The sequence below is a fragment of the Pelodiscus sinensis genome, chromosome 7 (assembly GCF_052426305.1).
Source record: "Pelodiscus sinensis isolate ZL-2025 chromosome 7, ASM5242630v1, whole genome shotgun sequence".
Classification (NCBI taxonomy): Eukaryota; Metazoa; Chordata; order Testudines; family Trionychidae; genus Pelodiscus; species Pelodiscus sinensis.
This window is the reverse complement of record NC_143058.1, coordinates 68,646,959-68,719,047: the sequence shown is the minus strand read 5'-3', so window position 1 is coordinate 68,719,047 and position 72,089 is coordinate 68,646,959. Positions and strand designations below refer to the sequence as shown.

Sequence of the window (72,089 nt, the reverse complement as noted above, 5' to 3'; positions counted from 1 at the left end):
CCTATGTTCTGGATGTTACTTAAATTCAAAAATTCCCCATAGATCCAGTTTTGCCAGCTTGAAGCAGTCAAAGGTCAACATCATAACATAAATAAGTAAATAGAAACTCTGTATTCTATGATAGGGCATGGAAATTCCTGAACAATCAGTAATAAATTTTTCCATCATGCATATTAAGCTGGAAAGCCTCCAGAGAAATCTTATGTCCTCCTCAGATAGTACTGATAGCTCTCTAACTATAGTCCTCTTGTACATGGAGTGAGTTAATTTGCTATTCAAAGGAATATTAGCTTCATTAAGGTTATCAGACTGTGCGATACCACAATCAGTAATCAATCAATAAACTAGGGAAATACAACCTAGATGGGGCTACTATAAGGTAGGTGTATAACTACCTGGATAATCGTTTTCAGAGAGTAGTAATTAAGGGTTCACAATCCTGCTGGAAGGGCATAACAAGTGGGGTTCCACAGGGGTCTGTTTTGGGACCGGTTCTGTTCAATATTTTCATCAAGGATTTAGCTGATGGCATAGAGAGTACACTTGTTAAGTTTGCAGATGATACCAAGCTGGGAAGGGTTGCAAGTGCTTTGGAGGACAGGGTCATAATTCAAAATTATGGTGCTTGGCCCTGCCATGAGGGCAGGGGACTGGACTCAATGACCTTGCGAGGTCCCTTCAAATTCTAGGATTCTATACAGTCTTATGATCAACACTGGACTAAGTCCAGCTCTTTCTGTAAGAAGCCTGGTGCACTTCTGGATGGTGGTGATCACCACTATGTTCAACTGGTATCTAATAGGCTCTGACATGGTTCTTCATGGTATACTACACATGTCTAGTTAAAAAAAATATCTTGGCAGCCTAAGATGTTTTCTTCCCTCCCCTTTTCAGTACAGTAATTTAGACTTTGATCCTTCTGATGTCCTCCCTCCATGGCTAATCAGAGGTGTTAGGGTCGGGCTTTGGCAGTCTGCTAAAGAAACACCCACACTAGAAAGGGAAGTGAACAAGCAAGGGAGTCCTCCACCCACGGGAGGATTTTCTATTCAATTTGACGTTATGCCAACAACATAAGCTGTTAGATGGCTAAATGCTTTTAGAAAGATAAGGCTGCAGGGAGTCCCCTAGCAAAACTAGACCCCTTGTCCGTTTCGGTGACAGCCAGCATCTGTCATCTGGTGGTGTGCCTCCCTCGTCCCTTAATTAATCAGAGAGGACAATTCATTGTGGGTAAACGGAACATATAGAAAATGTATTTAGGGGAAGTTTACAAAAATTCAAGGGGTAACCAGAAGTAGTTCAAAAACAAAAGGACAATTTAACCTGTACAGTAGCCAGTCCCCAGAACCCACTGAACACAGGAGCCTTTGGCTGAGAATGAATGATAAGGTATGGATGACAAACAAGTTTATAGAAACCTTCTTGAAAGTTCCCAAGACAGACGCGCAGGATCTCAGATCTCATGGCTCCTGGACAGCCTTGAGAGAGGAGCACTGAAAAGAGTCCTCATAGTCTTTCCTGCTTCAGTTGGAAAGTAATTGGCAAGGTTACTGGCTATCTGGGGGTGTATGTGGAGTCATCAGTATGGCTGCGGCCGTCTGGTCTGGAGTCTAGATGACCTGAAAGGAAAACCCTCGCAATCTGCCAGTGGGATGGACAGCGCTGAGCTGTTCAGCTGCCAGCCTTTTATGCAGTCTATGGCGGGAAACCCCTGCGAGGGAGTCTGCCCCTACAGGAAAACCCCGTAAGAACTTCTGAGGTAATTCTGGTTCTAACTGGAACTTGTTTATCTCTCAGCTGTAAAAAGGCAGGAAAACCTTTGCCTGTCAGATCTAGTGTCACGGGACTGATCTTCCATTTTGTTTTTCAAAATGGATGCCCCATAATACATTTAAAACCTAGGATTTTTACCCTTAACAAAGCCCACGATAAACGTTAATAAGCAAAAAAGTTTGCATTGGCAACCTTGCACACAATGGCATAGCATGAGCTTAACAGCACCAGCTCAGAGATCTGTTGGTGCTTCTAGTAGTGTGAACCCTTATTTTCAATCATTAAAATTAATTGGGTCATAAAAATAAGATACCAAGAAATTATCTGAAGCTTCAATTTGTAGACCGGGGGAGGTACATATATATGTATACTGGGTTAATGGGGGAGATTAATTGTTTAATCTCATAATAAAGACATGGACCATGTCCATATATATTTGTACAGTGCCTGTCACAATGGGGCTGAAGCTGTAGTCATTAGCACTGCAGTAGCAAACAGGATTATTAAGTACTTATAGGGCCGTCATCACAGACTGTAGCATTAAACACTTCCCAACCATTAAAAGGAATTGTTTCCCTATGAAGTAGGGAAGGGCTGCTCCTATTTTACTAGTGGGTAATTGGGGCATAGAGTAGATTAAGTGATTTGCCCAAAGTATGACTGAGGTAGCACATGAGGCCAAGTCTCAAGTCCAGCCCAAAGTTCTGCCTCCTAGACCACCCTTTCTGTCTGCATGGAAAGTTAAAATTCAAATGTAAATTGTTCCAGTGCATGGGAGTGGCCAGTTTCAGGATTGTGGTCCAGCCCATGAGATCTGATAAGTCATGATGGGTAAATCATGATGGGAAGTAGGTGCCTGGCATCTGTTGACAGCCTTTAGGCTAAAAACTCAGGAAATAGGAGTAAACTGCACTGATCCAAACTGTGACTTTGTCAGTCTAAATCAGGAGTTTGCAGTGGAGCAGCTACACTGAGCGCTCGTCCCTGATGGTTGAAATCCACAGTTCAATTATCCCCAGTTTACAGAAGACAAACCTGGGAAACAAAGAGATGAAATGTTTTACCCAAGCAAGCCAGTAGCAAAGTCAGGATTAGAAACCAGGTTTCCCAATTTTCACTCCCTTACTCTAAGCAGCAAGCCCAACTGCACAAGCATCCCAAGGTGGAATTCGTCCCTCATGTTTTTAAATATATGAATAAAAAAGTCTGTTTGTTGAGCAGTAATGTAAATGTTTTATGTCAATGAGATCAATAGTACCCTCAACAGTGGGGCAGCACCTTCCAAAATCACAGTCTGATCATGTCACATCTGTTCATTTTTACAGTGCTTTCCCCTCTGCGTTCTTTCTTTTGAAGTGGAGAAGTTGTGATACCATTGCTCAGGTTAGATCTTAGCAAAAATGTCTAGAAAAGCATGTTGTGCTAGTTGCTACACTGGTCCTACAGTCACTTACATCATGAGTAAATGTGTACAAGTTTGGAGGATCAGACTTTTGGTTTGCACTTAATCCTAAACACTAGTGAAATATAAGGAGACTGTCAAGTCATATGTGGCTTAATATTTAAGCTTTGTAAAAAATAAAACTACAGAAATTAAGTCCAGTAGAAAAGTGGGGGAGGAGTACTGTGGTTATTGCATGTGTGTGCATTTACTGAGTGTGAGAAAAAAAAAGAAGTTAATTCCAGTACAAACAGGGTTTAAATACCCCCGAAAAAAAGACCACTCCTACCACTCTTTCATGTTTGAAATTACAATCCGTTCCTTGCAGTATTAGGTATAAGGATAGACATTGCATATTCCAATAATTAAGAGCAGCAAAATTAACTGATCTAGTTTCTTTGTACAAGCTCAGAGACTGGAAAACTGTTTAAAGAAAGAGGAAATAGAAAGTTGTAAAATGCACCCTCTCAAATGCCTGGGACAAATCTGTCTTGCTGCATTCCTGAAAGTACCCTCCCCTCAAATGAGTAGGGCTATGTGCAGGTTGTCATTTTAAAAAGAAGGGAGGGGGAGAGGAAGGCAAAGCATAGAGAACATTATATTATAATCCTGCAAAGTTAGGGGGAGAGGAAACCACGAAAAGTGGAAGAGAATATTAACCTATGAAAAGTCCAGTGGGCAAACCAAAGTTGGGGGCACTGTTCTTATTGTCCAATAGCAAATGAAGCTCCTGGCTACCTGGTTTAGGCAGGATTTGTCCCTGTGTTGAGTTATTCTTTACTTTGTCAAGTTTTTTATTTCTCGCTCTTCACTGAAGCCTTAATATTCAGGAACTATTATACACTCATTAATTCCTGCTTTGAGCAATCTGATAGATGCAGATGTGTTTAGGCTTGCAGTTCAAAGTAGTATCCAGACTAAGGAAACAAACTGATAGTGTGATCCAACTCTCAATTTTTGCACCTCTTTCGTCTCCCTCCTCTGTCCACTACTGCCCACCACCATCAGTAGCTATAAGGAGGAGGAAAGATCACTAGCTAAATATATCTGCCCACAATTTAAGCACTGACTCCAGGAAGCCCACCCTCAGTTTTTCTTAGTTTTGTCAGCTTCCTGAATCATTAGAGTCTTCCGGCTAAGTCAGAAAGGTTGTGCAAGCAAGGCAGAGCACCTCTAATCTGTGGAGATGCATATCTGTTGGCATGATCACTGTTTGAGTCATAGCCAAGGACTGCCATTACAGATTTGCCTGAATGGAGTATGAATGATCAGTTATGGGGTAAAGTTCATACACAAAGACTAATCAGCCATGAACAGAAGTAACGAGCGGGGGTTGCACGCTAGAGCTATTTATTTGCTATTTATCTCTTTGGATTTCTACAATAACAAAGGGGCACCCATCCAAAAGCTCTGGGCCCACTGCCATTATTTAAAACACATCACAGCATCAGCCAAACCCCAGGCAGTCTCACCCCCCACAGAATGCAGCTGCAATCAAATCCACAAGCAACCCAGCATCTTGGACCCTCCCTCTCAGAAGTCAGACCCTTCCTCCCTACTCAGAAAAACAGGTGGGCCTTGCAGAATGGCATAAAGGTCAACACAGCTAAGCTTTTTTGGAACAAACCAGGGCATTGAGTAGGAGTGGGGGAGGGAGGAAGAGGTAGGCAAACGAATCACATTCCAGTGTGGGAAGGAACAGCATGCCAGCAGCCCCCCCTGCAGTACATCAAGGGGACTGGTGGTTAGAGGGTCTTTGCTGATTGCAGTTGTAGGGTTATTGCATGGGACAGAATCCATCTCTACCTCTCCTCAGTCACACGGACGAATTTTTTTTAATAGGTCAAAATTCTTCCCCTTTCAACATGGGGCATTCTCAACTGGAGAGTGAACTCCTAGTGGCTGAGTGGAAGATTCAGGAGTCCTTCTATAACAGGCTAGCTCAGGGCACCAGCAAAGGTAGGATGCATTCCTCTAGCAGCACACACTTAGGGGGGAACTTTGGGCTTAGCTAACCCCTTCAGCAGAGTCAATGGACACAACAGCCAGCCCCCGCCTAATATTGAGGGAGTGCTAGTTCCATGCCGTGCCCTGCTCCTGTTTTATTGTACTAGGGGAAGAAGAGAGTTCTGCTGTCTCCTCTCTCCTGCCCCCGCCTATTTTCCCAAGACAGGCTGTAATTTTCCCTCTTAGGTAGTACTGTGGTTTGTTTCGCTGTGGACTTTAATTACCCCAGTTGTCAAGTAAAAGTCCATGGCTCTGAGGGCAGAAAAAGCATCAGTAAAAGAACATTCAGTAACCCCTGGTATTTCTTTGTTATTAAGTATCCTGTGCAACACACCAGTTAATTCTAATGCTGTAGGACTGCTCAAGCAGAGATTGAGCATACCCCAATGTCACAGTAACTAAAAAAATGAAAGATTCAGCTACTCACGTGCTAAACCGTGACTTGCTTAATCCTAATATTATAGCTGTTCCCTAAAAGCAATTAGGGAAGAAGGCTAGAGCTAGAGATGGAATAGCTGGCAGCTGAAGTACTTAGCAGCAATCTGCTGCCAAAACATTTCAGAGGTTACATGTGGGGGGGCGGGGGCCATGGGGCTCCTGCCTGTCTCCCCACACTGCTGCTTCCCCCCCATACTGCTGTCTCTGATACAGAGGGAGCAGTGGGGGCAGAGGAGGTGGCTCCAGGGGAGCCAGTACACAGGAGGAGCCGGCTTAATTCAGAATCCAGTTAATTCAGAACTGATGTTTCAAGATAGTCCTTTAGAAAGAGACTGAGAATCATGAGAGCTAAGTTCTGTTTCCAGAGCTACCAAGCATCCTATGTGGCCTTAGGCAAATTTCTTAACACTATCACTCCCTGCTTTTCTTTCCCATCTATAACATTGGAATAATATTTCTTCAGAGGTGTTTGGCTGCTTTACATAGGATTTGTGTATGGCACTTACCATCAGTAAATGATATATACATACTGAAAGCTTCACTTCTGGGCTCTGAGTTTTCCTACAGCTTGGGGATGTTTAGCTCCAACTTCTTTTCTATTAAAAAGAGAACAGGTTAGGATAGCAATGTTGTGCACAAAAGCCGATATTCATATATCTATGCTGAAGTGCTACTGGCTGGCATCAAGGCGATCTTGGATACAGATACAAAAAGTGGCCTTAAAAGTTGATGGGTGTGCCAAGCATTCCCTTTCAAGCTCAACGGAAGGAGCAATTCATTTCGTAAGAGAGCTGCAGGCAGCAGAGGCTACTGTCGAAGGCATTAATCCCTATAGTATGGCCTGAGCAGAGCTAAACCAGGTAAATTAGTATGGGTCTTCTGATTGCCCCTTTGGTCTGCAACCAATATTACAGCTTGTATATTGGAGACAGAAAGTGGAACAAACAGGGCCCTGAAAAGAAGCTAAGAGATGGAGATACTTGGAATGGCAGATTTGGGAATATCTAAGCAGGGTAAGTGCCTTCTATTTGTTTCTATTGCATCTAGGGAAATGAGATTTTGTCCTCTTTTTTTATAAATAAAAAAAATTGTACCAAAACTACACCTAATTAGTGACTCTGATCTCTCATCCAAACATAAATAGCCCTGAAAGGGTGCAAATATTGACTAACCACTCTGGCCAAAGGGGCAACAATGTATGTGTTCAGGCATTTGATCTACAATTCAAATGTGAAGATTAATGTGACTTTGGGAAATAGCGCACTTCTGAACCACCTGTCTGGATCTTCGCCTTTAGAACAGCAGCACATCTAGTTTGATTCACTACATCTGAGAAATGTTAGTTTTGGCGGATTATCTTTATTAATTGTAATAAACAGTGGTCATAGCTTCAAGGGATGCTTCTGAAATATCTGACATCAGCAAGGTTAGCCTGGACTTTTTGCCTTCATCCCATTCTAATGTGCATTCAACACCCCGTAGCACAGACACAGACAAGCCACCCCAGATAAGATTTGTAAAATTCCGTAGATGTAATTGAAATGATACCACTTAATTGACACTGAAAGCTACAGTCTAGATACAGCATGGAAAGCAAGAGGTTTACTAAGAACACTAGGGAAATGTTTGTTAGCATCAATTCACACAGATTATCTTTCAGAAGTAAAATGGCTTGTCCAAATTTTATTCATCAGGCAGGATTTTCTTCTTAACGTAGATTAAGGCAAAATAGCATAATCTTAAAACAGCAGAAAATTTAAACAAATGCCCAAGTCCCAAGACATATTTTAGAGACAGTAGAGTAACATCTGTCTCCCTTCTGCACCTTCCAGTTTGCACAGTTACAAATACGGTATAATCAACTGACAGTTACATACAATGCTGTTGCTCACCTTCCCTCCTTTCTTCCCCTCTCCCACCAAGCCTTTATAGATTCACGGCCTGCAAACTCAGCAGATCATCATGGCCAGGGAGTCAGAATGAGCTCTCCTGACATTGTTCAAGCCATCAAGGCTGTCTCTCTACATTGGCTAAATCCAGCCCAGCTCTGAGCATCCTCAACACCCTCTCACTTCTCTCTGACACTGCCCAAGATGAAGCCCTCTCAGCAATAATGTTCCATGCAGATGACCTGCTGGTCGATAAAAGGACTACTGTCGTCTCCAAAAAGCACAGCAAGGAGAATTTATTCCTCAGCTGAGCCCATGTATTATTATAGTCAAGATGCCAAGACATAATGCAGGGCAGAGATGATTAAGGAGAGATTCCTGGGGAAGCAGAGGGGGTCAGAGGCATTTCTGAGGGGAGGGGGAAATGGGCTATTAAATGAGTGATTTGCAGGAAGAAGAGATGCGTAGACAAGAAATGGAGGTCTGGCATACGTGTAAGGGATAGACCATGAAAGGCTTGGGACTGAGTGTGTGAAAAAAGATGAAAGGAGTTCAGTGAAAAGCCTGGAAATGATGGGGCATGTGAGTGAAGGAGGAAGAGATGTGGTCAGAGATGTGGTCAGAGATGTAGAGGGTACCATCTAGCAAATGTGACACAGCAGGAAAAGAATCCATAGTTCTGACTTCCAGTCTTGTGCTTCAACCAGGAAAACATCCTTTCTGTGAGCCCTTGGATCCAAACAGTACTCTTTCCCTACACAGGAATAAAACATTGTACTAAAACACCACATTCTACAGTGTTCCTATTTCAACAGCTTCATGCAAGTACAAAAAGCACAAGGAAACAGGGGCTACAGTGTGAAAAAAGAAATCTTTCATATTGGAGTAATGCTGTTAGATGCAGACCTATATCAAGTCTAGTTTTATCCAGCTCATGGGAGAGCAGAGTCTCCCCTCTGTTTCTTGGCATGCCATTTCTGCGTTACTGTTGGCAGCCTGGTAGATGCTGAGAAATCTAAAGACACTGAATATAGAAGGAGCCATAAGAGTTACAGGTGAGGTGGCCAAATAACTTCCGTTTAATCTGGGATCAAAAGATGAGGTTGAAAAAGAGAAATGTTTGGTCCCAAACTGAAAGGTTTTGCTTCATAACCAAATCCCAGAAGTCTGAAGATTTTTTTTCCAATCTCATTGAAATGTAGTTTTATTAAAATATAATTTTCCACCGGGAAAAAGAATAATTTCCTTGTCAGTTCTAGTTATAAGTGACATGCACAAGACAATTTTTCACAAATAGTGAAAACTCAAACATCTCTGGAATGAATGGTAATTATTCCACGGTAATGAAGTAGTGTGGGAAATGCCTTTAGGGCATGGTCCTACGAAACCTACCACAAAAAGCACTTACTAAAATAAGTTCTGGGAGTTCCATGCCATTATACTAGGAGACACATATATGGAAGATTAGCTACATATAGCTACATATCTACTCACGCTGTATGTGCTCCACTGACTATAATGGGGTGGGCAGAATATCAGCAAAGGAATGAATGCAGGTTTGGGCTAGGGATGTAAGCAGCTAGTTGAGTAGTCGACTACCCAATAAGCCTGGGCTTATCGGATACTCAAGTCAATATTGACTAGTTGCTTCCCCCACTGATTCCCGGCTCGCACCCGGTTCCCTGCTGAGCCTCTTCCTTTTAAATGTAGTAAGAGATGGGAGGCTTTTACTACATTTAAACTGCAGAGCCGCAGTGGGATTAGCTCTCCAGGTGGTGCAAGTGGGGACTGTTTAGTCTCAGCTTGCACCACCCCGGGGAGCTATCCCTGCTGCGGTTCTGCAGTTTAAATGTAGTAGAAGCTGGGCAGCAGCCGGGAACCGCAGAACTGCAGCGGGGGTAACAAGCGCCCCCTTATTGACTAATCGAATAGTTGATGGAAATTCCATCGACTACTCAACTAGCTGATTATCTGCATTTTAACATCCTTAGTTTGGGGACCTGCTTGTAAATCACAAACTAACAAACACCCAAATGTAAACAGTAACAGATGCACAAATGAACTTGGGGACACAGTTATTTTGAGAGAGACTAATGATTGGAATGCACAGTTACATGATTTTCCTCTTATTTTCTAATACACCTGTGACTTGCTGACATTGCACTTATTCATAGTTTGAGAGAAGCATAGATCCAGAACTAACCATTTATTTTGGATACCTTACGAGAGTTACTTGTTTGGCTCTCACTTACCTTTTACATAAAACATTGCATATTTACATTAATTCACTAGCAATAAGAAAGCTGGCTTTATTCCTTTATAGTTAGGATGATTGTAGAAACAAAATAAATTACTAAACATTGCGCTTTAACCTTACATAATGCTAGTGATGGTCTGTCACTATTTTAACAAGGGTCTATCCCCAAAGTTTTCCCTCTTGGCCTGTGAAAAGCCCTTTGTACTGGACATCCGTGTGCTCACAGACAGGAGACAAGAGGGAATGGAGGCTCTAAGTATATCTTTTTTTGTCTAAAGAAACTGCTCTCTCATAAGCACAAGGGGAGAAGCAGCACCACTTGGCAACTTAGGATCGAGTGCATGGTCTGAAAATGCTTTTTTTGTTCCTGACAAGTATTTGGGGGGTGAAATTCTGGCCCCACTCAAGTCAATTGGAATGTTGGCATTGATTTAATCCCCTGAGCATATTAGGAGTATGGCAAATGGGGTGGCTAAATGACCTGATCTTATAGGGAGAGTTTGTATATAGGCACCTATTACCCTGACTGCCATTTCAATTTTTCACAGTTTCTATCTGGTCACCCTTATAACAAAGTGCTTCAGTTGTACAATTCACAGAATAGTTGGCAAAGGGAAGTGAATATCTGTAATGTAAACTCACAGTGGTAATAGGGACCTTTCCTTTCATGGATATTAAAAAAACCCAACACACCTGCCATTTGATGCAATACAATCCAGTATAAGTGCAAAACATTTGGGGCTGAGCTGCCCAAAAGTGACGAGGGATTTGGAGTGCTTACTTGAGACACAGTAGAGGGCCTGATTTTCAGAAAGTGCTGTGCCACCAGGCTCTGAAAATGAGGCTCTTTTTGTGTGTCTCAAGTTGGGCATCCAAAAATTGAAGAACCAAAAATAGCTATCCCTTTTGAAAACTTGGGCCTCAGTCTTCAAAAGTGTCCAGAAGGGACCAGTCATTATCTCCAACAGATATGATTTAGCAGTATCCAGATGGGGGGGGGGGAGAGAAAGCTCCATCGGAGAAAGGGAAATCTCCATAGGTCTCTCTTAATTTGGTGGCAGAACCTCCCAGGAGCCTTCTCCAAATGTGGATGTGTGAGGGTTTCGAAGTACTAAAAATATTAAGCTTCCTTCGCAATACCTCTGTGAGATAAGCAATTATTTTATACTTCTTTACGAGTGATCAAACCAAGGCACAGATAAATACATGAGTAAGCCTAACATCACACAATGAAGCAACGACGGAACTGGTAAGAGAATCTGGAGACTATGACTCCCCTTTTGTACACTCTAATGTAATGGGTGCAAGAAAGTACCAAGAGATAGCCTAAATTCTGAGACTCCTCCCAAAAAATGTCTTCACTTCTTATCTAGTAAAAATCCACAATGTAGCCACATATACCTTTATTTCACATAAATACCTGCATCCAATGTTTCTATATCTGCTTTTTATCCCTTTGAAAGTGTTAAGTTGCATATGCCAATCATGACATGCTCACTAACACTTAATTTGCTACTAGAATTTTAATACCATGTATTCAGGATTCCTTGTTTGCCCTGTAAAAAGTCTCTTTTCACACATCAGAATATGAGAACAAAGCAAGTGTTACTTAGCCCTAGGATTTAACTACCTATTGTAATATTTTGTTGCTCTAATCTTGTATTTTAATTAAAAGCCTTATAGTTTGGTTAGCAGCTTTTTCTATCTGCACTTAGCACAAGCTTTGCCATCTGTTGCATAGGATTCAGCTCTGAAATAATGTAGCATATCATTCCTAATTACCCTAATTCCCAAACGTATAATTCCCTTCAAATAGTTTTGATTTCCCCCAAAATGCACATGGAAGGCTGCAGGTATGTGTGTGTGTGTGTGCCAAAACCGCCACATGGTTTAAGGAAAGCCATATGAAATACTGCCATGAAAGCCAACAAAATGGTTACAACATGATGGTACACTTCTAAGAGCCATGCAGTTAGTATAAATTTTTGTGCACTATGTTTCCAACAAATCATCTTGATCCCTTCATAGCAGTTGTGTGCATACCTAGATTCACATTCATTCCAAGGCACTTCATGGGAACAGATTATGAAAAGGATGTGGTAAATTGTCCACTCTTTCAAATTTTTGAGATTCAACAGCTTTCAGACACAAGTTGTTTGGCTCAATGCAAAAAATACTAAATTAAAGTGTATGGCCTGTCTTATGCAGGAGGTCAGAGGAGACAATCATCTATTAGTATGTGCTCTAAGCAAGACAATGCAGTTTATCCAGGGACAAATTCTGCCCACAATGTACATGGATAGAGTCCTATCTAGATAGTGAGAATCATACAGGGGCTCACCTTAGTACAGAATAAACTTCAGTTTTCTTGTACCGTCAGGCATGTATTTTCATTTCATTCAGAGAATATTTATGTAACTTGAGAGTTGCCCACTATTATTTCTGGTGTATTAAGTCTTTGTCCATGTGAGAGCTCAGGTTGTTCAGCATAGTGCAAACTGTAAAATTCCTACAGAAAGGCTTCATAAAATTCAGATAAGTACAGTATAGGTGAAACTGGCCTAAGCCATATAGGATCTGAATGACCTTACTTAGATCACATGCCACAAACCCACTGATTCCCAATTTTGATGCCCTTAGAAGATAATCAGATGAATCATTTAATGCCACTTTATTGCTCCAGTTTTCATCTCTATGTAACTGAGGATGAATTTACTTAATGTCTCCTTGTTTTCCATGGACTTTATTGAAAAGTAGGTGCACTTTCTTCAGATGTCTAAATCGCCTATTATTTGCTATCATTACTTCCAGTCCCTATTTTTAGGAATTACCACTTTCCTTAGACTTTTTCTCTGGTTAGAGGGATAAAATCAGTTGCCTCCTCATCTCTGAAACTTTCTGAATTAATTCTCATTGGTCCTACATAAATCTACAACCAGATACATCTTCTGTTGTCCAGCCTATCACATTCTTATACCATTAACTTTGACTTTTTCCCTCCCAGCTACATAAATTAGGGCCTCTTTCAGACCATGTCAATTATTCCACCCACCCTACTTTTATAGGGCAACCTGATGTGTAGCATTTTCATTCAGTATTGCACATCATTCCCATTGATATCATAATACTGAACAATACTACACATATCATATTGCATAGATGGCCATGCAAGCCAATCACAAAAACACGTGTCAAAATCATGGGATAAACATTACAAAATGTTATGAACTGACGGTATATTACACTTTAAGAGGTTGCTAAATTCCTCAAAACCAAATTTCACTATTAACTAACTTAGTAAAAGTTATATTAAGGATCTTCTGTAACTGATGCTTGTTTCAAAATAGCCACTGAACTATTTCCCAAGATTTTCACGTTCTTTTTTTCCCAATCCCTCTTTCCCCACCCCCATTTAAAAATAATATTAATAAAAAAATATTCTACCAAACAACAGAATGTTGCTCACCTGAAGAGGAGAAAAAGAAAAGACAATTATAAAAATGTGGAGAGAGAGAGAGAGAGAGAGAGTGAGGGAGAGAGAGAAACATTGCTATTCACAAGAGCATAAATAAAATGTAATGGTGTGGTATACTTTAAAGCTTTTATTGCGGGTTTTGAAAGAGTTCAATATTTTACTCAGAGCTCTATGACTCAACCATCATCCAAATTTCTTGGTAGTAAGATTTAGAGTAAATAACTCTCCCTGCATCTTTTAGCTACTATTTCTATGAAATAACAATTCATTATTTTTTAAGGAAAGAAAACATTTTAAAAGCTTTTTATAGTTTTGCACAAAGAATAGCAATAGGCAAATTCATAAAAGGGCAAACAACTTATGTAACAAAAGAATTTGCAGTTTGAAAACCTGAGAATTTGTACTATTCAAAGCATTTTCTATTATATATCTTGGTATGTACAAGGTATGTACGCATAATAAGTTTCTAGCATAGGCCACAGCTCATGTCGGTATGACACTCAGAGGTGTGGATTTTCCACTCCTGAGCGAAGCAGTTATATTGTATATACTCAATCATAATCCCATTAGTTCATAAGCTGACCCCCCCCAGTTAAAAAAAGGTACAAATGCAATAAGCCGACCCCCATTCTTTCCTGCATCATTTTAACAAAAAAAATTAAGCTTATGATCAAGTATACACGGTACTTAACTACAAGGGACAGTAAAGGGGGCAACAGGCCCAGGACCCAGCATTACAAAAAGGCCTACTGCTCCAGGCCACTGCCACCGCTACTGCAGCAGTGGCAGCAGCCAGAGACCCAAGCCCTTTAAATTACTGCTGGCGTTCTGCGTGATAAATCAGAGCATCACTGAGAGCTGCCTGGGGGAGGTCGGGCCATGGGCGGTTGGTACAGCTGAGGGAGTCAGGTTCCCAGCCCCACCTACAGCCCCGCCTCCTCTGCTGAGGCTCCACCCCCAAAGGAGAGTGGAAGAGACAGAAGGAGGAAAGCACATGCATACCCCCCAGAGTACTGGGGGAGAGAGAGGAGGGCACATGACACGTCTCCCACCTCACTGCTCCCTGGAGCACTGGAGGAGGGCATGCAACATGTCTCCCACCTCCCCCGCCCCTGGAGCACCAGGGGAGAGGGGAGGGTGCATGTCTCTAGCCTCCCCGGCCAGGAGCACTGGGAGAGCAGGTGCTGGGGGCAGCAACACTCTGCTCCCAGAATGCCTACAGCAGGCATTCTAGGGGCGGAGTCATGCCTGCCACTTTGGGAAAGCGAAGCCTTTCCCTGCCTAGGCTACCAAATGCCTATGGGTGTGGTGCTCTCCAGGCAGCTCTGAGGGTAGCCTATCCCCATCCCCACCCCAACCTCACCCCTTCTGGGCAGCAGAGTAGGGTCTCCCTGCCTTGCCCAGGGGGCCTGGCAAGGCTATCAGCCCCACTACTTAACTCCCAGTATAGATATCACTGTGTCAACAATAGGGAGGGATTCTCTTGTCGACACAGCCACAAGTTCTCAGGGAGTTGTAGTACCTACATTGATGGGAGAAGTTCTCCCATGGAACTAGGGAGGAAGAGCACAGGTTGCAAAAGGGGAGAATTTGGAGAATGTACCAGCCTTTTGTGTCTAGAGCTAAAATGGTAGCTGCACCATCTCTGTAAATATATTCTCTTAATAAAGAGCCCATTTGGCTTCAGGAACATGGAATACTTATGGTATTTCCCAGCACACGAAACACTGAGTTGCCCTTCTCTAGTTACCATAGGCTAAACTGACATTTTCCCCCCCAAAAGCCATCACTGTAGAACAGTGGCTCTCAATCTTTCAAGAGTCTGATTTGTCAGACGTACCCCAATTTTCACCTCTCTTAAAAACTACTTGCTTAGAAAATCAAACATAAAAATAGAAGTGTCTCAGCACACAATTACAAAAAAGTTACTTTCTCATTTTATGATAAAATTATAAATAAAAAAATAAATATTGTATTTACATTTCAGCATATAGTATATAGACCAATATAAACAGTCAGGCTATGGCTACACTCGCAGCGTCTTGTGCTAGTAATATGCAAATGAGGCTAAGCGTGGAATATCGCCTAGCCTCATTTGCATACCTAATGAGCCACCGTTTTTCCCAGAAGAGGCTCTTGCGCAAGAAGGAGAATCTACACTGCCCCATCTTGCGCAAGAAAAACCCTCTTGCGCAAGGCCGTTCTTCCTGAAAAGTAATAGGTGTAACAGCATTGCACAAGAGGGTTTTTCTTGCGCAAGAAGGGGCAGTGTGGACGCTCCTTCTTGCGCAAGAGCCTCTTCTGAAAAAAATGGTGGCTCATTAGGTATGTAAATGAGGCTCGGCGATATTCCACACTTAGCCTAATTTGCATATTACTCACACAAGAAGCCGCGAGTGTAGACATAGCCTCACTGTGTGAAATTTTAGTGTGTACTGACTTTGCTAGTGCTGATTATGTACCCTGTTGTAAAACGAAGTAAATAGCTAGATGAATTGATGTACCCCCTGGAAGACCTCTGTGTACCAAGGGTACACATACCCCTTGTTGAGAACCACTGCAATATGCAATAACTAGGTCAGAAGAGCCAGAAAATACTGCAGATAAAAATGCCACTAAGCAGAACGAATAGAAGAATAAGTAAGGCATGCTTTGCTTACTATCAATTATATCAAAAGTTGACAGTTAACATCATGATTCAAAGTATTTTACTATCTCCGAGAATTCAAGGATTTTCCACCTTTTAAAAAAAAGGTTGTTTTAGCCATACACAAAGATCTCCAATACATAAACATGTTACAATCACATTTAGCCACCATGGTGAGTATCTGTACTTCTGGGCCTTTGGAGGATCCTGGCTGCTCCACATGCCTCATAATGCATCCGAGGCCTGTCAGTATCTGTCACAACATGCAGCGTGTCGTGTCTCACTGCTTAATCAAGCAACAAGCAAAAATGAAAAAGATTTGGATCTAATATGTGAGTGGGCTGATGTGTGCAAAAGAAATGAATATGAAGTAAAACATGCTGGATGCTAAAGTAATAACCATATATATTTGAAAAATGACTGGAACTGATCCATGAAGGGGATATACTAAAACTGTTTCTATTAAGAAACAAAGTTTACAAGTTGTAATGAATCAATGTAAAAGTTTCTAGTATTCCAGAATTTGTAGTCTGCATGAAAAGCTGCCAGCTTCTGCTCTTAATAATATTGGTATAGGTCTAGCACAACTCCACCAAAATCAATTAAGTTAGGGTAAGTCTACACTACAGCGTTATTTCGAAATATCTAATTTCAAAATAGTTAATTCAAAATTAGATATTTCTAAATAAAACATCTATACACAAAATGCATTTTGAATAGCATTTTGCTATTTCAAAATAGCGTGTCCACTTTGAGTTGACGCTGAATCACGTTTAAGGCTGGCCGGAACCAGTTCACACAGGGCATCAGGTCAGGAGTTACTTTGTGTGGCTGCTGCCTGAGGCTATCTGAGGCCTGTACTTAAAGGGACATTCCCCTTCCTCCTCCTCTCCCCCCCCCCAGATTCTCAGGTTTCCCTGCTTGCTTGCCTACCTCGATGAGGGACAGCAAAGCATTTTTGTCTCTGTATGCTCTGGTTGCCCTCACTCGGGACACCACAGCACTCTGCAACATGGAGCCAGAGTTGCCCCTGGGCACTCTGGTGCTTTTCTTGGATGCATTGCTGCGAGCCTGGCTGCACTTTCTGCGGGCTGCCATCCGGGAGATCCATCAGGGGGCTGTCAGTATCCAGGAGGCCCTGTGGGAGAGCTTTCACCCTGAGGAGCACTAACAGTCTCCCTGGTCTGCCCCACTGGGGGCTTGTGCCTCATTCCTCCCTCACATCCTTCCACTTACCCCTCCCTAACCCCCTTCCCTGATGTCAAATAAAATACACATATATTCATGAACAAAAACTCTCTTTATTTAACAACACTGGGGAGGGGAGGAATGAAACTGGTGAGACTGGGGAAAGGAGGCGGAAGAAGGGAGGAGAGAGGGTGGGAGAGGGGAGGGGGAAACCTGGGAGGAGGGAGCTGGAAGAGGGAAGCAAGGGGAAGGGGAAGCTCAGGGCTGGGTGTCTCACTGTGCCAACTGTCTCCCAGCACCGCTGGTGTGGGGGCCTTAGCATCCCCAGGGGGATGGAGAGGGGATGGGGGGGGGAGAGAGAAGCGGGATGGGGAGAAGGAGTGGGAGGAGGAGCAGTAGCTGGAGAGGCAGCAGGCACTGGAGCGGCAGGAGGCAGCACACTCTGCACCAGGGTCTGCAGACGCTGGCAGATGGCACGGCCCTGGGCAAGCTGCTCCTGCCGAAGCTGCAGGTCTTCTTGCACCCAGTGTTGGAGGGTGCAGTGCAGGGCTCGCAGTGCCCCCAGATGCTGCTGTTGGTACCCCTCCACTGCACGAGTGGTCCTGCGGAGCCCTTGGATGCAGGATCCTGCCCCGGGTGGTGGGGTGTACCTTGCACGCACAGCTGGTGCAGCTGTGGAGAAGCACGAGACGTGGTCAGTTATCCCTAGGGACACAGTGGGTGAAGCCCAGCCCCGCTCTGCAAGGTGAGGATGACCATTCCCTGCACCATCAGAGCCAATGTGCTTGCACAGAGGCCATGTTCGGAATGTCCTGCTATCCCTGGGAATGGGAGCTGCCTCGAGACTGCACCCATGCCCCTGGGCTGTATATAGTTTGGATGGGGTGGGGGAGAGATGTCCCTGCCTCTGAGTAGAGTGGCCTTGTGAAGGGAGGGCGTCCTGCTGTGTCCCACCCCGGAGTCAGGAGAATGTCATGCCTCTTCACACACGCATGTGGCTAACAGGGTAAGGCCCCTGTGTGGCAGCCAGCTGGGGCCACATGCCCAGGGGTGGCATGGCACATGCTCACACATGCACAGGTTGCTTCGTGATCTGTGGACAACAAGGCCCACGTGCGCAGTCCCTGGTTTCCGTCCCTTCCTCTCCTCCCCCCACATAAGGGGACAGTGATGGCACTCACCTGTTGTTGCCTCCCTGGCCTCAGATGACACCAGTGACAGGTCCACTGGGATGCCTCAGGGGTCCTGGCTGCTCAGCACACTCCGTCTGGTCTGCTGAAGCTCTTAGCCCTCCTCCTCCTCCTCGATGCCCTGGTCAGGGCCCTCTACCCCAGGGTTGACAACCACCTGGGGGTCACTGACTGTCCCGCCCCCTAGGATGCGGTCCAGGGTGTTGAAATAAGGACAGCTTGGTGTGTGTGCCCCTGGTTGGGAGCTGCCCCCTGTGGCCCTGGCATATGCCTGATGAAGCTCATTTATTTTCATCCGCACCTGCTCCTGGGTGCGGATGTGGCCTTTGCTGGGCATGCTGGCAGCTATCCTGCCATAGACAGCCACATTCCTGTCTAGTGCGGAGATTATGGACATTGGAGGATTCCCCCCCAAACCTCAATGAGGTCCATGATCTCCTCACTGGACCAGGAAGGTGCTCACCTTTTCTGGCCCGTCAGGCTCCTAGGGAGCGGTGGAGGGCTGGCTGCCAGTGGCTCACTGGCTCATGTTTTGGTGCCACTGGGCTAGGGGCAGTGACTGCTGGCTCTGGGCTGGCAGGCTTGTAGCTGGCATAGGCACTGTGGCCAGAGTCTACCCCTTTAAGGGCTCCAGGGAGGGGGGGAGGGAGAGGAGTTTTCTTTGTTGAGGCCAGAGTGGCCAGCAGGGCACCCTGGGAAGGGCTGGAGGCCCTCTATTTTGAAATAAGCATCTACACATCACTTATTTCGAAATAGTTTCAAAATTGGCGTTATTCCTCAAGGAATGAGGTTTGCCAATTTTGAAATAAGCCCTCCGCTATTTCGAATTAATTTTGAAATAGCAGTTGGCTTGTGTAGGTGCTAGTAAAGTTATTTTGAAATAACTTTGCTGTGTAGACATATCCTTACTGTTTTTAAATCCAAACACCCATATAACAGGGAATTGTAGCCAAGGATCTTATATTTTTTGGGAGACTTCATGTAAGCAGGGGGAAGGTCCTATTGTGGGGAACTTTGCTTGTTTACATGCTACCCTGTTGGAACTGGCCTCACCTTATGAACTCCTTTTCCATTGTCATGTATGGCAGAGTCCTCATAACCCCAACAAGGTTGGGACCAGAACTTCTCAGGTGCTCGACTCTCAAGCTTGTAGTTGTCACTTGGACAAAGACTAGGGTGTCCCCGTTCTGGGATGCTCTCTCCAAACTGGACATTTCCCTGTCCCACTGATCATTACATGCAGTTCAAAGCCAAAGCAATTTATTACAAAGCTATCATTTTTAAAAATAATCAAAAAATGGGAACAGTGAAAGAAAAACATCTAACCTCTCTCTGTGGAATGGGCTCATCACCAACAGCTGTGTCTGGATGGCAAGGGAAGTTCACAGTCTGTTCTTCACGTGTTCCAGGCCTCTTTCCCTGGCCGTGCTGCAGGGTTGAAACCGGTTAGACACTTGCTCTTGTGGTGACCACATCCCCTCAACAACTAGAGCGGTAGGGCCCTTATTCCAGGCATTGCCCCAACCTCCTTCAGGATCATGATCCCCCTCCAAAACTGGCATGCAAGACCTCTTGGTGTCTCCCTGCACTGGGGCCCTCTGCCCAGGTTTCCCATCACACTCTCCAGCTGCCCACCACCAGGCCTGCCAAAGAGGAGGGCAAGGGGCCCAAGTGGGCAACTGCCCTAGGGCCCTGGGAATACAAAAGGCCTGGAGCTCCCACCACTGCTACATAGTTGGAGCCCTGGACCCTTGAAATCGCTGCCAGAGTGCTGCGCGGCATGCTCCGGGTAGCACCGAGGGCTGCCCCGCCCCAGCCCAGCCCCTTCTGCTTGAGGTCCCACCTCTTTTGGGGGCAAGAAGCAGGCCCCCCCCCCTCGCCTTGCTAAGGTGCCCACTGAGGCTGCCAGCCCTGCTGCTCACCACATCCAGCTCTCGATTGTTCTAGCTCCAGCCCCAGAACTTCTGCTGCTCTGCCTCCTGGGCTGCTCCCCTGCCTCTTCCGCCTGTGGCTGTGGCTCTGCTCCCAGCACATCTCTGCACCCTAGGCCGCTTCCCTGCCTCGGGCTTTCACTTCTATAGCTCTGCTCCCAACATGGCATTGCCTGGCCACTGGGCTGCTGCTCCGGTTCTGCACTGTCCTTAGCTTAGCCTCTATGGCCAGGCAGCTCCTACTCATCCACAGGATGGGACCCCAGATCCTGACACCCTCATCTGCTTTGTCAATCAGGCTGACCTAGTGCATTGGCCTCTCCCCATTGGCCCTGGGAACTGTCAGTCTCAGGATCTTGTTTCCCCATTGGCCCTTCCCCTTTCTTTTGGTACTGGAAAATAGCCAATCAAAACTCCCACTAAGTTTTAGTAAGGGGTCAACACTCCCTTTACATTAATTTTGAATACAGTGATTGGCTGTGTGCAATTTGAAAGTTGATAAACCTAATTAGGAACTTTTTTTAAAACCTTATTAGTTTGAGCTTTCATGACTTTGTCAGTAAGGTCCACAGGTTGGCAGGACATTCAGAACTGTTCCGGAAAGATTAGAGTTGATGCAATTTAAATTAATGTGCAAAATTCTAAGATTTAGATGAGCCACAATACTAACCAAAAGAGGTCAGTTTTATGGAAAGACATCTGGAACTGGTAGAAAACTAAGCAAGGTAGAGGAGTACAGGGATGTTCCAAGTATTAGCAAATAAGGGACGGCTGCTTTATCCCTATTTCGCCATGTAGCTGAGGACAGAACTTGACTCCTTCCTAATTATTTGAGAACATCTATAATACTCTGTGTGGGGTTCATGAAACCAGTTCAATTTCATTTGCTTTTCAGTAGTTGTGACAATTTGTACATCTTCCCCTTTGCAGATACTCTTTGGCTTTACAGTTTAAAAAAAAAAAAAAAAAAGAGCGGGTATTTTATAAGCACCTTGAGCACCTCATATAATTCCACTCCCCCGCAACATTAATATTTGTAAAAGGGTGTACACATCTGTGCTTTTTCAATTGCAACTGTATTCAACCCCCAAGCTGTCTCAATAGCCGTTTTGCATGTCTTGTAAAATATCCATCCCAAATGTAAGGAACTCTGAATTCCACCTACGTACTCACCACTGAGCATCATCCTACGTGCTCATGCCTGAGTGACCTATCTGTCAGTGCGTGTAACAGTAATAGGAGAAAGGGCTAGCTTGCTTAGGATGATGTGGGTGTTTAACATAGCATTTTTAAGCAGCTAAACACAAATTTATGAAGTGTAAACTTTTAATGGCAGAAAGATGACTCATTACAGGGTTTCAAAATGCGTAACTATGATGCACATTCTAATTCAGCTCATCACCGGTGGCTTCCAGCTAATTTGTTTGGTTTACCAGGCTGTGCATAAACCTTGGAAATCCCTGGTTAAATCCTACGATGAAAAAAATTCCCTGCATTTGCATTCTTGATATGGCTTGTGAAGAGTTAAAGGATTTTCCTATTATTTTTGGCAGTGATTTTTCACTGAAAACTTGTCCATTTTTATGATCTAACATTGCTGTATTCTCGCAGCATTTGGCTACAGTTGAAAACTAAGAAACAAAAGCTCATTTTGTCTGCATAGGTTTTTCCAAGATGATTCTCTCCAATTTTTCTAAATGACAAAGAAAAAAAGCCATGTTGTATCCCTGAGGTAATGAGAAATTAACTGCCTATTGCAGTTTTAAAGCTACAGTACAAATTCATAATTGCTAATAAGTAGATAATAAATACTTAGGAATGCAAACATGATAATTAAACAAGAACTTGCTATAGTGATTTAAATAATCTGTCTAGACTAAGATACGAGAGCCCACAATCTATCTTCACTTCCGCCTGTGTCTTCAGCTTGGCTGCTGTGGGCCTACATAATGTGCGTCAACCGGTGCGCCTCATATTGTAGTAGATAATGGACTTTTCAAACCAACATTTTGGAGAACCTTGAACTGACTTTATAAGATAGGCAAAAAAAAAAATTCAGTATCTAAGCATCAGCTCTTCAGAAATCATCATCCTGTACGCAGGATGCTGCCAATACAAAAAGCCAGCATGGTTACAGGAGCTTTTGTTGGGTTTGTCTATCTGCATACTAGATGGCTCAAGATCCTGGCAAGTCTCAGTCAGGGGTTCTCAAGCTCCAGAACATGGATCACAGATTATCCCATGGCCACTGCCATTCACTAGTGCTTAACACCCCTACGGAAGCTGATGCAGTAGCTTACTAGCTCTAATGACCACAGTTTGAGACTCTCAGGTCTAAGTCACTGCTCTCTTCATCCTGATTCAAATGCAGTCTAGTGCAGGAACTACTGGAAGCTTTTATTGTATGACGAGTTTCTGATGCCTTTCATGAGCAAATGTAAGGGGCACAAATATTGCTCCCAACAGAAGCTAATAATTACAGCAGACAAAGATTCAAGGGACATAGAACATACATTGACTTCCTATAGCAAACCCTTCCAGGCCAGAGTTAAGATTCATAAACAGGGCTACATGGGAAAGCTTTCCTTGGAGGACAGTCATTCTACTCCCTAACTATTCATTTGCTTTTTTTCTGCACTGGTTAGGTGAGGGATCCCTGAGAGCGCACCTTGTGATGAAAGAAGCAATTAGGAATTCCAATCTTCCCTCTCCAAAAGGACTTGAGGAGAGTCATATTTCATATTCTTCTCCTTCTCCTCCTCCCACAGAGTTCTTTTTCATGGTAGTGCGTAGGTGTATGTGAAGGATTTATCCTTTCCTCACTGAATCACCGCAGCATGCCATCTTTTCAACCCTTCTGTAGAGCAGAGTGGAAGCAGACATTATCTCTCTTTATTTTCCTGCTATGAAGATATACACTTAGTGCAGCAGTGCAATCTAACTAGATAATATTGGAGAAAAAACTAGTATCTCCCAATGAACATAAGGAGTCTTACTTAAAGGAGTAATTAAAGGTTCATCCTTCTCTAGTAGCTTAAGTCAGGAAGTGAATTTACCAGCTATTTTCTGCTTATTGGCTACATTAATCTAACCAATCCATCTGTGGCTAGTTTAAGAAATGCACAGGTGCTCCAAGACCCAATGAGCTGGAGTTGATACAATATAGGTATTCTTGTTTATCAAAGGTCTGCTGCAGAAACTTGCCAGATGCTGTTGCAGTAACTATCCCATCCTAATACCCTCACAAGATTTGATAATGTATCAGCTTTAATCCTCATATCAGGAACAAGAAACATTTGAATCTCAGGGATTCCATTTCATCTATGTCATTCCCACCCTTCCAATAAAGCATAATTTTTAAGCATTATCATGCCATTTGGCAGATGAGTAAAAGAAAGAATTGCTACTGTAATCTGTGACATCTTCTAATTCTGATTTAGCTGAATGCTGAAAACTCCCATAATAATCAACCACAAAGAAAGAAAGGGTCAAATTCTAAAACCCATCATCCAGTTTAGTAACCTTACTCCATGAGCAGTCTCATTGACTTCAATTAAATTAGTCTGAGTAAAATACTATTTTGTGTGAGTAAAGGTAGCAGAGTGTAGCCAAAATACTTACTAATTCCCAGATGTTAACAAATATGTGGTTTTTAACCATAGGTCACCAGAAAACTTCTCAACGCTGGGAATTATTTCTAGAACTGCTCTTCTACTACAAGGTTTATTTTTAAAAGGTGAAGGAATGAGGCTTTGCAGTAAAAAATACAGTCCACAGCCATCATTACAAATACAATTGTAGTAGCAATTGGATCCTTTTCCCTCACCTTACATAAATTGCCTATTCAGAACCTTAGAGATAAGGAAACAGTCATTTTAAACAGATGTCCAATAACCAAACTTTGTTACAGTCACTTATTTGTCTGCAATGAACAGTCTTATCCTGGAAGTTATACTGATTGCTGGTGTTTACTTAACAGCTAGGTTACAGTGATTGGAGATTTTTTTTTTATGTTTTGTTTTTAAATGTTATACCTTCCAGTCAAGGGTCATGAAGCACTTTTATAAGCAATGTGAAGTTTCCCAACACCTCCAAGATGATTTAAGTATGGTATTAATCCTACTACAGACTGAGGAACAAGTGATTAAGGACCTACCTGAGGTCACAGCTGCAGTTCATGAGAGAAGGGGAAATATAATCCAGATTTTCTGACTTCTAGATCTGGATTTAGGCATTAGGTCAGGCTACCAATTATTGTGTGCAAACTCCATGAGTAACCTGCCTAATTAACAAAAAGTATGGGACAGAGTGAAGTTAATAACAGTCTCCCACTTGTTTGTCCATCATCTAGATTTTGAGCTGCTGGGGGTACTTGACTTCCTCCCTCTGTAAGGAGCCTGCAACACTGGCAGTACTAAATTAATGGTGAAGCATGTGTTCTGTTCCTTGCAGGCTTTTCACATTCATGGGAAGAGGAAAGAGTAACCACATCCTTCCTTGCTTCCCAGTCCCCTGCCTCTTCTCTGCCAATGTCTCATCCCCAGCCCAACCACCAGCTGCAGCCAGCCCAGGGAGCCCAGACAGATGTAAGGAGCCATAGACCCTCCATCTGTCTGGGGGAAGGGGGCCTGAGAGCAGACCGTAATGCATGTCCCCACCCCCTACTGACCAGGGCAGATGGGAGGGCCTGAAGCTCTCCACAGCTGCCTGGGCAGTTCTTACCATTTTGGCCTGGCTGCAGCTCTTGAACCTCTGAGGCCCCAGCCCTCAGGCCAGAAGCCAGGTATGGGTAATAACTGTGCAGACAACTGTGGGGAGTCATAGACCCTCCATCTTACTTGGAGATGTAGGCTAAGGACTGCTCTCAGCCGCTCTCCCCACCCTACACTGGTGGAAGGTCCTGGACTTCGTGGCCCTGCTTGGCTGGGGGGCAAGGCAAGAGGCAGGGGTGGGGGCATCATGGTCCCCCCACTTTTAGGAAGAATCTGTCACTAGGGTTGCCAGATGGCTGAAAGAAAAATACCGACCTCTCCCCCCAAAAAAACAACCCACCGGGAAAAAAATTTGTTGAAGGGGGGAAAGAAAGGGGGGGGGGGGGGAGAGAAACCAAAGTTGTTGACAAAAAAAAAAAAACTCCAAGAACCTGGATGACTGCTAGCAGTTACCAGGTAATCATTTAAAACAAACCAACACACTTCATTGCGGGGGGAGGGGGAGCGCCCGGGGGGGGGGGGGGCCTGGAAACAGCTAACAGGGGAGTGGCAACGGGGCTGGCCGGAGGGATATGGGGAGCCATCGGGAAGCAGGGCTGGTCATGGGGGGAGGGGGAGGGTGGAACGGGGCTGGATATCGGGGGATTGGGGACCGGCTGGAAGGAGGCAGGACTGGCCAGGAGGAAGGGGGGGGCGGTAAGCACAGCTGGGGCAGATCGGGGGCCACGAGGGTGGCCGGGAGGAAGGGGAAGCAGGAAGCAGAGCTGGCGGGGGGAGGATCGGGAGGGGAAGGGGGAATGGGAAGCAGAGCTGGCGGGGGAGGCAGCCGGGGGGACACCGGGAGAAGGAGGGGAAGCAGAGCTGGCGGGGGCGGGGAGAGGTGCAGTGGCGCTGGCCGGGGGAGACAAGGAAGAGAAATGGGTCGGCGGGAAGCAGAGTGGGGGGGTGCAGGGGGGCTGGCCGGGGAAGATCAGGAGGGGAAGTGGAGAGAGAACTGGCCAGCCGGGAAGGGGGGGGGTGAGCAAATTGGCCGGCGGGAGTGGGACTGACCTGGGCACTTGCTGCCTGTCCCACGCAGGCTCCCAGCGACACACAAGCAAGGAGGACGCTTCCTCTCCTCCACACACTCAACCAATTGAGGGCTCCCAGCAGCAATCGCGGCCCCACCTCCCAGCCTCTCCTTCCCGCCCACGCCAGGCTTCCATCCAGGGCACAGCTAGAAAAATCAGAACACACCAGACAACGCACATGTCCGGTATTTTCTGATTTTTTTTTACCGGACAGAGCGCACAAATACTGGGCTGTCCGGTACAATACCGGACACCTGGCAACCCTGTCATCCCACCATGGACCACAGGATGAAAACCACCATTCTATACCCTTTTTAGGTGCAGCTTTGTTCTTATATGCCTATGCTTGTCTCCTCTCTCTCTGGCTTGTCTCTCTTCTCTCAACCTTCCCATCCCTTAACCAACTCCCCCCCCTCCTTTCCTGTGTCAGCCCTATATCTTGCCCAGCCTTCCATCTTAGTCTCTTCTCCCTCTTCCCCCAGAAGGAGGCTGCTTTTTTAGAAAGTGAGTGAAGTGTGGGTGCTGCCCCAGGCACAGGCACCTGCTGACAGTAGCAGAATAGCAGAGCAGGATGAAGACTTACCCAATGAAGTGCTAGCCAAGGCAAGAGTCTTTATTTCCACGATTCCAGTCTGGCTACAGATGGGACAGCTGGCTTGAGGTCTCTTGCAGAGGGGCGTGTGCACGGAGGGAGGACAGAGAAGGACAGGCTGGCAATGTAGGGCAAACCGTTTTTCAGGACCCCTGTACCACACTTGGATACAGCTGGCCTGCTGGCAATTTGACTTGCCCAGTGATTGAGACCTGCAAGAGTTTGCATCAAATGGAAGAACTCTATTCTAAGTAGGGATGTAAAAACCACCCACAATGGTTAACTAGTTAAACAATTTGTTTAACCAGTTAGCCACCCGGCCATGGGGGCAGCTCCAACTGGGCCCGTCACGCTTGTAGGCAGGCTTGTTAACCAATTACCTTGTAAGCAGGCCGATAAGCCGCCTGCTTACCCAGTAACCAGTTAACCTCTTGCATTCCTAGTCCTAAAGATATCCAGGGCATTCCTAATTTTCAGAGTCATGGGGCAATCTTTGAAGAGGATTAAAGTACATAAGTAGAGCTACACAGGAGAAAGGCTTTAGCCAGCTACTGTGGAACTTGAAGCTTCTTCTCACTCACTGCAGTTTTCTGGAGGAAAATTAACCCCTCATTTTGGTAAAAAAAAAGGAAAACAGGAAAATAACCAAGAGGGGGAGATGGGGGAAAAAGCTGTCCTGGCAAAAAAATGCATAATAGGCATCATTTTCCAGACTGGACTTTGGTCAAAAGTACTGTTGGGAGCCAGAATCTATCAATTTGTCACAGTGAGTAGGTTGATGAGTAAACTTTCCCTTGTACCTGCAATGGATTCTCTTCTTCACCAGCAACCTGGTAGGGTACCCACCCATAAACGCCCTCTCCCCAATACTCCTCTGAGGGAAATGTCACCCAAGATTCCCTGTCTTAGAAAAACAGAGTGCTAAACTATTTGCCATTATCAAGCATATGCAAGATCTGGAAACACCCTGAAAAGTTTCAACACCCTCTGGATTCAAAGCAGTCAGACAGCTGCAAATTTAACATGACACAAAATGTCACATATTTTGGGAATGAAATGTCCACTGGACTATAAGCCAAAATACCATCCTAAAGCTAACCCACTGATGACAACTGAATCATACTTGTATTTACAAACACAAAATAAAAGAGCTATTTTCCACTATCCCTGCTGTAAACTAGACCAGAAAACTTTTTTATGAAGTTCCTGTGACCCAGAGAGATTTTGGGTGTGCCAGATAGACACACACACAAAAAAAGTCTTTTCCTGCATCTTCAGCTCTCTGCTTTTTGAATTCCATTACTAAATTTGTACAATTCTAGCCTTTCATGCATTACAGTTTGGAAACTTGTAAACTACCCAAATACAAACCAGTGCTGTGACTAAATATTACAATCTGAAGACATTTACTTATTAGCCATTCTATTATCTCACAAACATGGAGCAGATCAAACCCATTCAAACCTCTTATTTCGAGCAATGAAGTTGCAAATTTCACTCTTAAGTTTGTTCAGCAGGGAGACATACAATTGAAGAAATATTAAATAAACCAAACATTTTAATAAGTATAAAAAAGTTGTTTACTGGTGTTTCTACTATAAAGCTTTGTTCCACAAATCAAATTGATAAAATAATTGAACATGTTTACAGTGATCAGAGACTGCAGTGTAGACATTCCAGCTCACATTTTGTTGACAATTTCAGTACAACGTACATTGTGGTTGAATAATCATTACATATCCAGGACACTGCAAAACTGCAGATGAAGTGCACACCTCGCTGTGGAAGTTTACCCCTTACTTGGTGACTTACTTTCCCGCCTCAGAGAGCACTGTGGGTAAGGATTATATTAAAAACTAAGGTGTATAGCTATTTTTACTGCAGAGATGCAACTGTACAATTGGAATTACATTGACATAATGGATGCACGTACACACACACACACCCCACATTAAATACCAAAATCCCTAAGTTATACGCTAATTCCTTGACTTTAGGCAAAATAGCATCAGCAAAAATGAAAAACATACGAAAGTCAAATAAATAACAAATACAGTTGTTAACTAACATACACAAGGGAACATATTGGCATACTGTAGAATCATGAGTTGGGAAGCACCTCATAATGGGTCATTTACCAGTATTGTATCCCCTTACCTCCCTTCTTTGTTGTTTTATTGTTTCTGGAGAACGAATATAACCTTTTAAATACTGGTGCAAGAATCTTGCATCATTTTCTATCTTGCCACACTTAGGATGCATTCTGTCTTTAAGACCCACAAAGAACCCCAAAATGGTCTAAGTGGTTGCAGCACAACTTTTGCCATCATGTCCTTAATGTCTAGTGTTTTGAGTTCCCTCCCAAGTGAGATTTTACTGGTTTAGCTACACAGTATCTCTTATGATTGTTCTGTCTAATGAAATTGAAGCCAATAAGTAGGATGTTCCCATTTTGTGGCTGATATTTTCCTATTCACTACTCACATGTAGTGGATGGGTGTATAATGTAAATGTATTACATATAGGCTGCTGAAACCATCAAAATAACATTACATTAATAAGTGTCAAATGTGTCTGCTATAATACAGGATCAGCTTTATCAAATGCTATCTCCACATAACATTTTGAACCATGAAATATTTTGTTTGCTATATTTTCCTACAAATTCCATTGAAAACTTGCTGTTAGCTGTGTCACTAAGTTTTCTTACACTCTTCTCCAAGGATTTTTAACTCAAATGTATAACAATCATATCTATGCTAGATACATTTAAAGTAGACATTGAAATTTCAAGTAAAATGAACTGTAGCCACATCTACTGGACTCAATACATGTCCCAACATCTAGATTTACTTTGATAAGTTATACAAATACATAATACATTCTTAAATAAAGGAGGCTCACAATATTAATTTGTGAACCTTTCCACATTATAAAACCACTTTACAGGAATGTGTATCCACCTGTATTACTGTTCTAGAATGCAGTGTCTCTTGTTTTTCAGTCTCCACAGACTACTTTACCAGTTCTTAGGCTTTGGCTATGAAATCTCTTATTTGATTGAGGCAACACTGGTTATTAAGGCTTGTTTGTTTCTCTTCTAAAGATTTATTCTGATGCATTTTCCCGAGTAGGATGACTATCTTGTATCTTCAGGTTCTGTTTTTATGACTTTCCTTTCTATGTTGTTAAAAGCTGAGTGAGGAAAGTCTTTTAAAATGCCAAGGCCTTCTGCAATAAAAGAGGTGGAGGGAGAGAGAGAAGAGAAGATGGTAAATATTGTGTTGAAATAAGCGTCTTCAATTTTTAGCCTACAAAAATGCCAACTGAACCACATGAATGCCGATGATATATCAATGTTCTTAGAAGACAAGATTCTGCCCCACTCATTTTCCAAGGCATATGAGATCTGAACTACAGCAGAACCTCAGTTTTGCTACCAAAAAGTGAAGCATGCCAGTGAGACACTGTTCTGTGACCTCTGTTTACCAGAAAGCAGTGCTCAGCAATACTGCTCTCTGCATGAGCATGCGGAATGTCCCTGGGTGTAGGAAGACTTTAGAATAGAAGGTCCGCCGATAGTCACACAGCCCCTTGTAACAGGCAAGCAGGGTGCAAGAGGGAGGGATAGGCATTGAAAAAACAGACACAGCATTCTGCCAAGTGCGCAAATGGCACAATAGTCTTGGGGAACTGCTACTGTATAACTACCTATGAGACATCTTATTATTCCTAAACTTTGAGGGGGAAGAGTCTTAAGGTTGCTCTTGATATTAAGTCATTGGACCAGTTTGTTTGTAAAATGTTTGGCCAAAGCACAGGCATCTAATTCAGACTTCATAGCAGAAGATGAAAAATATTCTTAATAACATGCAAGAGTTTTCCTGTGTTAAACAGGAGAAATGGTGACCACAAGCCACTGCATAGTGAGGCTAGCAGAGGCACTTGAAAGCTCAGATTATAGAACCAAAACAACAGAAACTGTGCTGTAGCTTAACCAGGTTTTAACAGTTTGGTCCAACCCAGATACACGAGGCTGAATCTTTATAAACAGCATTGAAGGCACTTTTTAAAAAAAAAAGTCTATTTGTAATATCATTTGATCCCACTCACACAGGCTGAGCCAAATCATGTTAAACTCTCTTGTGGCTGAGCATGGTTGTAACAGAAATTGTTCGGCGTGGCTGTGGTGTCTATTAGGCAGATTCTAAGACTCTTGCCTTATGTATGAATTGCATCCCTTGCCTAAAGCATAACTGAAAAATACATAAATCTCTCATCAAATGTTCAGCAGGTTTCCAGATTAGCAAGTCAAACTGAGGTTTCACTTGCATCTTGGTTTCATGTTATCAATCTGCAGAAGGTGTCTAGGAACTAAATTCTTTGTTGAAAGGGATAACTAGGTTTATGGCTCTCCAGAAGCTCTCTGAAAGCCTCCTGTGAATAGACGTTATGGTGCAGCTTGTGGTGCTTGCACCAGATAACACTTACCTGAGGGCTGAGACTTTGCCTCGCCACTGGAGTAAAGTCGGATCAGGTCGCTGCCTAGAGGCCTTCCTACGTGCTGCTCTCCATCTAGCGAAATGTGCTGCAACTGTCTATTTTGCAGATTTGACATTCGGAGATTCAGGGGTCTCTCACCTGAAAAAGATCAATGCTAAAATATTCAGTACTAAGTATGAATCACAGCAACGCTAGGAATCAAAATTAAGGCAAGAAAGGCCACTTCTAAATGTAATCAGTGAAAAAACACATTCTAGATTTCAACTATGCAGGAGAGATTTCCTCTGTTCCTTTCCAGGCTGCCAGTGCTGCTATGGATTGATGCTCAGCCATACCAAATCCATCATTTTGCTCAAAAACATTTCAATGTGCTAAAAATCCTCACTTTCCCATCCATGCTGGTCTGGGTTAATCATAGAATTTAAGGCCAGAAGATACTGTACCACCAATCTGACTTCCTACATATCACAGGCCACAACACACTAAAACAATCAAAGTTAGACCAAAGCATTACAAACCACTGGGGACTAGACAACCATGTACCACAGCAGAGGAAAGGAGAGACCAAGGTGCCCAAGACTCCTGCAATGGTAGAAAAATAATTGAGACTCACTGGGACTGGCCTGAGTATGCAACCCAGATAGATAATCCTACTGGAGTGATCCTCACCCACATGCTGCAGAAGAACTGAAAGCCATCCAGCAAGGCAGCTGCTAACCTGGAGGGGAAAATTCCTTCTTGACCCTACATATGGCACTTGGATACACGTGGGCATATGAGTAACAGCCAACCAGCCAAACACGTGAGAGAAATCACACAAGGGTTCAACAAGCCTTAGATACTATGACTCTTGAAATCTTCACAACTGTGCTCTCTATATTGGGCATTCTTCTACAAATTATTTGTCCAAAACTCACAAAAAAAACCCTGTAATTTGTAATGCCCACTCAAGAAAATAGTTCCTTTGCTTCCCTTTCTACTCTACCTGTTTAAATATTATATTGTTCTTAAGAAAAAAAAGACCTCTGGCTATATTTTGTTACCTCTACTAACAATATTTCATTTAATGGAAGAGACACTATCAATAAAAGCAAAGCCAACCTTCTAACATCCTGAATATAAACACAGATACAAGAATACAATCTGATCCCTCTTCCAACAAACACTGAACATGATATAGGGATTACCATGGGATCCTCTTAGAACATTAAAAGCTGTCAGATGTAAATAAATGTTTCCAATTCTTTGGGACTGATATAGATAGCTCCACAAGTTTTCTTCAGCTATTGTACACCGAGATATTTAACTAGAAGTGGTAACCGACAAGTCACCAGCTATACCTTCTAAGATTAGTAAGCAAAAGAGTAAAAGTCTTCTTCCCGGGAAAAGGTCCTTTGGATCTCAGCCAAAGCCTAGAGGATCCCTTCTCTCTCCCAGGCACTATTTCACTGAAGCTATTACAGTTCAAGCAGAGGAGTAGGATTCTTTACGAACAAAATGCCCCTCCTTAAAAATCACCTGAATTACTCATTGGTTTGATGCCCCTGTAGCATTCCCTGGCTAAGATGCAAGAGACAGGGAACAGGACTATAGTATAGCTCTCCTGCATTGCCATACACTGAACAATGGTTTCATGCCTATTTGTAAAGTTTTAAAGAGAGGTAATCCACAAGCAAAATTCTGGTCCCTGGTACACGAGTCTACATGTAGAACACCTCCACTGAAGTCAATGGAGTATCCCCAGTTACTGAGTAGAATCTGGCTCTATATCTGGTTGTATTATTTAGATCAGTGATTCTCAACCTTTCGACTACTGTACCCTTTCACAAGTCTGATTTGTCTTGTGTACAACCAAGTTTCACTTCACTTAAAAACTACTTACTTACAAAATCAGACATAAAATTATGAAGTATGGCAGCACACTATTACTGAAGAACTGCTTCCATTTGCATTTTTACCATACAATTATAAAATACACCGATTGGCACGTAAATACTGTACTTACATTTCTGTTTGATACTCACTTGGGAGTGTGTTCTGTAGCTGGAGCCCCAGACAGTGAGGCTGAAGACCAAGCCCTGCTGCCTGGGACTGAAGCATGTATCTTAGCTTCGCGGGGCTCCCTGTGACATGGGATCGTGGGCACCAGCCCTGCACTTGTGACCCCTCTAAACTCATCCCATGACCCTCCTGGGAGTCACAACCCCCAGGTTGAGAAACAATGATCTCAATGAGTTGCCCACCTGCTGCAAGACCTCTGCCTACCCACAGAGGTGCACGTAACCGTCATAAATAATATAGCTGGAGCTGACATACCTTAAGCCGAGTTTCGGGACCATCCCCACAGTGGGAGGTCGACAGGAGAAATACCCCTGTGACTTCCGTTATTCCTTGTGAATGCCACAGTCAACAGGGGCGCTTGTCAGCATTTAATTTAGCAGGTCTTTACTAGACCCACTAAATCAAATGCTGGAAGATCAATGCTGCACTGTCAATCTCCACAGCAGTGAAGACAAGCCCTGACAGACTAGGGTCTTTCAGGCAGGGACCTTGTCTTTATTTGTCTGCTTAGCTTCCTCAACACTGATGATGCTATATAAATAACATCAGTACTAAATGACTGCATAACACCAGACAAATTGGGTGGCAGCAATGTCATGCTTGGAACCTACCATACCTTGTCCATCCGCACTGTCTAATGTCATGCCATTGGGGCTGTGCTCTTCTGAGCTTTGTCTGTAGTACCCTGCGGAAAGGCGTCTCTCTGAGTGTTGCAGTCTCTCTAACCCTGCTTGGTTACAAAGAAACTCCATCTGTTTTGCCATCACCTTTTCAGACTGCAAATAGAGCAACAAAAAATATATATATATATATGGATGCTGATGTACAGGAAAAAAATAATACTAGCAGGTAACAAAGCAAGCAGCATAGATATAGTTCTGTTGATGGCCCATACCAGAGGTGGGCAATACTTTTTGCTGGAGCTCCACTCCAAGAATGGAAAGTGGTCAAGGGCCACATGCTTTCATATTAATGGAGGAGGTGCGGGTTCTGGGATGGCGGTTGGGTGCAGAAGGGAGCTTACCATAAGGGATTGGGGTGCAGGAGAGGGTGTGGGGTCTGGGAGGAAAGGAGTTTGGGTGAAGGAGGCAGTTGTGACCTGGGTTAGAGGACTAGGGTGCAGAGGTTTGGGTTATGACCTTGGGCAAGAGAGGATTGTGACCTGGGGCGATGCAGGATTTGGGAGGGGATATTGAGCAGGAGGGGGGAAGAGGGTTTGAGGTATGTGTGGTGGGTGCCAGAGGGTTGGGGTGCCAAAGACAGGTTCTGGCCAGGAGACTTAGTTGCTTGATTCCCAGCCAGCAGCCTTCTCAAGCAGACTCCCTGCCTGCCCCACCCCCACACTGGCTGAAGGGGCCCATGTGGTTTTTGAACAGTTATAAGCCTGAGGTGAGGAGGGAGGGTGCTTTGCAATCTGCCTTTTGACAACAGACAGCTCCCATTGACTGGAAACAGGCCACTGTGATTATGCTGGTGGTGGGAGCACCAGGTGAAGCCTCCCCTTCCTCCCCTGGCCTCTCAGCTGTTCAAACAGAGTCCCGCAGCACCTTCTCTGGGAGCCTGCCTGAGGTTTCACACTGCGTCCATGGGCCAGATCTGGCGCTTGGTGGGCCGCATCCAGCCCGTGGAGGGTATTTTGCCCAGACCTGTCCCATATGTACACATGGCTTTAGTTACCTCAAAACTATCAAGCAAACAAAATATTTTTGCACCCATTAATTTCACACATGCACATAGTGTCTCTCAAAGTGCATAAAATCACATGTTCTGTTTTAGTCCAGCAACATAATATTTATTACTGGAGGAGAACAAACTTTCTGCAATTTAGAACTGCAGTCTACACTTAAAACTCCCAAATGCAAGAGTTTAATGATCAAGTTTAGTCCTACTGAAATAAATGGTTCTATAAAATTTTCCAAGAGCAATGGCAACATCTGCTAAAAACTTATGCCAAGATTTTACCAGACATCTTGGAGTCTTTATTTTAGGAAACAGCAGTACACAAGTTTAAAAATCTGCCATTGTGAAAGTGTAGGATGACAGTATGTTTGTGGGGGATAAAGGTGTGAAATGTCTGTCTAGAAGAAGAACAAGACCTATACACCTCTTGAGAGTGAAATTAAACAATGTAGAGCAACGTGGGAGGGAATGATGTATAAATGTTTGTCATCAACTATAGTGCCAAGAGAATTTTAACTTTCAATATGATCTTGTTCTCAAGACTGTGACTCAACATCTTATTTTTTTTAAAATATCACCCGTTAAAAAAATATGTCGACTCCAAAGAGGAATACAGAAGCATACAAACAAAAATGGAAGCAAAAATTTGCAGAATTAGCACCAAGAGATAGATGCTAGCAAACTGTAAAGTGCATTGACTTCTCTTTGTAGGTATTTTATAAGCGTATTCATTACTACTAATCCCATTAAAAAAGAGCTGATTCTTGCAAGGGGTTGAGCCTCTCTTTGGAGATGTGCCATGACCTCAATTCCCCTATTGACATTTGTGCTCTCAAAAGACAACCCTACAAATTAACTGCCAGTGTAAAGAGAAGACCACATCCTAGGTTCTCTAGTAAAGTGATAACATTGACAGCAGGGAAGGAACCTGTTCTATATTTTTACTCAGACTACTTTAGATATCATCACGATCTATACGAGAATCACAGAATGCTGACTTTAGGTCTTGGTGGGTAGATAAAAGGAGAAACAATTTTCTAACAATTTGCTTTCAAAGTCTCAGAAGGGTAGCTGTGTTAGTCTGTAACTTTAAAAACAATGAATGGTCTTTTGGCATCTTAGAGACTACAAAAATATATACAGTATCATGAACTTTCATGGGCAAAACCCACTTCAGCTCATTTGAAGAAGTGTTTTTTCCCCACGAAAACTCGTGATCCTTTATATATTTTTATTAGTCTCCACGGTGCCAGAGGACTACAGCTAGCTTTCAAGTTTATTAGGATTGATGGTCTACCTGTGGGTTCTGTAATGTTTTAGGATCTTAAACAGTACTTTTAAAAATAAAAGTTTTTCACTTTTATATGCATACATTGTAATGTCAGTACTGCATTCCTTCTTTTTTGTAACATCTAGGTAAAAATTCTTATTTTCTTTCAATGAATGAAGGTAAAAATATAGCGTGTCATAACAGCCTAAAGAGTTAAAGCCATATTAGCAGTGATATTATCTCAACTAGCTCAGGTGATATTTGAGAACTTGAGGTAATGATTTTAGTCATCAAAATACAATACCAAAAGTAGCCTAGAAAGCAACTGTTTCTATTCTAGACAGCATCTCAGTAGAAACCTGATAGTTTTGAGTAGTTTGTCTACCTGCGAATTAAGAGCTGCCAACTCTTCACTTTTGCCTTTGGCCAAGGCAAGTGGTACTTTCTCTTGTTGATAAAGTGTCTGGACCGTGTCCTGGAAATCAGGAAAACCATCCTGTTGAGCAAAAACAAACAGGGTATATGATTTTGTTTTGCTTTTAAAAGAAAAAGCAATGTATCATGTGAGTTAAAAGAGAATCTTCTTTAACTCCTGTGGAAAAACTAGGATTAAGATTCTGAAGCAAATTAACCAAATTATGCTTCCGCAATGCGAGATACTGCAGCACATGTGATCTGGCTCATAGCAGGAGACGTGCAGATCAGAGGTTTGTAAATCCAGAGAATTGCCATTGACATTCGTCGAGTTAATATGTATTAACTAAGCCAGTGTAAGAGAGCAGAATTAGGCCCAATGTTTTATGGTTTTCCTTTGGATTTAGAAGTTTGAGGGTTTTTTTGTTTTTTTTAAAGGAACCAATGCCATAAATGTAGACTACTGCTCTACCTTTGACTATTTGCATCTATAGCGTCCATGAGCCTTGCCATACATGCAGAGACTGATCTCAGATATACAGCAAGGCATGTACTTGCCTATTTTACAGAAAACACAGTAGAAGAATTTAGTAGCTCAGAAAATTGGGCAAATCAACACAAAATTCAACATAGAATTATAGGATTGGAAGAGACCTCAGGGTCCTGCATTGGGGATGGAAGAATCCCAAGCACTGTTACAGGCTGGGGACCAACTGGCTGAGCAGCAGTTTGGCAGAAAGACACCTGGGGATTATGGTGGATGAGAAGCTGGATGTGACTCAACAGTGTGCCTTTGTAGCCAAGGCTAACAGCATATTAAGATGGATTGGGAGGAGCATTTCCATCACATCTAGAGAAATGATTATTCCCCTTTATTCAGCACTGGTGAGGCATCTGGAGTATTGCATCCAATTCTGGGGCCCTCATTACAGAAAGGATGTGGACGCATTGAAGAAAGTTCAGCGGAGGGCAACAAAAACGATAAGGGGGCTGGAGCACATGATTTATGAGGAGAGACGGAGGAATTTGGGCTTATTTAGTTTACAGAAGAGTCGGGGGGGGGGGGGGGAGGTTAGGGAGGGGAGGGAGAAAGAGGACTGATAGCAGCCTTTTAACTACCTGAAGGGGGATTTCAAAGAGGATGGAAAGAGGCTGTTCTCAGTGGCGACAGATGACAGAACAAGGAGCAATGGTCTCAAGTTGCAGTGGAGGAGGACTAGGTTGGATATTAGGAAAAGTTACTTTACTAGAAGCGTGCTGAAGCATTGGTCTAGGTCAGTGGTCCCCAACCTTTTTAGGTTGTCAGGCGCCAGGGGGCGTGGCCGCTTGCCCGCCGGGCGCCAGGGGGCGGGGCCCGGGGGCGCCCCCCCCATCCACGCGCCCAGGGGCGGGGCCCCCTCCAAGGCCCGCGCGCCCGGGGCGGGGCCCCCTCCAAGGCCCACGCGCCCGGAGCCGGCGCTCCCCCTCCCCCCCGCCGAGCGCCTGGAGCCGGCACTCCCCCTCCCCCCCGCCGAGTGCCGCGCGCCCGGGGCCGGCGCTCCCCCCCCCCCCCCCACCGAGTGCTGCGCGCCCGGGGCTGGCGCTCCCCCAGCCGAGCGCCACGCGCCCGGGGCCGGCGCTCCCTCCCGCCGCCTCCCGCCGAGTGCAGCGCGTCCGGCGCTCCCCCAGCCAAGCGCGCTCTCCCCGCAAGCGCCCGGGCGCCATGTGCCCGGGGCCAGGCCAGCCCCGAGCACCTGGCGGGCGCATTGAAATGCCCCCGCGGGCGACATGGTGCCCGCGGGCACCGTGTTGGGGACCACGGGTCTAGGTTGTCTAGGGAAGTGGTGGAATCTCCATCCCTAGAGGTTCTTAAGTCCCCAGCTTGACAAAACCCTGGCTGGAATGATTTAGTTGGGGTTGGTCCTGCTTTGGGGAGGGGGTTGGACTCAGTGTCCTCCTGAGGTCTCTTCCAACCCTCGTATGATTCTAGGTCATTGAGTCCAACCCCCTGCTAAAAGGCTGAAGGAAGCAGGATCTAAAACCAGTGATATCTGTGCCAAAGTAACATTTTTAGGAGGATTGCAGGGAGTACCTATCGCATGTTAGGTACTCATATGCAGGAAGATGGTGCTTGCCTGAAGATTTTATAATCTAAGAAAGGGAAAAATAGCATCCCTAGAAGGAACAGAAAACCCAAACACCTGTAGAATGATTCACTGCCTCTAACTAACAATAGGGTTGCCAGATACTTTCACAAACAATGCCAAACATGGATCGAGGGAAAAGAATGCGGCAGATGCGGCAGGAGAAGAATGTCCTAAGTGGCCTTCCGTCCAAGAAAAACATTTTAAATGTCCGGTATTTTCTTGGGGTTTTTTACCAATCAGAGGCCGCAAATACTGGACTGTTCGGGCCAATACTGTATCCCTGGCAACTCTAACTAACAAAGGAAGGGAGGAGGGGACAGCAGAAGACAATTAGTGAATAATGAGGCCTGGGCAGTCAGTGGTCTATGACACAGGGACATTTGTATCACGTTGAATGTATCGGGGGTCTGCTTCCCCCCCACAGAGAAACTCCCTTTACATCAGCAAGGCTTTCTTCCTTGAGAGGAAGCATCAAGGGCCTGATTCTCATGAAGCTCAACCCACCCAAATTTGTCAAACAGAAAAAATCCAACCCAATGAATATTTACCATTTTAAAACAGCACAAATGCTCTATAGAACCTCACCTTCTGAAAACAGAAAAATGCTCAAAGTGCAATACAAGACACTGGCTACTTTTATGCTTAGACCTAAATTTATTACTGGTTAGGAGGGGTTTTTTTGTTTTTTTAAGGAGAGGCCTCATTCTTTGCCTTTAAATGCCTGACATCCCTATATACATGTAGCTGAAATTTTGAACATGGAAGTATATATGGACATACTGCTATAAAATGTACTTGCATATATTTACACTAGTAATCAAGCACCAGTAAAATTGAAGTCCTTTTTTCAAAAGCAGGCCCACAGAATACAAATGGTTTCTGTTGCTGTGTCTTACCTTCACATATCTTTCTTCAATAGGTAACTGAATTCTGGATCATTTTCTGAGATGTGCCCCTATCACACTGGTCTTTTGCTCACAAAAGCCTTATGATACAGGAATAGATGATTCAGAAAGTAGTAACAGAAGGTTATGCAATTCCATGTGACATCCATCTATGGCCTACTCCTAGCTAAGCAAGCCTTTCCCCATTGCTACCTAGTGTGGAGAAGACCCTTATTACACAGATCTCATGTTTTCTTCCATGCTGTTCAGTTCTTTCTAAAGTGGTTTCTTACAACAGATGTTCTCAGTCTCACGTGTCCTTTTCCTCATCTCCCATGACATTTTTCTTGCACGAAGAGCAGATTGTAATGCTTCTGTTCTTGTAATCAGGGAGAAAGAAATCCCACACCTCTGATCTTGGTTCTCCTTTCAACCTGCCTGGCAATGGTGTAGGTGGGCACTGACTGCAGATGTTTTAGTCTCGCATTCCCCTCTGGGTCTCTTACTCCCACTGAGCTTTTTGAACTTGACTGTCTCAGGTTCTCCCACTCGTCCGCCTCTATTTTAACATTGCCATTCACTTGATGAGGAGTCCTTTGTATTACCAGCACACAGAAGAGTAAGAACTTTCTACTTCTTCACTTCTTTCCCCTCCTGGCTGTCAATACTATATGTGGAAAGCAAACCTATTCACACACAATTTACAAAGGCAGAAATGAGTGGGATGAGTAGCCACACTCTCTATGCCATTTGTGCAGTGTACCTGTGACTTGTTTTGTTTTCTGAGCTGCTGCAGCTCATTGCTTTGAAAAGCATTACCAGTGACTCATCAGTGAGGACAAAATAAGGGGCACCCCTCTTCCCCTTCCAGCAACACCTTTCACAGAACAACAAGGCTGCTTAGTGGGAGAAGGGAAATACTGTTTGTATCTTTATTCTCCCCTACTGCTCTTTGTCCAGAAGAAATTTAACAGCCCTAGCGCTTTCTTTTGATTCACTCCCAAGTCCTACCCCAAGTACAGTAACTCCATTCTGTCTCCCGTATACGCTACTCTCTTAGCCTGTTTTGCTAGAATCTCTCTCTTTTCTCTACCCACAGCCTCCCCCTCTATCAACAAAATGGGAAGGGCACATGGGGGGAAGGGGTAAGAGAAAGGCTCTACAGGTAATCTGATATAAATTTGTAGTCTTCTGTTTCTTTGTAATGCTTGTATGAATTTAGTGCTTATGAAGAGGAAGAATTTGCAAGAGTGGAAGGCAATGTGTAACTTTGCCTATATGGCCCTGCTGGAATACCTACATCAAGCCTAGCTTGCAAAATACCAGATAATGTTTGCCTGTGTCCTAAAGCAGTAATTTATACTCATGCAATGTGCAATACAAAACATTTCCAAATAGCACAGTAGCCTTTCACACCACACTCTGAAGAGGTATGACTATCTAATTGGCAAGGCAATGGCAAATCATGCTCCAATGTTCCAATCCTGCCTCAAGCGATAAGTGAAATGACCTTTCAAAAAGAAAAGGCAAGATCAGACCTTATGTCTCCACCAGAGAAAAGCCAGAACACTAACCTACTGTGCTTGCTCTCTATATTCAGACAGAAGATGCAGCAAGTACAACTTTCAAAGAATGGATAGACACTATTTCCATCCAGTATGGAGAGAGAATTCTGCAAGATTTGCTGAAATGTTTTCTCCTACTTATCCTTTTGTTAGAAAAATATTGCTAACGAAAAAAAAAGTCAATACTAAGATGTTTTCTTGGGAAAATAACCCTGCAAATGTAATGGAATAGTCTAACTATATATTTTTAAAAAAATAATAGGATCTGAAATATAAATTAGAGCCACAAACCATTAACACGATGAGATAATGGTCTTGCCACATAAATGGTATCTCCAATATAGAACTTCAAAACAGAAAAACATGTTGGTACATTTGGGTGTCATCACTTCAGCATCAGTTAGTACTATAGCCTCTTTAATGAAACAATATTTTCATTTGGTACATCGGTGTAACAAGAAAAAAGATCTAGAAAATTTTTTTGTGGACTAAAGATATTCAATCCTTCGGGGGGGGGGGGGGGGAAATCACACAATCAAACTACGCACTCTTAAAAGAAGCAGAAAGAGAGTGAACGTATTTCTTCTGATATATTGCACTGAGAACATGGCCTGAAAGTAGTGAACAAAAAGCCTGAAGCTTCACTGCTCTGTATATATGACAATGCTTTCTCTTAGTGGTATTTAAGTCTCCTTTTCCACACAACAGCCTAAAGTTTCAGCTTAAGCCTACTGTTTTTCCCCATGTTTCCATTTTTTACCTATAAAAAAATCCTACCAAAAAAATTACTCCCCTGTGGCTTATTTCAGTTGCTTAATAATTAACTACTACTGAAGAAAGGAAAACAATTCCTAATGATGAGATCTCATACTATGGAACAGTCTAGCAAGAGAAGCTGTAGAAGCATCACTGCTTGAGTAATTTTAAACTAGACTGGACAAAAAACACTGGAGAATATACTATAAGGAACTATAGTACTGTGTATTGTCCAAGGATAGTGATGATGCAGAGATGACTTAATAGTGCTTTTTCTACCTCTAAATTTTGGGGTTATAATGCTAAGAAACCAAGACAGAATTACCAGCATGGAGGCTGAGAGTAAAAACCTTCCGAGCACACATTCACACAATTCAAATTATGTATTTGCAAATGCTGTCCGGTGCTGTTATCCCGGTGTTGCACAATAAAATGGGCAGGATGCAAAATGACTACATTTTTAAAATTCTTTATTTATATCTGGTTTTCAAAACTAATTTCTTATTTTCAAGGGGAAAGTGTGCTTGACTGAGTATTTGCCAGATGAGAATGGGCTTTGTATAGATAACAAATACAAAGCCTTGTACTACATTGAAATAATGGAGACTACATGCGCCATATCATTCCTCACGGAAGGCATTAAATATGAAAAAGTGCCATTCCCTTGCACTGCAAACTCTTATATTAGTGTTACATAATGAAGAACACATACAGAACACATACATCCATTAAATGCTGCTATAATGCAGACCCACATCGTAATGTACTATATCATTAATTTTAGTTTTGTAGCTCATACAAAGAGAACTATAGATGCATCAGATGGATAAAAGAGCAGCAGTGAAGAGGCTAATCAGTTAAAAAAAATCAGTTCTGAATTTTGGATGATTCAAAGCCCACTGAAGACCACAGAAAGACTCCCACCAATTTCAATGAAATTCAGCTTTATAAACACTCCCCCCACCGCCGCCAAAAAAAACCAAACACCCCCTCACAAAAAAAAAAAAAAAGCACACCACACCATGGGAGGATATTGCCTAGAACTTGCAGTGCATTTTCCAATGGGAAGTCTCCCACTCACGCATGGAAAGCATAGTACTTGGACTAGATGTTCTATGGGGATCACAGGGCAGAATTTTGGCCTGTATTTTATAATCTAAAGAAAACTAGCGCAGCATGCACTTTCTACACATCTAACTTTTTTTAAAATCAAAAATAGGATACAAACAAAAACCATCTGAATCATCTATTTGATGTTTATTTTTCCTAATATAATATTAATACTGAGACAGTGGTGCCTAATTAAACATAAAATTATTTTCTCTAAGTTTACAGAACTGTGTCAGAGCCTTATAAAATGTTTCTTAAGCCACAGAAAAACAAATAAAAATCACACAAGACAACAGAGTTTAGTGGAAGGAAGATCTCTATATAAGTAACCTCTGATAACTTCCCCCACATTGGTCTCTCAGGGTGGACACAATTTGTCTCCCAATCTCACAGCCCAAATCACAGAGACTGCAGAAAAAGCCTGACAATCCTTTGGAATCTGCAGCAAGTGCACTGTACAGCAGTGGCCATACGTCTATGCCAGCTCTGCCTGCAACAGTGTAATTCCCCCACCCCGCCACCACTTTTCCTCTAATCTGCATCGTATTTTCTCATGAACCACACACAGATCCCTGGACCAAAAATGAAGAAAGTCATCACAGACAAAATGGATACTGCTATGCGAAATTGTAAGCTGTCAGCAAATTCTAAGTTACCAGGTGTTCTGTTTCTCTTAAGTTCTCTAACTTAGGGGCAAATCATTTTTTTCCCCCCACATAAAACTTGGCATATAGTAATCACACTATCATACCTCTAGCTTAATTCTCTTCGGTGACAGTTCATCTCTATCTCCACATTTAGATCTAGAAGGAAAAAACAACATAGTATTAAAAAATAATGTCACTATCCTGGTTTTACATAAAAAAATAGAGCACCAAATAGATCTCTGCTATTACTCATATTATTATTATTAATTTAACACCCTTCAAGGGTGAATATGGCCCACTTAGTGGGGGAAAAACTCTCAACCACTCAGTTCATACTGTGGAAGGCATCTGGAGTACTCAATAAGCAAGGATTTGCAGAATTGGGCAGAAACAGAAAGCAGCAGAAATTCAACTAAGGGTAAAAAAATGTGGTTGACAGGATACAGTGATAGAGCTGAAAGACTTACTGTGTGTTAGTCAGCTGTTAAAGAGAAAGGGCATTACAGGGGAAAAACAAGAGGAATGAAATCAGGGCAAAACTAGACAAGATCATGCAATGGGAGGGGAAAAAAGGAACCCAAATAAATTGAGCTAAATTATGGTGAAAGTCAGTCCTGTGCAGAAGAATAGCACAAGGCCCATTCATCACCTAAGTCCTCAAACAAACAACCCCCTCCCCCCCCACACACAGAGTACATAGGCCTATGTGCTGGAGTTGTGAACACATACATTCCACCTAAAAGCAGAAAGTTTCAGCATGATCTTTATGACTAAATGCCCTTTAGCCTCTGTTACCCAGGATTGGGGGAAGACCCTAGCACAGCCAGACATGTGCATTAGCCAATAATCTTTAAAAATTTCTGAAAATATATGAAAAATGTATTTTCAACACAATTGTAATATCTGAGAGATTTTCACAGTACTATATAGAATACACTGAAAAACATTAGCTCAATGGGTCTGCTTTGTAAAATGCATTAATTCTGCCATGCACAGATATTAATTAGACGTAAAGCCTATCCTGTTTTCCATTGACTGATCTGATTATATTAAAAAGGGGCACTTAAATTTGATCTCAAATTATTATTTTTAAAACAAGTGTTTATAATTACCCTTGTCTTTCATACATGCTCTAATGAGGTTACTTAAGCCTTGCTGATTTATATTAGCCTTGAAATCATAAATTTCTTAATTTAAAATATTTGCTTCTCAGTCATAGTATACCGAAGGAGATATATGGTTACTGTATATGGAGAACCAAAAGGCAGGTGAAAGAATTAAAATAACTACATGCCAATAAAAGTGATTTTAACACTATGAAAAGTTCCATGGTTTAAACTTTACACAGTATTACCAACATTTTCTATTTTTCATATGTATGTGCTCCCTCCTGCCTAATGTAAACATTTTGTTAGCTGCAGAGGAGGAAGAATTAAAAGAGCTTTCTAATGATTCACATTTCAATTCTATTAAATGGATTACTTAATTGAAAATAAAGTTCCCTTGAGTTCATTAAAAGCTTACTTGGTGGTCCTGTAAGTGTACTTGTATGTAACTTCTCGAGAGATCTGCCGAGCCAGAGCAAAGAGTTCATCTCTCCTGGTTAACAGTGCATTATCTTTTACACACAGCTGAGCGGCTGCTTCATTAACTGTAAGCTGGAAGTTAAACACAAAAAGAGATTCTTGACTTCCTCAAAATATCACCTACTGACCCTTGTAAAAGTATCCAGCCATGTGAAAGGATAACAGATTTTAACACTGAGTCACATTACTTATTTTATATTGAATATGGAGGATTTCCTCTAATTGTGTATACTCATCTTTTCCCAGACGATTGCCTCAATTATAGACAAACATGGTAGATACATTTAGTGAGAGAATGTGTCTGTCTGTTCAAGAACTCCTCCGAAACAGTAAGAATGAGGACCACCAAATTTGATATATAGTTTCCTCTTATAACTTAAAACACGGTAAGGGTTTGAATGTGCCAAGAAAATGAGATTTTCCTGGAATGGGATTGCTGCTCATAAAGCCACAGAGAAAAGAAACAGAAACAACAGCAGGTGAAAGGGGCTGGCTGAGGATTCATTCCTCCTGTCCGGGACTGCCCCAGCCCTGACCCCAGGTACCTATTAGGGAGGGCTGACACCCCCCATTTGTACAGGAACACTGCTGGTTGTTCCCCTTTGTCAGGGAGTGAAGAGAAAGTGCACAGGTTGCTAAGGAGAGAAGGGAACATACAAGTCTGGACCTGCTGCAGCCAGGGACATACACCCTTCTCCCAGCTGTGCCTGCTAGAGAGCTGCAGCTGCCAGGAACAGGCACTTCTCATCTGGCCTCAAGCTGCTACAGTGAGAGAGGGTTGGGATAATGCTCTACCCTGGGGAACCTGCATACTGAATCCCTCATCCCTAAGCCCCACCCTAAGCAATGACTTACTGAAGCATAAATATTTTCATTTTATTTTCCAAAAACAAAAATTGAGTTAAGGTCCCAAGCAATGCTGGGTAAATCTTGTAGTTTTTCATAAATGCCAGTGCAGGAGCACATGCATAAGGCTTGAAAAATCCACTTGACAGTACTGCGTAGGAAGATTTCCCGACTGAATGACGTGTAAGTCATCAGTTTCTGCAAAATGTAAATTGTCTCAAAAAACTTACTTTTCTCACCCTTATACTTGTGAAGATTAACTCTGAAGATGAACCAAATCTAAACAAATGCAATGAATTCTTCCTGAACCTGCTAGGACACCAGCCCAGTGCCTCTATGGTTGCCCATAGCTTTAAAAAAAACAGCCAAATAAAATCTACAAGGCTCAAGACAGTTTCACTACTGCTATGGAATTCTGTAGGAAGCAGTGAAACTTTAAGAACTATTTCGGTGTCATGATTTTGCTATTTGAGAAACCTACCAAGAGCAACAAAGAAGAGAGACACTGAAATTATTAATGGAGGCAGATAACCCAAAACATAGATGCTAGAGAAGTTGTAGCTCCTCCCTCTTGTTACAGCAGCCAAGAGGGCAGCTAGCACTTGGCATTTATCAGATACATACCAGCCAGAGGCTGATAGGACAGATTTATCCTCCAAGTAGTAACCAGTAACACCACCTATTAGAGGTCTCCCCTCCTGCCTGCTTTCCAAGAGCTGGATTTTCAGGGTACTGGGCTTCTTGCTGGAGCATTCTCCTGTGGCATCTGTCAGTCGGGCCACTGGAAACCTACAGTACATATATTTTTCAAATGTAGTCATGATGGTCTTTATGAATCAAGTTCTAATGCTCTCTGCCGTATATAGTGTGGGAGTACAAAGTTCTAAGGGCAACAGACACACTGCAGTTCAATGTATAGGGATAGAGGTGGCCAAAGCGTGCGTACACAGATATAGCGACACAATATCTAGTAGCTTTCTGCACCAGCACAGAGGTGGAGGAGTCTGAGGGCAGAACAACAGGCTTGCAATTACTCTGACGCATTGGAAAAAAACATGAACTCCTCTCTCCCGTCTCTCCTCCCTCCAATCAGTGCTTTACACCTTGATATGTAGAAAGCCTTCCCCACATCTCTCATGAAGATCTCTTTCATAAACAGGGCTTTTAAAAAAATTGGTCCTAACAGATTAATCTGGTCACACAAACTTTTTATTCACCAAACAAGTTTATTAGTTTGGAGTTGAAAGTTTTCTGGAAATACAACTTAAAATTACCTTCAATTCAATTAGAGTCTGCAACATGACCTGTTTTGTGGATTTAAAGAATAGTAAGAAGCGGAGATAAAGGAGCATTGCTGAGACTCTTAGGTTGAAGAAACCTCAGAAGTAACCAAGGTGGTTAAAAAAAACCCAACAATTAAAAAACAAAAAACCAGATTTTTTATTTAAATCTGTTTTTTTATTTAAAAAAAATACTATTATTTCTCATTAAAAAAAAGTTACAATTAAATCACCTCACAAACATGCTACACCTATGCTTACAAACTCACAAAAATGAATTAATGGCTCTAGTCTGTCCAGCCTAACTACCAGGTCTTGCTTCTTGAAAGTTCCAGGCATCCAATTTCTGTATCACAACAGACTAAAGTAACATGTGCAAAGAAAGATGCAAGTTAAGATTGTTTCTGTTCTGCGCTTATGTGGTGGTGTACCTGTGCCAAGCATGGCAAAGTTAATTAAGACATTGTCTTAAGGACAGAGAGACAATACACAGGGAAAGGATGGAGGCAACATAGAAAGGAACAATGGAATGGACTGAAAAGAAAAAGGGAAGATGTTATTCAGCGCATACTTTTGCCACAGAAAATTGTCATGGCTTCTGAATGTAAAAGAGCCTATCTGTGAATATTTTGAAGACATTAGTTGCCTGGGTAAAAAAGGAAAATGTGTCAATTGTAATCAGTATAAACAGAAAATGCAAGAATGAAACATCATAAGGAAAACTGCTTAATGGGCGCAAATGATGCAGATATGTCTGAAGAACAATGTGGATCAACTATGCAACACATCTGTGATTTAACAAGTAAATTCTCAAGCTATTTGCTATGTTGGATGTTGCGAGAAAAAAAAAGTTTAGCTTAGCTAATACTTATGGCTTGTTTAATTAGGTCAGTAGGTTTAGAATCACCCAAGTATACAATACAGAACCCTGCAGTAAAAGAAATTTAGAGTTGCCATTGAGTGTCATTTTCTTATTTTATATAACACTACCGTGCTGCACTCTGTGTTTACTATGCTCACCAACTCCTCCCCCACCCACCGGAGAACGATGGTATCATTCTGTCGCCCAGCAGGAAAAACTTTTTTATATAGAGATAATACAAGCCTCTTATTTTGGAATATCATGGTCAGACCATAATGATGATACCATAAGTCCTTTCCCTATTTTACTTCAGCATAATTCAGCTTCCCCAAAGAAACCCCCATTCTATACTTGTTTTCCATCTAGCTTACTCCAAAAATTAAGTGCACTCTAAGTACAGTCAGTTTTAGCTTTTTTGGTAACATGGAATCAGATCTGCATCAAAATGAAAGTGGGAGTGGGAAAGATGAGAGCTAGCTGTAGAAGTTAAGGACACCATACATTTAGTATTATGGGGACTTGTCTATTAGAATTAAAAACATTTGAAAAATAAAAAAAGTTTAAGGCAGACAACAGACTAACTCAGGAGACTGCTGTCACTGCAAATGTGAAGTATTTATGTAACACTTAAGTTTTAGTTTAATAAAATATGAGTGCTATTGTATTTGTGCATGTGATTTAGTTCTTACCATTTCTACTATACTGTGACTGCATCTGCAGCTTGACATAGTACATAATACGTTGATTTTTATTAATTTAAAAGATAGGTAATGAGTATATAAAAAAACCAAAATACACCATCCTACATGTTGTAAAATGCTGTAAATTAACATGTTTTAGTGTTCAGATTTGCACTATTGTTTGAAGAAATGTGAAGGGTTTTTTTGTGATTTAAATCACCTTGATTTAAATCAATCCACCCTAGAAGTAGCTACTATTCATAATTTGTTATACGTTTTTCATGCGCTCTATGTGAATTTACACTAAAAACTACACTATTTACAATATAGACCTGAAGACCCACTAGAAGCTTCTGCACTACATATATTTAATAGACATGTATTTTCTGGTCCTTCAGTCACTGAAAGATCAAAATGCTTCTGAAGTCAGATGCACTAGAGTAACAGTATTAGAGCTATTTTATAATTCAGTTACAGTCTACTGTGCAAATACATCATTAAAATCATGAGTAAGACAGTTACCTAGTACATCAGAAAACTTAAAGGGTGATTTAAAAATATAGCTGTATTTCTCTGTAAAAGGTAACAAAAACAAAGGCAAGAGATTTATGAGCACAACACTCATGAAAACTGGTATTCAAGTGTTAATCTCTGTATAGTTCTTTTCGTTTTACTATGATTTAAATTTCCTTTGAGGATCATTTTTCAAACATAATGCTTGCTACTTCAACATCAGTACACTTGCATAACAATTTTTGTAAGTTCATAACTGGATATAGTCTTAGAAAGTTGCAATAATAAGAGTGCAAATTATTTTGTTTACTCCTAGTAATTGCTCTCATATAATACTCAAGGAGAGCCAACCGGTGGGTTTTTTGGGTGGGTTCAGGAGGGTCTTTACCTCTTAGCCTCTCCATGATCACTGCAAATCCAGCCTTATTGATCCAGAAGTACCTGTGATGGCTTCCTCTCTTTTCAAAAGGCAGCAGACTGCAGCCAGCAGGTAGAAAATTTCAGTGCTGTGCCTTACAAAGTAAGAATCCCTATGCCTTCCCTTCCTGGGCATCCTAACTGTAAAAGCCATTTTCAGCAATAATTCTAATTAAATATACATTTGCATCACCAGAGTTAGAGGATTCCCCAGCCACACATGGACACAGAGAAAATTAAATACCCAGGCTCCCCCCGGCTCAATTCAGTCTTCAAAAATAATCAAAGTGAAGTCTAACAACATTAATTACTTGTGTTTGCTGCTCCTGTGTTTTCTTCTCTTCATTTAGCTTAAACGTGATTTTCTTGTGTTTTACGTGAAGTCATATAAACACCTAAATATTAAATACAAATGTAAAATGGGGCTAAATCAAACACCTAAGAGTCCCCAAATTCAAAAGTACGGCCGAAACAATCTTCCTTTAATTCAGTCCTTTGTGCCTCAGTCTCACTGCACAAGAACACCCCATGTTTGAAAACGTATGCAAAATTGAGACGATGGAATAGGTTAAAGACAGTATTTTAATATTAACTCAGAACCGCCTTGTTTGGAAGGTTTTAGGTCAGACCTTAACATCAATGTTAATTTTATTTTTTTCCTTTGTAGATAGTTATGATTAAAAAAAATCCATCAGACTTTTTAAAAGAGTGCCTACCGCCCACAACTATCTCCAGTTTCTAGTGACTGCTCAGAGCTTTTGAAAAGTGGAATATCTGTGTGTACCTCACATGGTAAGGGATGAGAGGTTTGAAGAGAAGCTCTGGATAAGCTTCAAAGCTTGTCTCTCTGGCCAAAAGAAGATGGTCCAATAAAAGATATTACCCCACTACTATATATAAACAGAAAGTAACGAATCCTGACTCTCCCACAATTTTCCCTACTCTGTTTAGCTTGTATTTTTAATATGCAGCACATCCTTCACTGTAGCAGCTTCTTCAGAGCCATGAACTCACAAGATAACTTAATGTTCAGTACAGGACAAGTACTCTTGTTGAGATTCAACCCAAGTAACTCATCTGAATGCTGGGGAATTCTCCATGGGAAGGATCTCCTTCCCAGGCTTCATTGTGTCGCTGCAGCTGCAACTGCAGACAGAAGGCTAGAATACTTTTCCCTCTCATAGAACAGAGGCTCGGAGAGAGACAGAGAGTGAGTGTGTGTGTGTGTGTAGTCACTGAAGATACAACCTGCCCCAAATCCTGACTGTACAACAATGTACACAGATCTCCCAGAGCCTGCGGGGATGGCACAGGACTCACTGGGACTTTTCAAATTCTTCCTCTATACCTCATGCACTGAGACCGCACTTGGCCTGCAGTCACAGTGTAACTAAGGATGTTAACTAGAGGTTAATTGACTAGTCTAGTGTCCATGGAATTTCCATTCACTACTCAACTAGCCTATAGGCACTTCCGCATTCCTCTGTTGAAATGTACAAGAGCCCCAGCGGGGCATTCAAAGGAGGAAGTCCCGCTGACTCCGGGCTGCACGCAAATGCCAGCTTTGAAATGCACAAGAGTCCCCAGCAAGGGCTCTTGAGCATTTCAAAGCGGCAGCACAGCACGGAGCCTGAGGTCAGCGGGGGCTCAGAGTCCCCACTGACCGCGTGCTCCATGCCGTGCTGCCACTTTGAAATGCCACATGGAGCCGGAGTGAGCTGTTGACTCCCTAGCTAATCCCAGGCTCTAGCATGGCATTTCCGCAGAACCCAGGATCAGCTGAGGAGTCCCCAGCTGACCCCGGGATCCATGCTGGCAGCACTGCACAACTGAGCCAGGGATCAGCTGTGCAGCACCGCCCCTTTGAATGCCACCTTGGCTTTCAAAGTGGCAGCACCCCGGGCTCAGCTGTCTGGTGCTGCTGCTTTCAAGTACTCCTCCTTCTCCCTCTTTTGCTGCCTCTGAAAGAGGCAGTGGGGGGGGGGGGAGGGTGAATCGACTAATCAACTGACTATCCGATAAGCATTTATCTATCAGATAGTCGATTAGTCTTTAACATCCCTAAGTGTAACAGGACAAGATATGCATCTGTTTCAGGCCCATATGCAGGAATTTCTGTGGGGGGGAACCTTATAACACTATGAGTGAAAACTACATTGACAAATGGGCATGTTAATCCTGTGGCCAAATTGCCACAAATGCATCACCAAGATGTAGCAAAAAATCCATATCAGAAACTATTACTGGGTATGTGCAATTGCCTTTTAAAAGTAAAGTCATTTTAACTGAGGGTCTAATTTACATTGTGCATGACACTTAAAAACGTACTTTTAAAGTGTAATTTTAAGTTACAAAAGTGAAAAGAAGTGTAAAACCAGGAAGCTTCCTTGGGACGCCTGTAATGTGAACATACTTTCCTTTTGGGAAGTAGATCTCATATGACAAATTCAAATCAGACTGAAATGTTGCAACGACTTAACTGTCAAGTGGTGATGCAACATTCATTATATCAACACACATCTGACATTGCTCTTGTTTATGTTTATTCTTCTGTAGTACCACACTTCAGCACTAAGACACCAATTCTCAACAGAGACAACCCTACTGCATTACAACATACAGTTACTACCTTTAAGAAAGAAGGTTATCAAAGAAGAATACATGTGTAGTTATGTTTAGAGCAAGTTATGCAAGCAATTCTGCTATTCTTCAGGTATCCAAGGACAAACTCTCAAGTCAGAGCCTATTTTACAGTGCAGTATCCACCACCTCTGCAGGTGACATAAGCACACTTTTTACAGTCCAGGCAATCGCCCGAGATTATTCATACTGCACACAAAGAGATGCAAAGGTTTTGTAACTCATCTCAAACCCAATCCAGAAAATAACAAGGGCTGGTAGGTCCCTCTCCCTGCATCACACCAAGTATACTGTGAGGCCTAGAGCAGACGGAAGGCAGCTAAGCTAGATTAATCAAGTCAAGTAACAAGGTCACCTGAAACAAGCAGTTTCAAATATATACAAAAGGAGACTTGTTGACTCTCTCTAAGCAGAAAGAGGTACAGAAAGGCAGGACTAGTGTGAAGAAAAGCTCAGTGTTTAGAAGCCTTTGTATAAAGATGACTTGCTGTTTAAAGTATTGATTTATTCATTGCTGTCATTTATTCCAGAGAGACTTAGAAGTTAGTGTATTTTAAATCACTGCTGCAAATATATGCAAGCACAAGCAAGGTTTCCCATTTCACCCTGTAACTCAGTAGTAATGCTGACTTGCACACACATACGCTTCTCATTATGTAATAGGAAGTGAAACAAATGTCCATAGGAAAACAGCATCCTATCATCTAAAAAGGGGGATGGTAACAGGGAAAGCTCATTCCAGACTCAGTTATTTTTACCTCGTGGAGCGTGAGATGCTTGCCATCCTTTCTTTTCGAGTCAAATCTGCCATATATTGCACTGTATTTCCTAATCTCCTCCTCCTTGCGAGGGTCCTCATCACTCATCTCAAAGATGTGACCAATCATTTTTGCCAGCTTCTTGTTTGTTTTCAGTAATTCCTTTACTTCATTCAAGTCACTTTTGGGCAGGGAGGGAACCATACGTTCCACACATTCGGCAACTGACAAAGCAGCTGCAGCGTCCAGGGTCTCAGTGTTTTCCTTTGGTGAAGCTGGAGAGCCAAGGTCAGCTGGGGAAAGGCTGTGTTCACTCTCTGTAGTGTGATGTCCTTGCCAGAGTCTTGGTTCATTGCTGCTCTGCAGTGCTAAGTTCCCTACCACATCAGATTTGCCCGCACCCACACTTTGCACACACGTGGTGGCAGCACATTTTGGAATCTTCAAGTGAGGTTCCCTGGTATTACTATTCCTTTCATAACTGGGACAAGATATTCCCAACCAAGCAGGGGATCCTTCTGGTAATTTATAGATTGGAATGCTACTGACTGGTAAGGAGGTAAGAGGCTGATTAAAAAGACCAGGGTTTGTGACCCAGTCTCTCAAAGCCTTTTGCAGTCTTCGGACATGAAGAGGCTTGCTAGCCATTCCTACAAGAGCCATTATCTCCAAGAACTCCTCTTCACCTGCTTCGCACAGCTGCTGCACATCATCACCTCCCTGCTGAATGAAGGCATCAAAGTAGAATAAGAGATTTGCCTTTTGTAATATTCGATAGAGTTGCAACTCCCCAAGGGTTCTGGGTAAAGCTGACGCCATCACAGATGCTAGAACCTGCAAAGAATAAGAACTGTAATTACAAAATAGCCTTTAAGCTACAAAATCTTCATATTCCTGTATCTAAGGATGTTAGAGACACAAGGTGGGTGAGATAATATCTTTTATTGGACCAACTTCTGTTGTGTAAGCTCAAAAGCTTGCCTGTCTAAGATACTACCCACCCACCTTGTTTCTCGAATATCCTGGGACCAATGTGGCTACTGCAACACTGCACAGACCGCAGGTTATTAACTCTTAGGGGAAAGTATTCTTCCTCCTTATAAAATCTTTTACAGCTACAAAGAATGGTGTTGCATTTTTTCCTTGGACCGATAGGCATGCTATTGAAAAAGGCACTTTCATCTTAAGGACAAAAGTCTGTGGCTGCCACATTTCTCAATAAAGCTTAACAGAGCCCATGCTGAAATTTCAGTAAAACTGTGAAGGAAAAAAAGGGATGATTCAAGGATGGACCTAGCTTGGGGGTGGGCAATAATTTTCGGGGGGGGGGGGGCGCATGCCAAGATTTTGGAAAGTGGTCAAGAGCCACACTTTTCTATGGAGGTGGTGTGAGGTTTGGGACAGAGGTTGGGTGCATAAGGTAGCCTGGGGTAGGGCACTGGGGTGCAGGAAAGGGTGTGGGGCCTGAGACGGTGTTTGGGTGGAGTAAGGGGTTATGACCCGGGGCAGGGGATTGGGATACTAGGTCCAGGAGGAAGTAGAGGTCCAAGAGTGAATTTTGACCTGGGGGAAGGGTAAAGCAGGAGGTGCAGGGTCTAGGAGGGAATTGTGACCTAGTGTGCACAGAGGATTTGGGTGGTGACCTAGGGCAGAGGAGGGTGGCAATCTGGGGCAGAGGGTTAGGAAGTGGAAGGGGCTGGGGTGCCAGAGTCAGAGGCTGGGGTGCTGGAAGCAGGCTCTGGCCAGGAGTCACTTACCTTAGGCGTCTCCCAGCCAGCAGCCCCACAGGGTCCTCAAGGCAGCCCCAAGCTGCTCAAGGAGGTTCCCTCCATGTGCTGCTCAGGGCTCTATGCCCCTAAGGGGCGAGAGACTTTGCGTGCTCCCCTGCCCCAAGCTAATCATCGCAGCTGAGAGCAAGGCCTGGGGGTGGGGGAAACACGCAAACTCTCACGCCTCTTCACCACGGTCACGTGGTACCTAGAGAAACAGTCAGCTTTTCTGAACAGCTTGCAGCTCCCTCTATGTACCTCAGGCCCTTGGCAGGGGACATGGGGAAGGAGACTTCAAACACTCCCCTGCTCCCAGGCCAATGGAGGTCTGGGAGTGAGCATGAAGTCTCTTGCCCTCTGCCAGGGGAACACATTGCTGTTCAAAACCATTGGCAGCTCCCCCTAGGTGCTGCATGTACCTGGTGGGGTGGAGTGGAAGTCGCCAGCCATTTTGAACAGCCTCAGCATCTTGGCAGGGCAGACTGCAGGCAGAACAAACGGCTTAGCAAGCCATATCTTGCCCACCCTGACCTAGCTTATTTTCAATTTCTCATGTCAGATTTGTTCCCAATACCAACAACAGATATTTATTTTGCTGCTGTTTAGTGGAACTCATTGTTCAATTTTGAATTAAAATAGTCACGGACTACCTCAAAGGTAAAACAATACTTGCCTACACAATACAGGTTGCACGTCTATAAATCAGAACTCTCTGGTCCAGCAACATCCACGGTCCAACAAGACCACAGATATTCCAGGATCAGAAAGTCCCTCTGCGCTGGGGGGAAGGAAGGGAGGAGAAGAGGAGACAAGAGCCCAGCACGATGTAGGGGGCTGGTGGGGGTGGTGTGTGGCTCAGCTGGGAGCCAGGAAGTCTGGTGGAGGGCAGGGCTGGCGGCGGGGGTGGGGACCAGAGATGACCCCCTCCCCTGGTCTGGCACAATCCCTCATCCAGGATCAGCCAAGTCCCAAGGGTGCTGCACCACGGAGGTCCAACCTGTATAAGAAATAACTCCCCATCTCTGACTTGACTTATCCCTAGACTCATCCTGTCCCCAAATGCCTAGGTTAGTGGGGGCGACAGAAGGAAGGCTGGGAAGATAGGTTTTACCGCATATTTGCAAGGTTAACAAATCTGTGCTCTGGTGGACTGTGATGGGGAAGATGCTGAAGTATCAAGAGTTCCTCTGACACCTCATGAAGACCCTCCCATTTTCAAATACAGGCAGTCCCCGGGTTACGTACAAGATAGGGACTATAGGTTTGTTCTTAAGTTGAATTTGTATGTAAGTCGGAACTGGCTCCAGATTCAGCCGCTGCTGAAACTGATCAGCGGCTGACTACAGGAAGCCCTAGGCAGAGTTGCTCTGCCCCAGGCTTCCTGGAATCAGCCGCTGATCAGTTTCAACAGCGGCTGAATCTGGACTCCTGGGACAGAACAGCTGGGGCGCTGCTGGGTAGGTCCCTGCAGGACCAACCTGGCAGCACCCCAGCTGCTCTACCCCAGGCAGCAGGGAGACCCGAGCAAAGCTGCACAGGCGACGGGGCCCCCCGCCTCTGCGGCTTTGCTCCTGTCTCCCTGCTGTGCTGGGGAGTCCCCCCCAGCACACCAGGGAGACCCGGAGCAGCTTTTCTCGCCCCGGAGGAGGCGGTGGCGGGACCGCTGCGCTCTGGGTGGTCCCGCCACCCGCGAGCTCCGGGGCGAGAAAAGCCCCATTCGTAAGTGCGGATCCGACATAAGTCGGATCCGCGTTAAGTCGGGGACTGCCTGTAGAGTGAAACCTAGTGCTTGTCTCTGCTTATGGAAATATCACTTCAAGGGACAAGGGGGGACTGACTGACTGACACTCTCTCCTGGCTAGCAAATACCTGAAGAATTTAGGGCTTTTAGTGCTTAATGTATTGCTTAGGTCTTTAAATTTTGAACTCCGCCTGGTAACTAACAGGCAGCCCCTGCATATTACAAATTTTCATGTCCTTGATATGAAGCTCCACTCAACAAAAGGGATATTGAATAGTCCCAACCTGCAGCCCCACATAGAGCACAGTGATACAAGTCCATGCTCCATGGACTTCTTTCACATCTGCAGGCACAGTATTTGTTTCAGTATAGAGAAAGGGACATCAAAGCCTTTTGTAATCCATGAACCCTGTGAATGTTACTGCTAATAACCAGCAAAGCCCTGGGGGATTTCAATTTTCAAAAAATTTTAAATATCAACTCAAAGGTTAGTTTTACTGATTCAGTGAGAGTAGTTTCCCATATTATTGTTTTAAGCTACATCATTGCTCAGGAAAGGCTAAACTGCATAATGTACAGTCAGCTATGGAAGTACTGGAACTATAATGTGATACAGGATACCCAACACTTTAAAATGGACAGATTAGTAGCCTACAGGGGAAATTTTAGAAAACGTGATGCATTCTACAAAATCCTGAATGAATAAATGTGTGTGTGTGCAGGGAGACTGCCAGGAAAAAATTAAGCAGAAATTATTTTTACATTTGTATGACCTTTTGCTATCATTAAGAGCCCTTAATGTCCCAGGAAAAAAAAGCAGGAAACAATATTACTGATGAACTTTGGTAACAAAGGTTTAGTTTTTAGATACCTATTAAATAAAGCTTTCATTTGATTAAATATTATCAAAGAAACTAAAAACTAAGAGAACTGTATAAACTGTATGAACTAGTTACAGTAGTGACAGGATGTGTGCAAATATTCAGGTAAGAAAAAGACTTCCACGTGTCATATTGAATTTTGTTCACTGGTGTGTATGAATCACACTTGATAGCATTAACTGTTTTTGTTCTGAGCAGCCACCTTAAGTGTCACAACTGGTTAGACCAGAATCTAACAAGTTATGAAATGCAGTATGAAAACTGTATAAATACTAAATATTGCTGCAAAATACTTTTAACTTATTATAGACTAGCACATTTACCCAGAGTTGCTCAGGTCCTTAAAGAGGGAATCGGGGCAGGGAGCTAGGGGTGTGTAGGAGTCAGGGCTGGTGGGTGAGGAGAGGCTCCTGGCAGGGGATTGTGTATGTATGTGTGTAGGGAGCGGACACGGGGTCCAAAGCCCCCTCTATACCAAGATTCATACCAGGAGTGCTTATTCTTCCCCTTCCCGTCCCTTTTGGGGAGCAGAGAAAAACACACCGCTCATCTGCCCTCTGCAGTCTTCAGCCAAGGTGAGGAATGCAGCAAACTGTGCATTTTTCCCTCGCTCCCTGATGAAGGGGAACAACCAGCAATGTCCCCATATGAATAGGGGGGAGGGGAGGGAACTTCAATTCCCCTGTCCTGTCTAAAGGGTGCCTGTGGGGTAGGAGGCTCAGGGCTGTGGCATTCCCACAGGGGGGGGACCCCCAGCCAGCCCTTTTCACCTGCTTGATGAGTCTGTCTCTTATCTATGGTTTTAAGAGAAGCAATCCCATTCCAGGCACATCACATTTTCCTGGCACAACCAAACCCTTATGTTGCTTTCAATTATGATAAGAGAAAGATGTATACCAAAATCGGCAGGTCTCGCTCTTACCATTTATGAGAAATTCTTAAACAAACGAATGCCCTCAAATACATAGTAGATACAAATACAGATCCTCATCATCCTCACAAGAAAAGTTATGCATTTGACATATTTCATTAAAAGCTACACAATTCAACAATTTATTAACTCGCATTAATAGAAAGCCAATATACAAATGAACTTTGTTCAAATTTTGGAAAGGCAGCAGTGGAATTACACCCAGCCAGTAAGCTCTAGGCAAGGCATGCAGCTTCCTTTCCTGTCTAGAGGCTGGAAGAGTGGCCACAGTCCAGCAACCCTCACCCAGAAGTTCTAACCAACAAATCTGCTCATAACAGATAAAACTGGATTAATACATACTATGGAGGCAATGGTAAGAAGTCCACAGAACAGGCTGCTTTGGACTTGCATTTAGAGTAAGAGCATAATCCTTCTGTCTTGCACTTAAAACTGAATTTAGTCTTCACATTTAGCATTACATCTCTTCAGAGGATGAGTGAATTGTCCGTGTAATTTTTTAAGAAAGATAATTACTAACTTTTGCAGAGGAGACATTTACAAATGCTCCGTTTTGAAATATTATCCTCCTTCCCCTCGCATAATTATCTTCTAGATCAGTTTCACACTCACCATCTCAGATGCAGGCCACCTCTGAATTTTTAAAATTAAACAAACTGTCATTCCCCCTGCTCAAGTATAACCTTGCACAGTCAGTTAATGTCTTTTTCTGAGGCTGACTACCTGTCTCACCAGCTCCAATCAGCCCACAGACTCTAGAACAGGAGTGGGCAATAATTTTTACAGAGGCCACTTAATGAATTTTGGTATGTGGTCATGGGCCAGCTCCATCCTCCGGAAGGGGCAGGGCCAGAGGTGGAAGGAGTGGGGCTGGAGACTAGCCACTCCACACAGTTACCTGGGGCTGGAGGCTTTGAATTAAAAACATAGCAAAGGGCTCATGGCTCCCGGCCCCACCACTACCAAGTTGCCTAGCAGCCACCCAGGGTTGTTGCGGCTATTTAAAAGGCTCGTCGCTCCAGCCTCTGCTGGGGTAGTGTTGCAACTGGAAGCCATGAGTCATTTAAATAGGATCCTACCGCCTGAACCACTGCCTGGACTTTCAGTGGCCTGGGCTGCAGGATATAAATAAAGAACAGCTAGATGCCGACCACGGCAGGTCCATGTGTTAAGCGGGCCAGATTCGGACCCAGGCCTGCATCTTGCCCAACCCTGGCCTAAAGCCAAGGGGATAGGCAGGCTCATCAGCAGGAGAATGGGGGAAAGAGATGAAACTTGAGTAGGAAGGAAGGAGGACTGTGAAAGACCCCGTGCAGAGAACTTGCTTCTCTGTGGGAGCCTATATAAGCGCTAAGCTCACAGGCTGAACTCCCAAACACTGTTGCCTGGTAGTGCTGCCAAGGCACGAATCTGTCCATCCAAGGCACCTCATGACATGGCTGTTTGCCATGCGAGGGAATTTGAGGCAGCATCTCTCCATGAGGCATGCATCATTGGTACTTGAGCCACAGCTTCCTAGTACAGCAAGCAGAAGCGCTGAGGAGAGCCTGAGACACAGCTATATGAAGACAGACAACAGTGAGGATCTCAATGCACATGCAGCCAGGACTCATTTATGCCCAAGGGGAAAGAGCTGGGGATTTCTACCAAAAGACGCATGGGTGCCATATAAGTACCCTTCCCCCCACCCTTCTTGGGAGATCTCAGCCTTCCAATCCGTAGTCCCCGTGCAATGGTGGCTTGGGTCTGGCAGACTGTCATTCTCCTCTGGTAACACACAGGAACATGGCAAGAAAAAGCAGACACTGCAGGAGAGAGCTGACAGCTCTGCCTGTCAGACACTTTCAACTGCAAGTTCTTCCCTGTTATGGCGTGAGGAGGAGATGTGAAATACTGTACCAGCACACCGGCATTACAGCTGAAGAGTGTGAAGACTTCTCCAATCTGTGGGGAGCACTGTTTCCTCCTCCCCCTTTCTCTATCCCAGCAAACGGGTCCATAGCAGCTTCACGTGTCACTTTTCCTGCCTACTCACAGTGAGGGAACAGCATAAGGGGATTAAGTTGTGTATGTATAATTAAAGAGGCAATCCAGACTGGGCATGGAGGACCAAAAAAAGGGCACAGGGGGAAGAAACATGTAGAAGGCCAGAAGAGAGCAGGATGGGGACACAATGAGAAGAATCCTGATTGAACATTCATGTGAATAGGTACAAACAACGCTAAAGTAAACTTGTAAACGTACAGGAAATTCCCCTATATGACAACACTTAGAAATACAATTAAGGTTGCATATAGCAGCAATACAGCCACTAGTTAAAGCTTCACCAATCCTTTGTAACCTACAGCCATCCATTCTCCTGTTGTCGCCTCTTTCACATCACTCTCCCACCATGTGTGTTCTCCCTCTAAAACCCTATCATCTTAACTCTGACCAAAAATATTAAATACTATACTGGAATAACAAAACAGTGTTATTACAGACTTTCAACAATAACTGCCCAGAAAGCTAAAGCTTTATTACAAGCAATTCCCTCCATTAACATACAATCGGAAATCTACTCTACGCATAATTTACTTTAACACCACACCAACATCCAGAAAGCAACCATTTCTAGCCATTCTAGCTGATAAGAGTCTAAGATGCACATTTTACAGGGAGAGGGAGGAAGCAGATATACTAGCTGTATGCAGTGGACGTGGGGAGGTCAGGCAGAGAAAAACTCTGGGTTGTGGACTGCAAGTGATTTCCCTGCCTTTTTATGGTTGTTTTGCTGCAGTTGAGCAATTTAACAGTGTTTTTAGTACCAGTTTTTGTTTAGGAGAGATAGTATTAGAATTGAGGCATCACTAATTAAAAGAAGAGTAGGCATAAGAAAGGTGTGAAACGTCAAGTTTCTGCTTTTTTTTTTAACCTTTAAAGGTTGAAATTATTACAGCTAAAGCATGTCAGCACTACAGTACTTCTGTATCATTAAAACATAAGAGTAAGCAGTTTGGGTTTGTTACTAGCTCATATATTTGAAGCATTTTGAATTGTGACATCAAGTTTGCTCTGCCCTGAAATAGAACAAAAGGTGAAACACAATCTTAGGTTTAAGAAAGAAACTTGTAAGGTTTGTGGGTACAAATTTTGAAACTCTTTGAAAAAAAAATCAGATGGTGGTAATTTACTGTTTTCCCCATCACTGTTCTGCCAGTCTCCTGTTCCCCAGCCAAATTCTCAGCTCATGCTTATTGAAAATTAAGTGCTATGAACTGAATCTCAAGGGCCAATCTTCAATAAACCAGTATGTACACATGTTGTGAGGTTCAACACAGTTAATGATTAAAATTAATCTTCATTACATCTTTTAGATTTCAAATATAATCTAAACATCTTAAATCTCTTTAAAGAGAGACAAAATTCGCATACCAAACTTCTGACCCCACAACTGCTCTGCACAGCTGGACATCTGGTCTTATATGGAGCTCTATTGACATAAATAGGGCTTCACATGGGCATGGGACAGAGCATGTTAAAGGACCTACTCTAGTTAGGTTCTTATATCTCACTCCTTACAAGGGTAGCTAGACTCCAGGCTCAAGTGATTGCAACAGTCCTCAAAAGTAGAGTCCTGCATATAAAAAAAGTGATTATTCTATAATACAGTCTCACCAACTGTTGATGTTTTGAAAGGTCTCTGAAGACAAACTCAATTCAGACTTGAATATGCAACATCAGCTAGCTCTCCTGATAATTTCTACAGTAAATCTTTCTAAAAGACTTAATCAGAGAAGCAAGTTGCAATAACCAGACTTATAAAGTGATAAGACAAGATTGTGCCAAAACATTAAAAAAAATTCTAAGATGATTCTCAAATGCAGTCTATTAAATATAAATTCCATAGTCAGATACAGGAAGATGTGCATCAACATGATATTCTGAAACTTTAAGACAAGGTACTTGAAAAAAAATGGCTATACCAAGGTAATCCAGCAAATTTTGTTTATGGCTGCCAAGATATTAGTTACAACCAAATTTACAGTTCTGATGTCCATTCTTCCGCACAGCTATGGTGAAAGCTAGATCATAACACAAATGGCTTGAAAGGAAAAACAAACCAACCAAGTACCAGAAAAATATTTTTCAATTTTATATTTAAATAGGTATAAAAAGATTTACAATCCCTAAATTTGGAAGAAACAAGACATCTAGAACCAGTAACCCAACAGTTTAATTTAAATTCTGGAGACCTCTAAAATGACACATGACCTTTGCAGGTTTGATTTTCTATTAATGACACACACACACACACACACACACACACACACACTATTACTTTTCATGTGGGTGTATATACTGGATATGAAGTAAAACTGACACCCAAGCATAAAACGATTGCACTTATTTTTACCTAATTGTGTTTCTGCAGATCAGATGAGGCTATTTGTGAAGAGACAATACCAAGAGAGAGATTTAGTGGTTTTTTTAGCAATTAGATACAACACGCCCAGTCCAGACAAAACAACTCACGAAGCAGCAAATTAACCTTTGCAGTACTTTTTATAAGTAAAAACATTAACTATTTGTGCAACTGCAAAAATCCTTCTACTAGGCGGAGCTTTGCGGCACGGAGCCCACAACCTCACACCCCAGGCACTCAACTGGTGCGGCTGGGATTGCACCCCCTCCCCCAACTCCGAGGGAACAGACAATGCAAGGATGTTTCTGTACTTTCCGCCTACTCCCTCATCCCTTTTGCACTGGATTTCTCTGGGAATCACCCACACACACATGAATCCGCCCTCTCCTTCCGGCAATCTGCAGCAGCAGCAGGAATAAACTCAGCGGCAGCAACGAAAACACCCCACAGGGCAGAGAAGCAGCTTTTTTTTTTTTCCCCCTTTTTGCAGTCCGTTTTAGCCTTCTCTCCCCCCCCCCCCCCCCCCCCGCTTCTTCTCGTCCTGAATGTCTCTACAGCAACTCTCCAGGGGACTATACAGCTCCTCTCGCCTCCCAGCATCCGAGAGCACCTAAGCCAGGCGGAGTAACTTTTTCCACTTCCCTTGCAATAGCTCAGGCAGGCCCTCGGACCCCCCCTACACATGCACATGCAGACACCGATTTTCACGCGCGCGCGCGCTACTATCTCGCCACGCTCCCGCGCCGCACGCGACACGCACTTTCGGAAAGTGCCAGGCGGGCGAGCCCCACGCGCGGGCGGGCTGCACGCGCTCCCCCCAGCCCGGCTGCACGCGCTCCCCCCAGCCCAGACTTTGCAGCGGAGCCCAAGTTTTGCAGCGGGCAGAGCGCGGCGCGCCCGCACCAGCGGTGTCCGCGCCCGGGGGCGCGTTACCATACATACTTCGCAGCCGGAGGAGGATGCTGCCGCCGCCGGCTGCTGCCTGGGGGCTGCCTCCGTCCTGCCCCGCCGCTGCCGACTCAGCCCCGAAGTTACTGCCAAAGCCCCCCCCTGCCTGCGCGCTGCCAGCCCAGGCTCCTCCTCTCCCATGGACGGGGCGGGTGGGCCAGCCGGGCCCCTCCACCTCTTCCCTGGCCGGGGCTCGGCGGGCGGGCGGGCTGCGCGCACGGGAGGGCGGGCCGGAGGGAGCCGCCTCCCGCCCCCGCCGCCCCCTCCCCGCGCGGTCACATGGGGAGATTCCGCTCTTGCTCCATGCGCCGCGCTCCGGCGCCCTCCCACGCGCGGCCGCGTGACGCAGATCCTGGCGTGGGCCGCGGAGGGGTGGGGGCGGCGGGGCGGAGCCGAGCTGCGCGGGGCGATCGCTGCTCTGCTGGCAAGTGACGCCCCCGCCCCGCCCCGCCCCGCACAGAGCAAAAGCTCCCGGGCGCCCCTGAGCCGCGGGAACCGGCTGCTGCCGGGAGCCTCTTGCAACCCGCCCCCTGCAAGGATTCGCCTTTGCTCCCTGCCCCCGGCTGGAAACACCGTGTCACCGCTTTCCCAGGGCAGCCAGAAACTCTCACGCTGCCCGGGGCGGCGGCTGCAGCCAAGAACTCGGGCCCGGCCCGGCCGGCCGCAGAGCTGCCGCTTTTGCCTCTTTTTCTTAGTGAATTCTTCTAGCCAAAGGGCCGAGGCAGGCAGGCTGCCGGAAAGAGACATTATTCTGGGCACTTCTGAGCGTTCCCGCTCGGGCAGGTTGGGGGTGTCTGACCGATCTTCCTCCTCCCAAGTTCACAGGGAAGATGGCAGGTTCTGCCGTGGGGGTCTCTGCAGTGGGCCCTGGAAGATTTAGCAAATGTGAAGGTAGCAAAGCGTAGAGCTGAACAGGAGTCTCTGCTAGCACGTGGTTGAAAATCAGTCTGGACAGTGAAGTGCCTGTGCTTCTCTTTCAAGTGAAAATAGTGCTTATACGTGCCACTGTGGTCACCTTTAGGAATGTGAGAGCAATGTAGCCGTGTTAGTCTGGTGTAGCTGACACAAAACCTTTAGGAATGAAATTACCTATCCAAAGCATGCTTCAAGATACCCACAGTGCAGGCATTCCTACATCAATCTTCCACACCTAACACACAAGAACCACATCTAGGAGATGGAACTCATTTGACTTGGATTGCCAGTTCCTGCCCTCTTATCTGAGACTACCAACAAAAATGCAGCTGATTATAATTCTGTTGTTGTTGATGATGATTAATTACAGTTGTGATGGTGCTAAGGCTTACTAAGAACCAAACCAGTTACACATAGGCCTTCAATCACTTACTAACAGGAGTTGTATCCAAAGGGGGGGACTTAGAAGGGGAAAAACTCCATATCTTGAGTCAATTGGCATCCAGTATATTAGATTTAGCCATAGTTCCTTTTGTCTAGATCTGAAAGCAAGTCAACAATCAATGACTGAGTCCTCTTTCTCCTTTCACATGTCAGTGACTGTAAATATACATTTATTCTAAACTAGTAATAAATCATGCCAGTAATAAAAAGTCAAAGTTTTATAAAAGTAACAAGTATTTGTAGTTAATTGTAACATTATTTTACTGATAATGGTAAAGTGCTTTATATGAAATTGTTCTTTCCATTTGTGAATGGAATGCAGTCTCTTTTTTACAGAGAATTTTACTGGTTGAGATAAAGAATCAGACTGGTAATTTAAGTATAATTTCCTTAAAGTATGTGATGCAAGACATACATTAATGTAAAAGATTAATTTGTTACATACATTAACTATGCAATGAATAAAAATAATATTTTTAATGGAACCAGCAAAAACTAGGCGCATAGAGAATAAAAAAAAATCCCTTTTTTGTGTATCAAAATATTTCAGCAAGGCTATTGTGTACTGTCTCCTTGATTTTAATAATGCCATCTAATCATGACAGCTGCAATGCTATTTGAAGGAATAGTTTCTAGCCTCTTTGTGTTCTAGTTTGATTAGAATATGGTGAATTGATTCCCCTTTTTATAGATTTTTCTTTTCTGTGAAAACTTGACAAAAACAAAACACAGAAAACGGATTTCTTTTTGTTCAATACCAAGATGAAGCATTTTGTCCTGGCTCACCACTTTTATGTGATACTGGGCTACACTGAATAACAAGAATAGAACTGTACTCCTGCTTTACAGCTTCATTAGAAGTTCATTCTTAATTTTACGGATTTTTATATAAAATATCTTCAAACCAAGTAAACTGTATAGAGAGAAAATGATATAGTATACAATAGCTAATATTCAAAATGCAAGGCCAAGAAATTGAGTAAAGAATAGTTTGAACATATGAAATTATTATAAACCCTGTTTCGTGTACAAGAGTGCAAAAAGGACAAAGTGGAAAGAATGAAAAAGCAAAACAGAAAATTTAGAAACTCAATAAAACAAGTTTAACTGGTGTTAGGTGCTCACCTCAAATACAGATTCCTTTCTTGCAAATTGTAGGCTACATATTTTTTTTAAATAGGAGAAACTTGGCTCTTTCTTTTGTTTTTAGAGAGCATTTTCCGTTGCCTTAAAATTACTACATTGGTTATCAGTATGCTACTAAAATTCATACTTGTTCATATGCATATGGGCTTGCCTGCTAAGAATATGAGTTATGAGCTAAACCTTTGATAACCACATTCAAACAAAACTGAGTTTTTCAGTTTTTCAACAGTTGTGTCTGACAGCTTTTAAAGGGACTTATTCAGGAAACCAATGGTAGATTATCCACCGCACCGACTACAAAATTAAGGGCATGTGAAAATCAATATGTGATGTAAAGAAGTTTGTAAAAGATAAAGCCCATTTCAGCAACCTTAGCAAAATAACCAATACTGTTGTGATGGAGTTCGGTGAAACACTGATGGGCATGATGATACCCATCATACAGGATAAATCTGTTAATCTCTTTTTTGGAGTAAGATAGCTGAAACGTTATAAGCCACTGCTCAAAACACAGGTCACATGCAATGTTAGTCAGAAGCTGAGCTAAGTGGATAGAGGCATTTTTCTGGGGATTGTATGCAACTAGGGGATCAATAAGAGGATGTTTGGTCAAGAGGTGTGTGTCTGTAAGTCCAATCACCCAAAAGCAACCAGAGAAAGGGGCAGAAATCCAGGAAACTGCAAAAGAAATACTTTATAGCATGATCCTGAGAGAAAACAACAAGAGAGATTTTTGGGCAGAGTGCTAGCTGAAAAGATTTGGAACTGTGAACAAAGAAACTGCCTCCTGTTTCATTCCTACTGCATTCAGAAAAACTAAAGTGTGTATTTCTTTTTTTAATATAATTCTTCTTTGTAAATAAACAGAATTTCATCAAAGAAACACCTGAAACTGTCATCAATTACTTCTCTTAATAGAAACAACCCACAAGACCCCCAAATATTCACTAACAATCCAGGTTAAAAGAGGGAACAATAATCTTTCCCTTGAGAGAGGGTGAACAGGTGGTTTTCATGGTGAACTTCCTTGTGCCTAGTGATAGTGCTTCCTCACTCTCTAAAAGTGTCTTCATCCCTTTTCTCTGAAGGTAGCTTTTCCCTCTTCAACTGGACTGAAGATCGAAGTATTCTAAGCCTTCTAAATAATATTCAGCAAAAGCAAGACTAAGTAACTGTCTTATTTTTATTCTGTGATATAGTCAGTGCTAATAATTATTTTCAAAGCCCTGTTGTGATAATCAGGTTCCTATGGCAAATTCTGCCTGAATGTTTATGATCCAGATCCTTTGAATGCCAGCAAGCTACACAAGGCCCCTCTGTTTTTCTCATTGTCTCTCCTTCTACCCACACATACATAATATGGATGGGTAGGAGTTCAGAAGGAGTGCAAGCTCAACTTGCTTTATGAACTGAGATCAAGAAATAGGCAGGTTACTATAGAAGTTGCTGTTTTCAGTCTAACAAAGTGCCACAAACTAGTGGTTGCTCAATCCTGAACTCATTCCTCAGGCAAAACTGCCACTGACTTAACAGGCAGTTTTGCCAGAGAAAAAGCATCAAGCGTAGGCCGGAGGTGCATGCACAGAAATGGACAATCACTGTATTTAAGACAGCTGCAGGGGATGGAAGTAGAAGAAGTCTTATTTCATATGGAAATGGCTGTTGTAATACCCTTTACCGTTGGGTCTGGGCCATGAGTCTACTAATGGACTAGTCACAGAGGTGTATGCAGCTTTTCTTCTGGCATACTGCATGGTTCCCATGAGAAAATGCGATTGTGCATTGCCCTGCAAAACCACAAACATGTTCACAGTGCTACCTTCTCTCCTCCCACTCAAAATGGTTTTGCATATGCCCTTAGGCACTACAATAATGATAATTAAAGCTGTAAAATATGATAATCAAACTTCAGTAGCACTTTCATCCCAAATGCTTTAAACACTATATGTACAGCACAAGAGAAATGCAGCCACCTCTGGGGAAAGAGGCAGTAACATTGCACAACAACGTGGGGAGTGAAATTTTGATCAAAGACATTGCAATAAACCTTTACCCTTACAAAGAATGTGCACAGTTCTTTAAAATCCACATGGTGCTAACATACAAAGGATTTATGCAAAATGTTCATATATCAAACTGTATGGAACTGGCTTTATCTACTCTGGAAGGGAAAATAACTAAATTAATTCCTCCAGACCATTTGAACCAGTGATTGCAGTGTTTTATTTTTTCAATCTGGTGCTCAGAACACTTAGCCACACCTTCTGGGTGGGTAAAATCACAACCTTCTCCTGGGTTGCCCTCAATACGGAAGCTGGGGGGAGGGAAGAATGAGCATGAGGTAAGCTTGTCTTACATGCCTTCCAACACGATTAGATCTTGGGATAGAAGGGAGAAAGCTTGGAGCAGGTGAAATGACAACCAGGCCCATAGCACTTCCCAACAGAAAGCAGGATAAAACTGCCTTTTGCAATGCTTTAAGGGAGAAGCCCATATTGTGTCCTGATCATATCTCATGCAATGACACAGGATGAAAGCTGACCCTACCAAAGGATTTTCTGATCTCAGGGGTGCCCTGGATCTGTTTACTGTCCCTCCTGATGGGGGTTTTGGGACTCTTCCTTAGGAAACTGGCGCTGGGATTTTAGGACTCTTCATCAGAAGACCTGTTCTTTTTTGGTTTTGTTTGGTTTACATTTTGTATTTTCACTAGTTGTAACATGCCTAAAGCATTCAGAAGGAGCAACAGAGAAAATGTCAAAGACTGGAAACAAAATTCAGTGAGATCCACTACCCTGTTTATTACAAGCTCAGCCCAAACGATACTAACCTGCAGCATAATAGCACTTCACATCTGTTGCAGACTTCCCTTCTTAAAGTGTGTACAAGTTGTGGGCTAATTTTCAGAGATGTTACGGCTAGTAGAGACCATTATCAGGGCCATCTGTAGCAGGGTTCAGAGCCTGGGGCAACACCCCTATCTTAGGCCCTACCTTGCATCTCTCCACTCCTTCCCCCAAGTCCTGCCCCTCTTCTGTCCCCTTTTCGCTCCTATCAAATCCCTTTTCCAAAGCCCCCTCCCTCAAGCAACAAGATTACTGGAGAGGGGCCAGGCACAGCACCACGGGATTCCCCCATCCCCGCACTCACAACAGTGGCAGGAGCCAGAGTCACTTAGCAGCCTACTCTGCCACCTCTCTCCCAGTCCACTGCATTCCGCTTCACTGCGGCACTAGGAAACAGACACCCCTGCCTGCTCCACTCTTCTGAGCAATGCAAGGCTTGGGGGAGTGGGCTGGGGCAAGGGCCATAGCACTCTACTTTCCACTGCCGGAGTGAAGTGGAGGGCAGCAGTTTGGGAGATGAGTGGTAGAGCAGAGCAAGCTGCTGAGATGCACCGGATCCCACTGCCATGCTGAGTGTGGGGAAGACCCACAGCTGCTGCTGCCCTATACCAGACTCCTCAGGGAATCACCCAGGCCACCCTGGGCCCTGCAGGTTCCATCAATAAGCTGGTTTCGGCAGCTGCTGTAGGGCTCCCCAAAGATTGAGGCCTGAGGCGGCTGCCCCCCATCACCCTATGGTCGGAATGGCTCTGACTATTATGATTATCTAGTCAGACTTCCTGTGTAATCCAGGACATAGAATTTTAGCCAGTACTTTGTGCATTCAGCCTGACAGTTTATGGTTAAAATTCAGAAACTATGCCTAAAAGGGTGTGTTAGAACCACTTTCATGCAAACAGACTGACTTGAACTTCCTTACACCTGCTCTACCGACCCAGAAGGATGTCTGGGTGGGTGTAATTTACATGCTGAAGTGCTGCAGGAAGGTGTAAGTTAAAATCCCTGATTGTTCTATCAGGTCACTGGGGGTACGTCTAAACTACATGGCTCCGTTGACGGAGCCATGTAGATTTGTTGTTTTAGCAAAGGCAAATGAAGCCGCGATTTAAATGATCGTGGCTTCATTTACATTTACATGGCTGCAGTGCTGAGCTGACAAACAGCTGATCAGCTGTTTGTCGGCTCAGCGCGCTAGTCTGGACGCTCCCCATACGACATCAAAGCCCTTTGTCTGCAGCCCCGGTAAACCTCATCCCACGAGGAATAACGGGGCTGCCGACAAAGGGCTTTGATGTCGGCAGGGGAGCATCCAGACTAGCACGCTGAGCCGACAAACAGCTGATCAGCTGTTTGTCGGCTCAGCGTGGCAGCCATGTAAATGTAAATGAAGCCGCGATCATTTAAATCGCGGCTTCATTTGCCTTTGCCTATAATCCTAATCTACATGGCTCCATCGACGGAGCCATGTAGTCTAGACACAGCCTGGGTTTCTTGCATCCCTCAAAGAATGAAACAGATTCACCTGCAAAAAAAACCCAACCCCTTGTGGTATTGTTTCAAAGGTTTAATGCCACTCTGCAACCAAGAGCCCTCAACCCTCAGCCGTAGCTACTGCAGGGATCCCAGACACAAAGGGGAGCTGTGCAGGGATGTCATTTGGGGGGAGCTGAAGGTTCCTCCTTCCTCCCATTTTCATGCAGGAGGTATGCTCCCAGGCAGAACTCCTAACTACAGCTTGGGCATTAGTGTGGAATGGGAGTTATGCAGAAGATAGGTGCCTCTGGGGCAAAGAGTCAGTATTTTGTTGACAAACAGAGGTAGGGTGATTAAGATAAGAAAGGGTTGGTAGTTGCCTGTAAAACAGGAACCCGTCTGCAGGGTGTATGGCAGGGGCCAGAAATCTATGGCTCTTGAGCCAGCTATTGCTCAGTATGGAACCAATTATGGCTCTTTTGTCATTCCCAAAATACACACAACTTTTTAAATTCACGTGAAAAATTCAAAATTTTACAGATACATAATTACTCACGTCAAGATGGTCTTTGTCTATTTCACCTTTAACCAGAGGTGAAAGTAAAGTGGTGGGATCCAGTCAGAACTGGCTGGGCTCCAGCAGGAGCTGACTGGGACACTCTGCTTGTTTAAAGGGCTGGCTGAAGGCGCACTGTAGGGGACGCTTGTGCACTCCCACCTTGGATAGTGATTGGGGCTGGTAGCGGCAGATACCTCCATCTGGCCATGACAGCCCGGCTCTGGCCCCCAGCTGACTGCCGTGATCTGTCCCCAGCCTCTATGCTCCTGGGGTAGACCTCCTGGCCCAGATGTGACTGCATGGCTTGGGCTCCAGCTGCAGCAGGGATATTTGTGGTCCCATCACCATGGTGTGCAAACGCCTCACAATGTCTAGACTATTTCTCCAGGATAAGATGGTGCAGATGGTTCAGACATTTAAGTATGAAGTGTATAGTTTGAGCACTTTTAAAATATCTGATACTGGAGGTGCTGATCGCAATAGAAGTTTTATTTGATTTTACTAGAAGATTTAACACTCCAACTTTCTTTCAAGATAAAGAACTTTACAAAGCTGCTGTGCTTGTTTATTTTCCTTTCTGCGTGCAGTGGTACTGAGATACCTCAGAAGCGTTGATTTTTTTTCTCAGCTTTAAAAAATGGAATTTTCTTTCAGTCTGGTTTTAAATATTCTCCTGTGAGAACAGCAACTCAGTCACTGTGGTGTTGTTCTTAAGAGCCTTCTGGAAAGTAACTAGACTTTCAACAGAAGTGAAAGCAGAGTTGCCAACTATTATCATTTTATTACAAGTTTAGCAATAATTATTGCTTTCTTTAAAGCC

At 43.6% G+C, this 72,089-nt stretch overlaps 1 protein-coding gene across 2 annotated transcripts; it reads right to left on the bottom strand.

Moving 5' to 3' along the window:
• Positions 1–28,153: 28,153 nt before the first annotated feature.
• NAB1 (NGFI-A binding protein 1) lies at positions 28,154–71,492 on the bottom strand. Of its 2 annotated transcripts, XM_075934191.2 has the most exons (9): positions 71,267–71,492; positions 65,235–65,343; positions 53,212–54,045; positions 45,154–45,287; positions 43,734–43,785; positions 36,513–36,623; positions 33,794–33,953; positions 31,105–31,254; positions 28,154–29,844 (listed from the first exon to the last, which is right to left on the bottom strand). In XM_075934191.2, the coding sequence occupies exons 2-9, from the start codon at positions 65,301–65,303 to the stop codon at positions 29,753–29,755; spliced, it is 1,602 nt and encodes a 533-aa protein (XP_075790306.1). In that variant the 5' UTR covers positions 65,304–65,343; positions 71,267–71,492; the 3' UTR covers positions 28,154–29,752. The 2 variants fall into 2 exon arrangements, with proteins under 2 accessions (XP_075790306.1, XP_075790305.1); XM_075934190.2 differs by lacking the exons at positions 65,235–65,343; positions 71,267–71,492 and adding an exon at positions 63,881–64,203.
• Positions 71,493–72,089: the final 597 nt, after the last annotated feature.

What these genes read in the sequence shown, in the direction of transcription:
- NAB1 (XM_075934190.2), bottom strand. Translation starts at nt 64,027, where the DNA reads ATGGGAGAGGAGGAGCCTGGGCTGGCAGCGCGCAGGCAGGGGGGGGCT. An exon ending in AGCATCTCACGCTCCACGAG is followed by an intron (nt 45,288 to 53,211) that starts GTAAAAATAACT and finishes TTTAACTTCCAG; the next exon opens with CTTACAGTTAATGAAGCAGC. An exon ending in TGGCAGCTCTTAATTCGCAG is followed by an intron (nt 33,954 to 36,512) that starts GTAGACAAACTA and finishes CTCTATTTGCAG; the next exon opens with TCTGAAAAGGTGATGGCAAA.